This window comes from Carettochelys insculpta, chromosome 1 (genome assembly GCF_033958435.1).
Source record: "Carettochelys insculpta isolate YL-2023 chromosome 1, ASM3395843v1, whole genome shotgun sequence".
In the NCBI taxonomy this organism is placed as follows: domain Eukaryota; kingdom Metazoa; phylum Chordata; order Testudines; family Carettochelyidae; genus Carettochelys; species Carettochelys insculpta.
The window spans coordinates 80,585,154-80,657,242 of NC_134137.1; positions in this window are offsets into that span (position 1 = coordinate 80,585,154).

A 72,089-nucleotide genomic window follows, 5' to 3' on the forward strand; every position below is an offset into this window, starting at 1 on the left:
GTTTTGGTGTTATTGTAGAATGCTAAAAATTCACAGGATAACCAAAATTATGAACAATAAGGTGATGAGAAGGATGATTTTTAAATAAATACAGTTGTTTAAGACCTCAGGTAAAAGAATAATATTTTTCTGCAGATGTGGCTTGCTGATCATAGAGTGACTTGATTCTAGCACTTGTGGTACCAGAAAAGACTGCAGGAAAACCAGGAAGAGGAAGGAAGGGAGCTAGCTCCATCAGAAACAAAACAACATGGATAACAACAAGAAGACATGTAGCATCTTATAGACTAACAGATATTTGGAGAATAAGCTTTTGTGGGCAAAGACCTGCTTCATCAGAAGCATGAGTGGGGCGGGGATCAGAGGGGTATTTAAAGAGTGGAGGTCCATTAAAAAGGAGGGCCAGACCTGACAAGGTGTGTTCAGCAAGGTGGAAATGGCCCATTATCGGTAGCGTGTATCAAAAGAGGAAAAAACAAGTCAGATCAGACAGTAACTCTAAACCTGGAACCAATTCCTGCTACAAACCTCACTGCCAACTCTGCTCACATATCTACACCAGTGATATCATCACAGGGCTTAACATCAACCATACCATCAGGGGCTCTTTCTCCTGAACATCTACTAATACAATATATGCCATCATGTGCCAGCAATGTCCCACTGCAATTTACATTGACCAAACTTGACAGTCTCTATGAAAAAGTATAAATGGACATAAATCAGACATCAGGAACGGTAATTTACAAAAACCTGTGGGAGAGCACTTCAATCTCCCTGGACATTCAGTAACAGATTTAGAAGTAGCAGTCCTAAAACGAAGAAATTTCAAAAATCAAATGGAGAGAGAAATCTCTGAGCTGCAATTTATTTGCAATTTTGACTCCATCAACCAAGGATTAAACAGAGACCAGGAGTGGCTTGCCCCTTACAAAAGCAGCTTCTCTGCCCTGGGTGTTAACATCTCCACATTAGATTCTGAAAATGGGCCCACATCCCCCGTCTGATCTTATCCTCTTTTGATACATACTACTGATAATGGGCCATTTCCACCTTGAATGAATAGACCTTGTCAGCTCTGTCCCTCCCTTTTACTGGGACCACACTCACTCTTTAAATACCCCTCTGGAAAGCCTCCCCCCCCATGCATCTGATGAAGTGGGTCTTTGCCCACAACGCTTATGCTCCAAAATATCTTTTAGTCTATACGGCTCCACAGGACGTCTTGTTGTCCTCAAAGATACAGACTAACACGGCTACTTCTCTGATACTTATCACAACATGGATTGATAGCCATTTCTGTTGATGTTGTGAAAGATGGAGGATGGTTGACAGTCGCTTTATCAGAGACCTGACTAGAAAAAGAGGAAGAAGATTGTGGAGCTCACTAGATGCAAATATTCTTGGGATCTATGGTCAGGATTGTAGGCCCTATGGAACATTTCAGAACACAGACTTTTCACTTTAGCTGTGTCTACACGTTCACAAAAAATCAAAATAAGTGGCCCTTTTTTCGAAAGAGCGGGAGAAGCGTCTACTCGTGTAAACCCCTCTTTTGAAAGAGAATCAAAAAACCAGGGTGCAGCCTTTGAAATCCAAACCCTGAACCTGTATCAGAAAGATCATTCCTTTTCGAAATACTAAATTAAAAGAGTACCTGTGTAGATGCTCCACAGTCCACTTTTTTGAAATATGGGTCCACCATGGGGCTGCTCAACTGGAGCACGGGGCCGCTCCAGCTGGTAGCAGCAGGGCTCCATGGTCCCTTCGTTCGGCTGCCTTAAAGCTGCATGCGTGCAGGAAATCCATGGCAGGAAGATGAGAGCGTGCTAGAAGCAGCCTCTGCAAGTGCTTTAGCCACGTGCTCCAGTGCTGCAGCCAGCCCCCCTGTGAGCCAGGGCTCCCGGGGGAGAAAAAGAAAGGGCCCCCTCCTGGATGGAGTGGAAGCTGCGGGACCTCCCTGGCCTGTGGAAGGACAAGGAGGTCCTGCACCAGATGGGGGTCAAGCGGCATAATACTGCTGCCTTTGGCCACCTGGTGCAAGGGCCTCCAAACCAGGGGTCACCCGGAGGTATGACTCCTGGTAAAGGAGCTGCAGAAGGGCTATGCCTGGCCCAGGGACGAGGCTGGCCGCTCTGGGGCAGCTCCAGCCGCATGCCCCTACAACCGGGAGCTCCGGGGCATCCTGGGGTCCCAGGAGAGCTCTCCACCCCCAGCATTCCTGGACACATCCAGCAAGGAGCTGTAGCCAGAGGAGGAGGAGGAACAGCCTGGACTGGGGACCCAAGAGGGTGAGGGGACCACCGAGTGGTCTAGTGAGGAGGGGGACCTCATCGTTTTCATCCCCTCCCACTCCTCCAGCCTGGCAACCAGTAGCCGGACATCCCTGGATGTTGCCAAGGGACCCTCTGGTATGTACAGGGAGGGGCGCACACCTGCTCCACAGGGTCAGGGCGATGCAACGGCTAGTCACCTGCACACAGGACTGGTGGTCCCGGGCCACACACAGGCCACCTCCCACATAGGATGTGGCACCCCACGGTAGCCCACCAGCAATGCCCAGCACCTGCCCTCAGTGGACAGCACTGCAAGCTGTACAGGGGTGGCGGCTGGTCAGTGCCAGACAGCACCTGAGGCCTGCAAACCGCAGGCCAGGAAGGGCCAACTGCATGAGACACCCCTGGATGCACCCCCCAGACCAGGAGGTGGGGTGTAGGGAGGCTGTGGGGGGCAGGTCAGTGCCCCTTGTGGGTTCAGTGTCCTTTGTGGGGGGTGAGGGCCCCATTGGGTGGGTTTGGGTGGGTGGGCCACAGCCTGGTCCCCTCCATCCAGGGCATATTACTGACATGCTGTCCTCCTCTCCACACAGCTGCACCATCCATGGGCCGGGAAAGCCTTGAGCCATTCTTAGCCCCCGAGAGCTCCCCTGCAGCCCTCAGAGGTTCCCGGATGCCACCCCAGGCAGCGTGCCATCAGGGCAGTGGCGGGAGGGCCCCTGCCGGGCCAAGGAGGACCCAGCCAGCCAGCTCCAGGCCGAGGTGGCTGAGCAGCACCTGAGGCTTGCCCAGGCCGACATGGAGTGGAGGAGGGCAGCCTGGGAGAGGCTGCTGACAACCTTGGAGGACATTGGCCACACCCTCTGGGACTGTACGGCCACTTTTGTTCACCTCCTGTCCCCATGGGCAGCTGCCCCTGCTGAGCCTGCCTCCCCTCCCCACTGAGCCTGCCCCCTGCCCCCTCTACCCCCACTGAGCCTGCCCCCCACCCCCTCTGCCCCCTCTGAGCCCACCCCCTCTGCCCCCACTAGGCCCACTCACCGGCAATATCTGCCGGTGCTACCTGCACCCTCTCCTCCCTGCCAGGGACCCCACACCTGGGGAAGCAGGGCGTCCAGGGGCCGGTGGGGCTTGCGGCCCACCACCCCTGCCCAGGAATGAGTGCCTCACCCCCCTCCAAGTTAGGTTCCCCCCGGCCCCCTCCAAGTTAGGTTCCCACCCCCAGTACATAGTTAACAATGAAAATAGTATGGATAAATGTTTCTTTTATTGTTCACCACTCCGTGCTGTGTTCAACAGGGGGATGCTGGGTGGTGGATGTGCGGGTGCGGTCCTGGTGGGGGTAGCAAAGATGGTGGGTGGCCGATGTGTGTGGGATGTGGCTGTGCATGCGGGTCAGAGGGGGCCGTTGGCAAAGGCCTGCCTGAGGGCCTCCTGGATGTAGTGGCCATCCTGGTGGGCTGGGCAGATGGGGGTAGTGCCTGGCTGCTCATAGCTGGCCTGAGGGCCCTCCTGGGGACACAAGCATCCCCCTTTATCTCCACAACATTGTGGAGGATGCAACAGGTGCCCACCACCTGGGGCACATTGAGGACCCCGACCTCCAGCTGCATGTGGAGGCACCTCCACCACCCCTTCAAGCACCCGAAGGCTGACTCCACAACGTTGCGGGCATGGTTGAAGTGCTGATTGTATGACTTCCGGGGGTAGGGGGGGTGAGGTGTCCCGTGTAGGGTCTCATAAGCCACAGCTGCAGGCGTATGCCGCATCTGCCATCATGCAGAGTGGCATGGTGACATCCTCTGCCATCGGGATCTCCCACTGGGGGACAAAGGTGCTGGCCTCCATGTGCCAGCAGAGGCTGGAGTTCCAGAAGACCTGGGCATCATGGGTGTGGCCGGCCCAGCTCACATAGATGTTGGTGAATCAGCCCCTCATGTGCACCAGGGCCAGGAGCACCACCGAATGGCAGCCCTTCCTGTTCACGTGCTGGCCAGCTCTGTGTGGCGGGATGCGGATGGGGATGTGCGTGCCATCCAAAGTGCCAATGCAGTTCAGAAAGCCCAGGTCCTGGAAGCCAGCGATGGTGTTGTCCACATCCCCTGGGAGGATGACCCTATGGAGTAGCATCACGTTGATGGTTCTGACAACCTGCAGGGGGAGAAGGGGAACACGTGCTCTAGTGCGGGTGTGGTGGCCATCGCCCCCACTTTGGGCCCATTCTGCCCCTCTCCCATCCAGCCCCCACCCCATTCAGCCCCTTGCCCCCGCCCATCCAGTCACTGCTGCGTCTGGCCCCTTGCAGCATAGGGTTCCCCTTGCCCCAGCCCCCGCACCCACCTGGCCCCACCTTACCTCCATAAGTACAGCCCCATTGGTGGCCATGCCCACCCCAAACTGCTGTCCCATGGAGCGATAGGAGTCCAGGGTGGCCAGCTTCCAGATGGCAATTGCAACCTGTTTCTCCAGGGTGAGGGCTGGCCACATGCAGGTGTCCTGGTGCTGGAGTGCGGGGGTGAGCCAGTGGCAGATCTCATCAAAGGTCTGCCTCAACATAAGGAAGTTCCACAGCCACCTTTCCTTGCCTCACCCACCTAGGATCAAGTGCTCGTACCAGTCGGTGCTGCTGGGGTAGGTCCAGAGGCATCAGGGCACCCGGGGGCTGATTGTATGCCCCAGGGGGGCACCCAGTGGTGCCACGGGTGGGGGAGCCCCACTGCCCCAGGGGGACCACCCAGCCACCCGATGAGATCGGGTGCAGCTGCAGCAATGGTGCACAGCACTGCCAGCAGGGCATCCATAATGAGGGTGTCCTCCTGCAGCAGCTGTCTCAGGGCCTCCATGGTGGGCACAAGTGGGCTCTGCCAGGCTGGGACAGGCTGGGCAGCATTCAGCTCATGTAGAGGGGAGGGCGGAGGGAGGGGCCCTTTAAAGGAGGTGGCTGGCTGCAGCCCCAGAAGGGCTTGTTGGCCATGGGACCCCATCTGCGGCATTTCCTGCCTCCCTTCTTTCGAAAGAGGGCTTGGAGCTGTGTGGACACTGTCTTTTGAAAGACCTGCGGCGGCACTTCGAAAGAGTGGATCGAAATGCAGATTCAAAAATGGCAGCGGGTTCTCCCTTTCGACGGCTGCTATTTCAACTGCCAAACTTCGATTTTCACCCTTTCGAAAGGGCGCTCATGTGTAGACCCAGCTTTTGTGTGTATGTTGAGTCCAGGATTTTATAGTCAATGGATTGATTCTCACTGACTACAGTGATCAGGTGCTGACAGGCTGATGGAAGACAGGTTTAACTGAAACTACAGAATAACTCCTTCATTCAAAATGAATTAGTTATGAGTTACACCTGCTTCTTTCACAATGTTTGTCCTTGGTACATGATAACAACAGAAGTCTTTCTTCTTCACATTGTAACACATGATTGAGTAAATATCAGAATAACACACAAGTGCATACTTAGATTTATGATTTCAGAGCTACGTGAAAAATATGTATTTCCACTGAATTTTTTAAAGTAACCTGATCCAAAATTTATAATGAAATATTACAGTGCTGACTGTGGCAGGGCAGACAGTTTTCCTGAGGTCTTTTATAAGTGGTAGGGTGCATCACACATGCTTTCTGTGATGATCAGTGTAAACTCTACTGGAGGAACCTAATGAAAGATGAGTGCAATCCCTGATTTGTCTAAACTTGGCCCCTTCTCAACCACCACAACATACTTTTTCACCTGGGCTTGTCCTCTATGATTCCTCACACAGGAAAGGAGATTACAGCATGTATGGGCTCTTTCAAAGCCTCCCTGCCAGTGGTCTTTTCACTGTTATGGCTCTATGCCCCTCAATATATATTCCTGGAATAAACCTTGGTTGCAGACGATCTCTTTAAATTAAGCGTGTATAAAATCATTGCAATCCTCTGTCCAGAGAAGAAGGATGGTCCAGAAATTAGAACGCTAATCTTGACTTTCAGGACCTTTGTTCAATTCTCTGCCCTACCACAGAATTTCAGTATGATCTTGGGTATATCGCTTAGTCTCTTGCTTCCTCAGGTGCCTTTTTGCAAAATGGCTTGTCGCTCCTCCCAAGAAGAGTTGTGGGAATAAGAAAGTTAATGATGTGAAGGTACCTTCCTTCTCTGCTCAAAGGGGCTGTTAAAATGGCATAGAGATATGGGCGCAATATCTGCAAAGTATTCTATGCCTTTAACAGAGGGTCAGCCCTTCTCAGGAGCAAGCTGACAGTCTGAGTTGGTAATCTAGATGTACACATGCCAGCAACCACAGAAAAGAAATCTTTGACTCTGGGGCTCCTACACAAAAGTGAGTGGTTTTTATTTTTCACCTTATTCCAGCTTTAGCATATTGATATGCACATAAAGTGCTAAATGCACGTTCATTTTACCAAAAGTCACATTCCTTTCTAATTATGTGCAAATTAACCAGCATAAAAGACATCCAATATGATATTATCTAAATGGTTCATAGTCCAAGCAGGGAAGATAAAATTTCAAATGGAACTGGATCAAAGCCTTCTGAGTTACTCAGCTCAGAAGCACATACACATTAATAGGTGCACATAACTGTGTCTGCTCTCATAGCCCATAGATCCTAAGGGCCTGTAGTAATAAACGTAAAAGGCAATAAGTCAGCTATTCTTAGATTACTCTATATTTAAATGCTAGCAATAGAACAGCTCCACCCACTTCCTTCTTCTTGTACCCATGTCATTTTCGTTGCAAAACATTTTCAGGCTGAGCTGTAAAGCAGCTCATGCCTTTAGCTGCCACTTGTACTGTAGAATCCACCATTTGATGGATCCTAATTATGTATTAAATGTTTAATAAGCTCTGAGCCCCATTGTGGGGCTGTGTTTCACTGTCCTCAAGTGATTTTGATGCTGCTTGAGAAAGTAAGAATACAAGCAGCGCTGAGGGTAGAGAACACTAGTTAGCAGTTTGCATATGTGTCAGTGGTAATGACTTAAAGATGCATAATCAGTTTTTTTCCCTTTTAGCATACATAAAGATGCATTTAAAAGCATCATCCTGGGAAAAAAATGAAAATGCTGCAGCTAGACAGTGAAAAACACACACGTCATATCTAGGTAGAAAGACTTGGAATTGAAAAGGACTTTTTCCTGCCATCCGCACAATCTTCAATATATTAAGAAGCATCAGAAAAAGGTCACTAGGCTCAATAAGCAACCCCCTGTTGTTTTGCTCATCTTTGGTTCCTTGCTTTCTCCTTATATTCTTTTGTCTCATATGTATTGACTTTCTTATTCCAGAGGCTCTGTGATATTTTGCAGCAAGGGTGGTAACCCTGAAAATTTTCTTTGATGGCTGACGAAAGAGGCTATTTTCTGAAAGTGTTTCATATGTCCAGCTTCAGAAATATTGTTTGGAGTGGTTGAGGGGAAGATTGTTGACTATTTAGAAAACACAGGAGGTTTGTTTGCATGTTGATTGATTGATTTTATTCTTCCACATCCTAGGTGAAGTTCTATTTGACAGCACCTTAACTGCTTCTGTTTGTAATCCCTGGGCTAAATGTTCCTTTTATTACTCATGCAAATAGTTCCACCGGCTTAATCTAGTATAGGGGGAATATGACAATTTGGGGCTTAGTGTACAATTTATGAGTTTTGGTTGATATTATGAAGTGGTTATTATGAAATTGTTGTATCAAGGAATGCCTCTGGGTTCATGTAGGATCCATCACTTGCTTATAGGGCTATAGCATATTGCTTCAGACTAGCTAAAATGGAATCTTGCTAACTTTAATAAATGTTCTCTGACTGTACAATGGTATGCTAAGGAAATTAATCACTGCAATTTCTCGGCACAGAGGGGGAATTGAAAATCCTTAACAGAAGAACAAAGAAATCAGGTGTAGGTAGGGGGAATATATGAACTTGAGAGGCTTACAGAAATACACCGGAATCTTCTGGTACAAGAGGGAATGAGAAGGACAGGCTTTCATTGTAGGAGGGCTTAAGTTCAATGAGTGTCCTGGGCTGTCATGTTGTGTCCGGTATAGTGCCACATGAATCACGGGTGCAGCGGGTATGTGGCTCAGCTATGGTGCAGGGGGGCATTGTGATGTCCCCAAGTGGGAGCTCCCACAGGGAGCCATACGTGCCCTCCTGCATCCAGTGTCCCAGCCATGAATTCTGGAACACCTGGGCATCATGGGCCCTGCCCAGCCACCCCATGCACACTTCCAGGAAATGGCCCTTCAAGTCCACCAGGGGGTGGAGTACCACCAAGTGGTACCCCTTGCTGTTAATGTAGGTGTCTACCCTATGGTCTGGACCCTGGATCGCCACATGTGTCCCGTCCAGAGCTCCAAAACAACTGGGGGAGCCCAGGTCCACCAACCCAGCGAGGGCGGCTTCCAGGTTGCCCAGAGTCACGACGCATTCCAGGAGCACTGTGTTGATGGCTTGGACGACCTGCAGGTGGGAGGAGAAGACGTCCATGAATGCCTGACTGGATGCTCCCTGCCCCCTGTCCCCTCACCAGAGGCCCCCTGCCTCTGTCTCCCCTATCATGGGCCCCCTATCACCTGCCTCCCCCCACTGGGGGCCCCCTGCCCCTTTCTCAGTCACCCCCTCCCCAGGGTGGGTCCGTGAGGGGGCTGGCCATACCTTGATCAGCACTGCTCTGATGGTAGCCTTGCCGACTCTGAATTGGTGATGATGGATCTGTGAATGTTGGGGGTGGCCAGTTGCCATAGTGTGATGGCCACCCTCTTCCGCACCGGGAGTACTGGCCACATATGGGTGTCCTGGTGCTGGAGGACTGGGGTGAGCCAGTGGCTGAGGTCCTCAAATGTCTGATGGGTCATGCTAAAGTTCCTCAGCCAAAGCTTGTCATCCCAGTTCTCTAGCACCAGCTGGTCCCACCATTCATTGCTGGTGGCGTAGACCTACTGGTGCTGGCTCAGGGGGGAAATGGGGGAGGGGCAGCAGGCTCGTTGCCAGGGCCTCAAGGCTGGGCCCCATTCAGGTGACCCAGTCACGCTGTTGGCATAGCAGGGCAAGCAGCATGGCCAGCAGGCTGACCAGGGTGGAGAAGGCATTATCCTCGGGGAGGGAGTGAGCTGGCATGGTGTCCTATAAATACTGTATCCTATCCTGGTTGCTCACATTTCAAGAAGAAAATAGTGGAACTGGGAAAGTTTAAAAGAAGGGCTACAAAGATGATCAGTGATAAGGACTGGCTTCCACGTGTGGTGAGAGTAAAAAGAATATGACTGTTCATCTTAGAAAAGAGTGTGGCAGAGGGGGATATATCAAAGATCTATACACACACAAATGATGTGGAAAAAGTGAATTAAGGAATTTTATTTACACTTCTCCATAATACAAAACACATGACTTACTCCATAAAATCAGAAGGAAGTACTTTTGCACAATGCATAACTAACCTGCGGAACTCATTGCAATGGAATGTTGTGGTGGCCAAAAGTATAATTGGGTGAAAAATGGATGAAATTCATGGAGGATAAGTCCATCAATGGGTATTACCCAAGATGGTCAGAGACACAACCTGATTAATGGGATGACCCTAAATATCTGACTATCAGAAGTCTGGAGTGTATGACAGGGATGGGCTATGCTCTACAATTGTATTGTTCTGTATACTGCCCCTGAAATGGTAGTATGGGCAACTGGTGGAGACAGAATAGTAGATAATATAGACCTTGGTCTAACCCAATATGACAGCTCTTATATGCTTATATTTGTAAGTTTTTGTATTTTCTAATGTCGAAGCTGATTTCAGCTTCGCTTAGTAGAATACTGGATATACATGAACTGAATTATCGGAAGAATTTAACACATCCAGTTTACATAACTTCCCAACATTTACATACATAATGCAATGCTAATAGTAATTTTTAATGCAGCATATACTATGGCTAATACGCATCTATTGATTAACACCTCCTATGTTGCTTAGGGCTCTTAATTACCTTGGCCAGTCCCAGCCCTGAATGCCCTTTCTGGGATCCTTCTCCTCATCTCCATCTGTTGCATTCCATCTCTCAGCTGTTGCTGTCACCTCCTCCTGCCCTGCCCAGTGAAGCTTTCTCCAGAAGCTTCATGACTTTTACTAAAGCACCCAGCTAGTGGGGCCCTTCGAGAGAATAAGAGCCTGCCACCTGAGTGAGTGCCGTAGTAGCTGGTGGTCCCCTAACATGTCATTGGAGGATTGCTCTTGTGAATCCAGTGCACCAGCCCCATGGAAGATTGCCTCCTACCAGTCCTTGATTGTGCAGTCTGTATATGTGGTACAGAAGGATGCCCATGTACTAAAGACAGATCCACAAATCTTTTCAATGTTTCTGTACATTTGCTGTGTTCACAATTTGTATTTAATGCTACAGCCTCCAACTGGTGGGGCTGTGCCCCAGTGCCTTCTGGGTGTGAGCTGCCCCTGCTAAAGAGAAACCGGGAGCTGTAGGAAATGGATCCCAGACACTCCAGAGACTTTGTTCAACCTTAAAGTACTCTCTAGAGTGGTGAGCAATCGGAGACAAGGAAATGCATACAAGTATGTTTATTATTTTGTATAGAGTTATGGATTTCTCATACTAAGTAAAGAGTAGTGGTATTTTAGAATGCTGTGTAAGCTCTATTTGTCTGTTTTACTTTTGCTGTTGTGTACCTCAGCAGAGTTAAAATGTAAACCAGAAGCCTCGCTTTGCCTCATAAATTGTTTTTATGTGATTCTGGGGAATGTACAAGAGCAGAGACCAGAGGGGCGTCAGACATGAGGTTTGCACCTGGATTGGATGCCCAGAGGCCAAAATCCAGGGACAGTGCCTAAACTCTGTTCAACCCCAGCAAGCTAAAGGCAAATGACAGCCTGCATTTGGACCCTACACAGCAGACTGGCAAGTGTCCGGCAAGGAGAGCTCAGCTAAATCTGCGACTGGAAGCGTCATTTGAATTAACTAAGAATGATGTTTGCAACTTTATGGTTAAAGAGGATCAAGGCAGGTAAATTAGAGTAAAGATGGTATCACCCACACATTGATTGAACAATTGTATTTGATCAAATTACCCATACTGTTTTCCATTAATCTATTGCATTTTCGGTTACCTAGCTAAAATACAGGTTTGAAAATTATAATAAACTTAAGATGCCATAATAAAAATAACATTTAAAATAAATCAAAAGCAGGAAGAAAAATAGCATTAATGAGTGTTTAAAAGGAGAAATTAATGTATTTACCATAAAACGTTAATGCTTATCAAGAAATAGAAACTTAAATGGCAATACATCAAAGATCTGAGCGGAAAGTGTTAACATATGGCTCACAGTATGCAACAGTGGCTCCTTAATAAAGATCCTTTCCAATTTCAACTAATGGTTTAAATAAAAAACCCTCACAGTCAAATGTTGTTAGTCTGCTGGTGGCAGTTGAATAAAAAGTAATTCTAAACTTGGAAATGTAATAAACTGTTACTCTAATTACTGAAATGTCAATTCAATTCAAAATTTTTCTACTACAGTGACACTGGCACTATCAGTGCAGGTAGTAAATAGAACGCTATACAACATGGCTATGCCTATGCTACAGCAGTTTTTTGAAAGAAGCTCTTCCAGAAGATTTCTTTCAAAAAACCTTTTTTCGAAAGATCATGTCCACATACAAGAAAGCAGGTCATAAATCAATCTGCTCTTTCAATAGAGAGTGTCCCACACAGCCCCCGCTCCTTCGAAAGAACAGGCCCCTGGGGTGTCTATGCATGTTTTTTTTTCCGAAAGACTCTTTTGGAAAAAGGTGCTCTTCCTCTTCTGGGACCGGAAGAGGGTCACCAGAAAAAGTGCTGTATTCTTTCAATTTCAGATGAAAAGAGTCCATTTTATGTGTAGATGCTCCACGGTTTCTTTCGGAAAAGGCCCATTTTTTTGAAAGAACTTGCCAGTGTAGATGCAGCCCATGAATAAGGGCTACAAAATCTGAATCTGGGATTCCAAACAGCATGGAATCAATTCTTCCTCTGCTTTTTTGTACATTATCAAGCATTGCACTTCACAAACATTGCAGATATATTGTGTTTCATAACGTTAGGGCTGAATATGGGCTATCTGTATATCTTCCCTATCTAAGGGCTATTACAATTAGTTGTTCATGGTTGTTACTATTATTTAATAGTGAGGTAGGGAAAATAGGTTTGCTTGATTTCTGGACTTGGATTGTTCTTATAAAAGGCGTTATGACTGATGGCTTTCAACATAGCTTCATGACTGTCACTTCATTGTAACATGAAGAGACATTTTCCAAACGGATACCCGTGTCAGAACATGCACTTTGTATACTCAGAATTTGTTCCCACCTCACATATCTGCAGTTCAACTGAGGGTAATCATCTGAATAGCTGTGTCACACAGAGCTTGTTTCCCCATTCAGTCACACCTTCAGGCTGGAGCACAGAATGTGCTTGCAGGGTTTCCAAGGAATGCACATGGCGTTGTGGACAAATAAACCCTCTTGACAGGTATCCAGAATCCTGCCTTATCTGCATCGGCTTCAAGGAAGTCAGCATTTAACCCCAGTTTACCAAGTCCAGTAGAAGTGTTGGGCCGCCAGTTTGTACATACGACACAGGCATCTCATGTCAATTTTTCAACTCATTATGTAGTCATTGCATTTCTTGAAGTTAATGGAAAATATTTTTCTGTGCAATTATACACATTAAAACATAAGTTCTAGAAATGTGACAAAGAGACAATAATAAAGAAGAATCAAATGCCATTCAATTTTATACAGATTAATATTTGGTCAATAAATATAAAACCTCTGATTGTCACCTAATTATTTATTGAACAACCTCCCTGTTTTAATGACAACCATCTTGTTTGATGGCCTATTTCACAAATTCTATTACTGTTTCTATGTCTGAGATGAAAATATTTTCTGGAGCTGATAGGATCTATACTGTTTATATTTGTGTACACCTTAGTCAATTTTTTTCAAATCTTTTCATAAGATTTTGATTTTTCAACCTGGTTTTATAGCACAAACATTTTGGTCTCTGGGTCAATTTTCTTGCTTTTTTAATATTTCTCCCTTGCTAGTATAGTCCTTTAAAAATGCTGTGTCTGGAAATAAACTAATAATAATGGTGGAGGCTAAAAGAATATTTTATCAGGTAAATATTTTCTGAGATGAGTATGCTATATAATAATATATATGCATCCTATGAACCTTTGCATTTCTCAATTATATTCTCATTTTATAGACAAGCTACTATTGCTAAAGGTTATCTGTCAAAATGCAGTACTTTTCAACAGACTATGCCTCCATTTATTTTGCATCTGTAGCTCTGATGAACGGGGAACAAATTCAGCCCTCGTGTAACTGGTCAAAATCCCCCCAAATTCTGAGACCATTGTGTTATGTAGTATCAGGGCTGAACTCTGGCTACTGTGTACTTGATCTCTTTTCTTTATAATGAAGCACTGGAATGTGGTGCCTAGAGAGATGGCGGAATCTCCACCCCTAGATGTTTTTTAAGTCCCAGCTTGATGCAGTCATGGCTGGGATGACTTAGTTGGGGTTGATCCTACTTGAAGCAGGGGCTGGACTCGATGACCTCTTGAGGTCCCTTCCAGCCCTGTGATTCTATGATTCTAAGGTATTCTGGGAATGTTCTGATCACCTTTTCAATTCTGAAGCCTGAAAATTCCATGTGGTCTGCTGGAAACTTCCTGCTCTTCATGGTGAATGACACTGAAAAACACAGACTTACTGTTTAAAATAAATAAATAAATAAATAAACTCTCCCATCCTGCAAGTCACTTGGAATTCTGACACTGCTGTGGAGCTATAAGTGTCCACCTGTCCCACAGATCAGATATTTTCTTCAATTTTCTGGGGTTGAGCCACTGATCTGGACCCAGAAAAATCCCTCCTCCTATCATACCAGTAAAGCCTACATGGCTTTGAGGAGGAATTCAGAATATTAGCTCAGGAGTGTAGCAGAAAGTTGTGTAGAACTGACCTCTACTCTGTGCTTCTTGGGCTTGAAGCCCTTCTGCGGTGATGTTGCCAAACTCAAAGGGAAAAGACATGATTCTCAGAAAGTCTGAATCTCTATCTTTATTTCCAGGTACTTTATCCATTGGTAAAGATGGGTGTGGTAGGAAGGAAGGCAAGAAGGCTGTAGTATAGCATTGTGGAGGTGCTTAAGCTGGAACTAAGTTCCCCTACCCATCCCTAATGCGGGCCAATACCAGAAGCTAGGATCTAATATGGGAAGACAAGGAAGGAGCTCATAAGGACAATAGGTCAAGAACCTCAACCCAGGAAGAAAGACCTAGAGGTACCTCACATAACCCACTGTTTCTGGACTCTTTATGTACCCTGATAATGGTAGACATAAAACACATGATCTGACTGATGGTTTGAATCATGGAAAGGGCAGACCACCATGGGATCATCAGGGGGTTGACAGCAAAGCAGAGGTCCTGCCAACCCCTGCCTGACCATTGCATGGTAATTATGAGCAACTCACTTTCCATCAAGCTCTCACGTGGAACCTGCAAGGAAAATGCAGAAGAGGAAGACCTCGGACAATGTGGAGAAGGTCTACTGAGACTGAAGGACAACAACTGGGGTACTCCTGGGGCCTGTTAAAAGCTTTGTCCCAAGACAGAGTGAAGTGGAGGAGACTTGTAGATGACCTATGCTCCATGCAGAGTACAAGGGCTAAGTAATAGTAGTATTGACAGCATCACCGCTCGGGAACTTAGGCATCTGCCAGGGGAACAGTGATGAAAGGGAGAGAAATGAGCAAAAGGATATATACCAGAGCAACAGCTAGGAAAGTGAACAATCAGCCTGGAGGGAGAAATCCCCACTGGAGAGATGGTCCCGGCAAGCAGAAATATTTCTCTCAACAACGAAAATGATTAAAGGCCCAGAAAAGCTTCTGTGACTACAACTGTTCAGTATCAAGTGGAGGTGAATAGTAGAGGCATATATAGGTTTAGATTATAGTGGAAAAGTGAGACATGGGTATTCCTGTTAATCCTTTCTTGCAGCACGAGAACAAGGAGAAAACCAATGGAATGAAAAGGCAAAACATTGAAAACTGATGAAAAGAAATTTAATTTTACACAGTTCACAAAGGAAATACCTTCTTCCACAAGTCATAAGCGACCTGTGAAACTCACTGACACAAGACATAAGTGAGCATTAAAGGAAGGCTAATGAGAATGGCTACATCTTCACAGGCAGCTTCTGTCAACAAAACTGGGCTTTTGTTGACAAAACTCACCGAGCATCTACACGATCTGTTGAGAGTTTACAACAAAATTCAGCTGTTAAGATGGCAGCATTATACCTCTTCCCGATCAGGTATAATTCCTCTGTCACCAGTGTTTTGTTAACAGAGTGCCTACGTAGACACTTCTGTTGACAGAGAGGGCTTCCAGTTCCCTGAGCAGCCCTGTTTGCAGAGCTTCTAGTTAGCTGTTCTGTCAAGAGAGGGCAGGACAGTCTGGCTGCTGTCAACAGAGTGGCTTGTTCTTTCCAGCCACTTTTATATGTAGATGTGATATGTCGACAGAGGCTGCCCATGCAGACATAGCCAATATCTGGCTGCCCTCAATTACCACTGCAGGAATATGAGATTTGTCTGCCTGAGGGGAGCTGACAAAAGAGAGGGTAGAATGACTGAGAGTTTAAGCAGCAAGCCTCACTTCTATGCAAATCTACAGAGCCTGCAAATGTTTGGATCAATGGGTATTTTTTTCTAGAATTTATTGTTGGCTGAGCCAGATGATCCCATTTTTATGGCTTTATGGAGAGATTAGAATAATTTGGTCCATCTGAACAGAGTATTTCAGGCAAAACTAGAGAGTCTGAGGGCAATAAAGTGATTTAAGAGAAGAGCTACTTGCAAATCAGAATTTTTGTCCCAGGGAAAAATCATAATATTTTAAAATTTGCTTTTGTCTTGAGACAAAAAGCCAAAATATAATTTATTTTTTTCAGAATGAAAAGTTCAAAAAAAGTTCATTTCACAAAGTCAAAACTTTCTTCATGAACCAAACCATTCCAGTTCAGGTCAACATTAATTTGCAAGCCATAAGGTGCTGCTTATCCTCATGGGAACAGTAGTTTGTATGCTCTTTGTTCCCATTCTCTGCTATAGCCAATATTTTGCTGTGAAGCTACATTTCACATTCCCTATGGCCATTCAGTCAGAGGGAGGCCTGAAGAAAACTATGGGAGATGGAGTCCAGGCAGGGAGACCAGCTTGTAGTGGAAAATTGGGGCACGGGGCTTCTGAAATGCATCTCCAATAGCAGCTCAGGCAGACACAGGTTGATGATGAAATTATTCTAAATAAAACATTCCATTGTGATTTGAGAAACTAAAGGATTTTGATTAAGGTCTGCCTGACCCAAAATGAAATATTTTGTTTTGATTTTCTTGTTGGAAAATTGAAATACTGCAGTACAACTGATATTTTCCCATTGAAAAGCACTTCCAATAGGTGGATACTGCATTTTAGTTGAAAAACTAATTTTGGCTGAATATTTCTAAGCAGCTGTATTTAAAAGTCTGGTATAAAACCTGAGTGGTTGGAAAAAATTGGTGAGGCCGCTCTCAACAGATGAAGGGCAGTCATTGGATGGAATCACTGACATGTACCAGAAGCTGGAACTGTTTTGATCTAATGGGATTTATTTTGGTCACAGTAATGAGTACCAGTAGGATGTCATAAGAGATCCTATGTCACTTGGCCTTGAAGCTGTCTCTATCCAAGAGCAACTTAATGTAAGGAGGGAAAAGCAAAAGCAGTATTATGAAGCAAGCTGAGTGGCACCAAGAGAAAGTGCATCAGGCAGCATGACAATGAGAGGACAAGGCATTGCTCTCTGAGCCAGAGTAAACTTCAACAACATACAAAATAAGAGTGCTTGATAATTATTCAGGATTTGTCACAATGCATTGGTGTCGGTGTAGGGAGCACATGGAGAAGAGATATCTCTTGGGAACAGGATCTACAATACTAAATTACAGGCCTAAGGACTTGCTGCTGGAGGTAACAAAGACCATGTCACGGTGTACAACACTTGGGTGAGAACTGATCTATTTTGGAACACTTTCTACACATCCCTACAAGTGGCAGGAGAGAAGTGAGACTAGGGCTACGTCTACCCTAGGACACTACATCGAAGTAGCCTATTTCGAAGTAAGAACATTGAAATAGGCTACTTCAATGATTATCGTCTACACATCCTCCAGGGCTGGTGACGTCGATGTTCAACGTCAAAGTAGCACCAGGGAATATTGAAAAGAGCTGCCCTGGAAGGAAACATGGAACATTCACACTCACAAGCCCCCTCTTTCGAAATAAGGGGCCAGGAAAGCCTGTGGACTGGGTCACAGAGCACACTAGCCCTTCCGGGGCAGCTGCAAGCTGCTCCCTTAAAGGGCCCCTCCTAGACCCTCTCGGCCTGCACTGAACAAGCAGCCCTGCATTGGTGATACAAGCCTCGCAGACCTCGAGGCCGCAGACATGGACGTCCAGCAACAGCTGGAAGCCCTACAAGCCGCCTCCTGTAGAGCAGGAGCCCTTCTAGATGCTGCCTGGGCAGCCTCCCAGCAGCTTCTGGAATGGGAGCCCTCCCCAGGAGCACCAGGAGACGCCCCCAACCATTGGGCCCTCCTGCTTCCCCCCCACCGGGTGCCCTGCTGACTCTGGAGCTACCCCTCCAGCACTGAGAGCTGGGAGCACCTGGTTATGGGGGAATGGAATGATGACCAGTGGCTGCGGAACTTCTGCATGAGCCAGCAGACCTTCATGGAGCTCTGCCAGTGGCTCACCCTTGCACTCAGGCACCACAAAACCCGGATGCGGTGAGCCCTCCCCATTGAGAAGAGGGTCGCAATAGCTGTCTGGAAGCTGGCCACTCCAGACATCTACCGCTCTGTGGGCCAGCAGTTTGGAGTGGGAAAGGCCACAGTCGGGGTTGTCCTTATGGAGGTAAGGAGGCCTGGGCCTGAACCTCCTCGGGAGGGGGGCCGGGTGAGGGGTGCATGGGGAGGGGGGCCGGGGTGAGGGGGTCACACTCTGCAAACCCTCACAGGCACCCATGTTCCCTCCCCACAGGTGGTGCGTGCACGTAATGCCCTGCTGCTAAAGAAGGTCATACAAGTTGGGGACCTGGGCACGGCCGTCGACGGATTTGCCGCCATGATATTCCCCAACTGCTTTGGAGCCCTTGATGGGACCCACATCCCCATCCGCGCCCCAGACCACAGTGGTGGGCGCTACATCAACAGGGAGAGCTACCACTCTGTGGTCCTGCAGGCCATGGTCGACAGCTGTGGCCGCTTCCAGGACATCTACATGGGCTGGCCCAGCTCTACCCACGACGCCCGGATTTTCCAGAATTCGGGACTATGCCACCGACTGCAGGCAGGGACCTACATTCCCCAGAGGGAGATCCCTCTGGGGGATACCACCACCGTACCCCTCTGCCTTATTGGGGATGCGGCATACCCACTCCAGCCCTGGCTTATGAGGCCCTATACAGGCCACCTCGCTGATAGCCAGGAGTGCTACAACGCCTGACTCAACCATGCCTGACAAGTGGTCAAGCGAGCCTTTGGGCACCTGAAAGACCACTGGCATTGCCTCATGGCACACCTAGACCTAGGCCTCCCAAACATCCCCCAGGTTGTGGGGGTCTGCTTCACACTCAACAACCTGGTGGAAAGCAAGCGGGAGGCCTTCGTTCAGGGCTGGGCACAGGATGCTGCAACAGCCTACCCCCAGCCAGCCACCTCCCCGAGTCACCAGGCCCACCAGGAAGGGGTCAGGGTCTGGGAGGGCCTCAGGGAGTACTTTGACCGGGGGCCTAGTGAGTGACCCCCCAGCCATCCCTGCACCCCGCCCCAGCACCCATGCCCCACCCTCACCAAAAGCACACAGGACACAGGTTTTTGAAAAAATAAAACTATCATTATTATTTACAGGAACAAAAATGTCGCCTCTTTTCAGCATATAATAATATTAGCAAATAAAACAGATTCAAATAACAATAATAATAACTATATACAAGTGGGGACACCTCTAATAAACTATGTACAGGGGGGTGAACTATAAATAACTATATACATGGTGGGGACAATTATGCACGGGGGAAGACATGCAAAGGCCACACATCAGCCCATCATTCTGGGGCAGGGGTGGAAGGGTGAGAGCCCTGCCGCGTTCGGCTGGCCGGTCCCCCTCTCAGCCAGGGTCCCCAGTGAGGCCAGCTGGGGGCTGGGAGGACTGGGAGGTATGGCCAAGGCGGGTCCTCGGCCCCGGGTGGCTCCTGCCCTGAGGAGCTGGTGGGTGGGTGGCAGGCCGGACATCAGGCGGTGCAGCAGGTGGGACATCAGGCGGGGCATCAGGTGGGGCAGTGGGCAGGACATCAGCAGGCGGGGCAGCGGGGAAGGCAGCACAGAGGACATCACAGGGGGGCAGACGGGCCACCAGCTCCTCAAAAGTGTTGGCCACCCAGTTGAGGTGGCCATAAACTCCCACCAGACCTCCCAGCGCCAGGTGGCCTCCTCCTCCTCGAATTGGAGCCTCTGCTCCATGAGGTCCGCCTGGTGCCGGAGGGCCGCAGCCACCTCGGGGTCATGTGTGGTGCAGTGGTGGCCCTGCGGAGGTGGACCCATCCCGGTGCAGGTGGCGACCCCAGGCGTTGGTGGTCCAGTAGTCTTGGAGTTCTGTCTGGGACCACGGATGGTGCGGCTGAAGAAATAGGGGGAAAGGAGGAAGAGAGGCCGTGAGTACCCAGCCTTGACCGTGGCCCACCCCCATCCCCCCAAGGGCCTGTGTCACCCCACATCCCCCACTGGTGCGTGCAGTGATCCTGTGGATGGCCGCTTCCAGTGGTCTGCCCCTCTCCCTTCCCACCGGGGGTGAGGCGTGGCACTGTCCATGGGTGGAGGTGCTGCTGGGCACTGGTGACTGTGGCACCTTCCCTCTGGCGTGGTGTGCCCGGGCCATGGCAGGCTGGGTGTTGTGGGGATGTGTGGGGCCCCGGTCAAGTGGTGCCCCTGCCCCATGCTCAGGGGGTCTGTGCCCTGTGGGGTATGTACCTGACGGTGCACTGCCAGGATCAGGAGATGCCCATCTAGCAGACACCTGGCTTGAGCTGCAGGACAGGATGTCCAGCATGAGCTCCCACTCCTCACTGGACCACTCAGTGGCTGAGGTGGAGGGTCCCGGCTCTAGCCCGGGGGGGCAGGGCCGGCCTCTGGACCTGACCCTGGCTCCGAGGCTGGCTGGGGCTCGTTGGCTGTGGTGTCAAGGGTGGCTGGGTGAGAGAAGGTGCCCCGGGGGCCCAGGATAGCCCTGAGCTCCCAGTAATATGGGCAAGCGGCAGGGGCAGCCCCAGACCGGCTGGCTGAGTCCCGGGCCCGGCCGTAACCCTGCTGCAACTCCTTGACCTTACTCCTGACATGGTCAGAAGTATGGGCAGGGTGACCCCAGGCAGCCGGTGAATGCCTCCATGTTCCGCCACTTGCTCCCCATGATGTGCAGCACCTCCTCCTCACCCCAGAGCCCCAGCAGGTCATGGAGCTCAGGGTCAGTCCAGGAGGGGCCCCGCTTCCTACCCCACCTGCTGGAAGCCTGGGAGCCCTGAGATGGCCCAGAGGGGGAGCTCTGGGGGTACTCGGGAGGCTGACTGGCTGCCATGGTGTCCCTCTGGGCTGTGCAGGGACACCTCGTGGCACGGCTGCTGTGTGCACGCTGTCTGCTTCTTGCTACAGGGTTTCCGGGTCCGTGTGGCTTTAAGAACCACTGGGCACAGAGATCATAGAGCCCTGAAGGGGCTGGCCAGCACGTCTCAAGCCCTCAGCTGATTGCCACCATGGTGGACCCCACTATTTCGAAGTAGCTGGACGCGGATCATCTACACACAACCTATTTCGATGTTCAACGTCGAAGTAGGGTGCTATTCCCATCTTCTGATGGGAATAGCAATTTCAACGTCTTGCTGCTTAACGTTGATTTGAATGTCGAAATAGCACACGGTGTGTGTAGACACAATGGCTACGTCTACACGTGCAGCCAACATCGAAATAGTCTATTTCGATGAATAACGTCTACACGTCCTCCAGGGCCGGCAACGTCGATGTTCAACTTCGACGTTGCTCAGCCCAACGTCGAAATAGGCGCAGCGAGGGAACGTCTACACGTCAAAGTAGCACACATCGAAATAGGGATGCCAGGCACAGATGCAGACAGGGTCACAGGGCGGACTCAACAGCCAGCCGCTCCCTTAAAGGGCCCCTCCCAGACACAGTTGCACTAAACAACACAAGATACACAGAGCTGACAACTGGTTGCAGACCCTGTGCCTGCAGCATAGATCCCCAGCTGCTGCAGAAGCAGCCAGAAGCCCTGGGCTAAGGGCTGCTGCCCACGGTGACCATAGAGCCCCGCAGGGGCTGGACAGAGAGCATCTCTCAACCCCCCAGCTGATGGCCGCCATGGAGGACCCAGCAATTTCGACGTTGCGGGACGCGGATCGTCTACACGGTCCTTACTTCGACGTTGAACGTCGAAGTAGGGCGCTATTCCTATCTCCTCATGTGGTTAGCGACTTTGACGTCTCGCCGCCTAACGTCGAAGTTAACTTCGAAATAGCGCCCGACGCGTGTAGACGCGACGGGCACTATTTCGAAGTTGGTGCCGCTACTTCGAAGTAGCGTGCACGTGTAGACGCAGGTGATGTGTGCTATTTTGACATTTTGCCAGCTACTTCGAAGTAGCCAGCTAGTGTAGATGTAGCCTAGGTGAAGTTGCTGGGAAAAGCAGTCTACCAAGCCAAAAATTATAGGGATGCAGAGGCAACATTCAAATTTGCAGGATGCTACAGGGCAGGACCCAGCAGAAACTCTCCAGGGTTTGGTCCAGGAACAAGGTTTTCTCTTCCCTGAAGATAATGCTGAATACTGACAGATAGCTGCTTCTTTCCAAGGGACTTATTTTATATGAACAAAGTCCACTCCAGCCCCCAGATCCCAGTATTTGGGCTAACCACGTATGTGAAAGGATCTTTTGATTCCCTGCACCCCCATATCTATTTATCACACTCAGCATGAATTACCTGACATGGCAGGAAGCCTAGAGTGCTTTTGCGTCATGTGTGCATCCAGTTTCACAGAATGATAGGCCAAATCCTGTAGACCTTACTAAATTGGAACTCTCAATTGCTGGCAAGCGTTATGTATTTTCATCAAGCAACTAGTGGGCCTCAAGGAGAATTTGTAGTATTATACCAACCCAACAAGATTTCAGGCACAAAACCTGCTATTTTCATAGATGAGGAGAATGAATTCCAGAAAAAATTGTATCTTGGACTTCTTTAGCTCTTCCACAGTTGCAAATAAATAATCTGGAACTCAGTGGTAGACAATAGATATGGCTAAGCAACCACCATGTCCTGCAGAAACAACTCTGCTGCAGGTACTACAATTAACTACTGATAGCCTAACAAAGCCACTGTGGACACATTAATAAACCATAAAGAAAATTACTGGAGCAAATATTTTGAGCGCTTTGTGGTAAGAGAAGCAAAGATGACTCATTTGTGCAATATTACCTGGTGACCCCTAAGTGACCGGCCACGCTTGGGCATGTTAGGGTGAATTGCATGGGCACTTGAACAATGTGGTGAGGTATGTGGGATGGAGGCAGGGTACAGAGACACTTTTAAAATACTATAAAGAAATATGCCTCATCACAAAATGGCTAAACTTTTAACCTCAGGACAAGAACTGATGAACCGAGTAAATTGGGCAACTCTAAACTAATTAGCACTGGGATTTACTCTTTTGCGTACAGCCTGCATTAACAGCAGTATGTAACTTCAGCAGCATCCACATCCTCTCAACCTAAATTGAAAAACAGGAAAGAACATGGCCTCTATCAGCCCAGAGGAGCCAGCTGCGTACCTTAAAAAGGAAAAAATAAGTATGAGATACATAGTTGTGTAAAATGGGGACGGGGGCTGAGAGGGGCTGCAAGCGAAGAGAAGCAGAAGCAACCAGGCTGTGATGTGTCAGGCCTCGGGTGGAGCCAGCAAATGGCAGGATTGTAAAGGGGGGCTACAATGTAAGGAGGAGGAGGAACTCCCAAATGCTGGAGAGACCTGATGCTGTCTGCGACAAGGCCTGATCACCTTTGCCACTCCTCCCACCTGCTATTGAGTTAGATACAGTAGGGTGCAAATACCTAACGGTACCGTGAAAATCTGTATTAGTAGTATAGCTAGCTGAAGTAACATGATGCAACAGTGCATCTTATTGCTGTATCTGCTTAACTATGTAAGTATATGCTCTCAGTAAATGCTCTCATTAACTCTGTTTGTATTCTGCCTGTTTGTATCCTGTCCTGTGGCAAGTCTGTCTATATGTTGATGTTTTTATGTTTTAGTTTCATGAACCTGTAAGGGCCACGTGTAAGGCTGAGGCAAAGATGCCCCAGAACCCCTGAACGGGCTTTGACCCAGTGACCAGGAAGTTCTGAAAGCAAGCTGCCTCAGCTGGGAAGCGTGATCCGCTGAACCTCCGTGTTGTACAGAACAGAGTGTCGTTTGTGTCTATATGTCACATCCTCCTGTTAACCCTTAAGTAGTCCCATCCCCTGAAACTCGAAACTCACACTTCTTGGGGATAGATAACAGGTCTTAGATATTGGGATAGATAACAGCCAATGAATTCCACCAACCCGTGGGCTGTTTTAGATAACTACTGGGAGTTAGAAAAACCCTGTTGGGCATAATCCTATTCCTCCTGTTAGTAGTGTGGTGTAAGCCACGGCTATAACTACACCAGTTTCGTAACAGCACAATCAATTTCAGTGGTGCGGGTCATCACCGAGAAGCAGCCCTCCTTTTTTCCCAGTTCAACACTTCACTCACCTCCACCCTTAATTAGGACTTGGAGCACAGCTTATTTGCTCCTCATCCTTCAGCATTACATATGTAGCAATATACACATTAGCCCTGGGGCTAGAGTACGCAAGTATGAGTGCAGACTGTACTAATAGATCAACACTTTCACATTGAGGTGGCTCATGTCTAAATTCTAAATTTTCCTTTCTGTACCTGAACAATTGTGTCCCAATTATCGGAAGCACTAAGAATGCACAATCCAAAGAAAAGCAATGTAACATGTAGGTGCTTAGCACCATTGAATGACACGCCGCTTTAATTTACATGCATATGTATCTGCAAACATGCATTTCAAAACTCAGTCTGAATTGGAGCTATGTATATGTACATGTACATAAATCCAGTGTCGCTTATAACAACTTTGACATGTATTGACACCTAGGCTTGCAGTCATAGGCAAGTTTTATTTGTGAATCTATATTGGCATAAGCTGTCAGACTGGTTCAGTCTTCTGGCAATAGAAAGCTCATCGGGGAGAGAATGCAGCGGCACAAAGTAACTCCATGATCTATGATAAACATGTTTATCCATGATAAACATCACCTACAAAGTGGTTACTTCTGTTATGTCATGAGAGGGCATGGCCAGAAGATGTACCGATTAAGTACATCTCCATAGCAGCTACATTTCACAGTACTCATATGTTGTCCAGACATAAATTAAACTGTCCACACTATCTGACCAGAATTCTTCAGTCCAACATGGGGCCAATGTCACTTGATCTGTCTCAAAGACGGTCTCTCCTGAGGAGCAGGGCCCTCACTGCAGCTGGAGGTATAAGTCAATCTTCTGTGTGTCAATACTGGTGTATGTTTCCTCCAAATATCCAGCTTTGAGAGGCACTTGCTACCACCTGTGCTTTGTGTGAGGGAGACTTGTCTGTGCCTATCATGGGTAATGCCAGCATTTGCCTCAAGGCCCTGTGGTTGCTACACAGGGTTGTAACCCTCTGAACCTCTCCTTAGAGTTCCCAGTCCTTTTTCCATTGACCCATCACAGTATTCTCAGATTTGATGCTGTAAAGGAATAGTACACTTCAGCTTACCAGTTTTACCTTAAATCACCACTCCACTTAATGCATAGAATTTTGGTATGTTTATAGTTACATCAAGTACAAGTGTATTTAGCAAAGTACAGAAATTCAAATAACAGCAAATAGAAGGATTGGATAAATGGTTACGTACAAAATAAAATCATAACATATTGTGGAACCTAGATTTATTTAACTTGATCTGTCTTGTCCTGCACTGTAGTGCTCACCCAAAATCCTTGAAGGATTTTATAGTCATGTTTAGCTGTGATCCTCTTTTCATGAGGCAGACATGCTATAAGCTTTGTCTCTCCTGTGTGTTTCCTTGATCCCCCAGGTATACCCTAACAAACGTTTGTTTTCAATCATGAACAGGACACACGCCGCTGTTTGTTCTCTCCTGTGATTTTTTTTGTTGTTTTACAGATTTTGCACTTTCTTTTTGCTTCTGGTTCAGTAAGCAAATAGAACTATATCATGTCACATATATTGTATGTGTCATGACACAAATGGCCAGAAAAGCATCTGTTATTTTCTGCCTAAAAGGAACCTGTCCTTAGCAAGTGATCTGTCTTAAGTCCAAGACCTTAAGAACATATTTTTTAGTATAGATACATAACTTTGTTAATATTATCTGTACTTACAATTCACAATGACTGTTATAGACCTGTGGGCTATTGGTTTATGGTGGATAACTCACTTGCCTTAATTTGGTGCACTGTTATGGATATATCTGTTCCAGGTTATTCCTGTGAAAATGCGTGCCCTGTGCCAGTTGACAGCCAAAGATTCTTTGGTTGCTCAAGGTCCTCTATCTTTATTTTGTGCCCCCTTTGGATTTAATTGATAGGTAGTTAGGTGTTCATGCCTTGGTCAGATGATGCATAGATGCTAACACCATTAAGCATGAACAAGTGTCCTGTGTAAAACCTCAGAAAGTTACTTTTCCAGCAAGTAAACTCTGGTCTATTTTTACTGGTTCTTTATCCTTTTCTGTGTCTTAATCTGTATCTCTACAGTTTGTAGTTTTATGCAGAGGCCTGTCACGTAAAAGGTGATCAAAGACTTGCTGGAAATCCACATAAAATATATTATATGAACAGCCATTAACAGCCTTGCCTGTAAAATGAAGATATAGGTACAAAAATTTCAGGCTGCATAAGGGTATTTGCAAACATTATAATATGATCTGCTACAAAGGACTAGTCTTTTTGATGTTTCATTTGTTGGCTGTATTGTTATATGAATAAGATAATCCCTAATATCTCTTTGTACTGTACAAGGTGTAAAAAGAATGTCAATGAGCTAAGAGATTAATGTATTATGGGGCAATTTCTCTATCAAAAATAGTGTATTGATTTTTTGGTTTAAAGTGTGTATTTGAGACATAGCAGGATCCTCAAAACTGATCTTTTTAAAAAAATTGTAATGATTGTTGAACCTTGCAATTAATTTGCAGTGATTTCATACAGAAAACTCTATGTAATAAACTTGCATATATCACCAAAGCTACGTCTACACGTTCACGCTACATTGAAATAGCTTATTTCGATGTAGCGACATCGAAATAGGCTATTTTGATGAATAACGTCTACACGTCCTGCAGGGCTGGCAATATCGACGTTCAACTTCGACGTTGGGCAGCACCACATCAAAATAGGTGCTGTGAGGGAACGTCTACACGCCAAAGTAGCACACATCGAAACAAGGGTACCAGGAACAGCTGCAGACAGGGTCACAGGGCGGACTCAACAGCCAGCCGCTCCCTTAAAGGGCCCCTCCCAGACACAGTTGCACTAAACAACACAAGATCCACAGAGCCGACAACTGGTTGCAGACCCTGTGCATGCAGCATGGATCCCCAGCTGCCGCAGCAGCAGCCAGAAGCCCTGGGCTAAGGGCTGCTGCCCACGGTGACCATAGAGCCCCGCAGGGGCTGGAGAGAGAGCGTCTCTCAACCCCTCAGCTGATGGCCGCCATGGCGGACCCCACTATTTCGATGTTGCGGGACGTGGATTGTCTACACGTGCCCTACTTCGACGTTCAACTTCAAAGTAGGGTGCTATTCCCATCCCCTCATGGGGTTAGCGACTTCGACGTCTCACTGCCTAACGTCAATTTCAACTTCAAAATAGTGCCCAACACGTGTAGCCGTGACGGGCGCTATTTCGAAGTTGGCGCCGCTACTTCGAAGTAGCGTGCACGTGTAGACGTGGCCCAAAAGTGTTGATTTAAATCATGCATTGGTAATAAACAGCCTGCTGGCTGGACACGATTCACCAGGATTAGCCCCTGGAAGGCCGCTGGTGCTCTGTTTATGTGAATGTTCACAAGTATGGCTGCTTGCAGCTCCGATTGGCTCTAGATGGTTGTTCACAACCAATGGGAGATGCAGGAAGTGATGTCCGCTCCACTTCCCACTCCTTCTTTGGCCAGGGATGGTGATCTGGGCTAACAGGAGCTGCAATCGGCCATATCAGCAGAGATGACCTGTCAAGGTCCCTTCCAGTTCTAGGAGATATGTATCTCCAAAATATAGCACTGACAGCCCACTGGGAGGTGATCCTGATGAACAACATATGGCCCATTATTGCCCATCCCTGCTTTAAATTGTCTCATCAACATGGATAAGTCTAAAAGACTGAGAATCATGGTTGATGCCAAACAAAACTATTGTACAGTGAATCAGAAGACTTTATTCTGCAGAGAGAATGTTTTTAATTTTTGAGATGTTCCATGAATACAAGTAGTGAAGTTCTGTATAGCTCTAAGCACCTAAGTCAGCAGTTCTTTCTTTACACATATTTTAATCTGGAAGTGCATTTTAAAAACATAAGTATATCCTGTAAAATATAGAAGAAAAGGGTCACAGGATACCATGAGTGTAACTGCAGTTCTTTACTGTTTTCTTTAAAGCTTCTTACCGCTGTTGACCTCTTGATTCCTTGCTCTGAAGTTCGCTCAATACAGGACTTTCATCAGTAACTGAAAATAAGGGACTGATTCTGCTAGTAACCATTCAGTGCAGAAATGTCAAGCATACTATCAAAGATGATTATGGTAGTAATGCCAGGAATATGGAACAGAATTTCCGTGAGAATATCACAGTTAAAGATTGAGCTGTGCTGTGGAACCCTAATAGTGCCTCTCCATGAATAGGTTTTGCTACCTTCTGTATGGTATCATTGGAGCCAGGTGGGCTTCGTGATCTACTCTCAGGCCTGGTCTACTCTAGGAGATAAAGTCAAATTTAAGGCTGTATGGTTGATTTTAAAAACTCTCTGTCTGCACCCCAGTGCTCAATAAGCCATTTTAAGCAGCTGTAATGCCAGCTTCTGTACTGTGAACTTCTCAATGAAGTTACTCAAAAAATCAAGTTTGCAATGTCGAGCTAAAACAGTATTGATTAACCAAGGTTAAAATTGATTTTATTAGCTGTGGAAACTGTTCCACTATGCCACTCAAGGTGTCCTTTCAGGTCATTGGTCTCAGTGAGCAGGAAGTAGGAAACAGGAAGCCCGGCACTTTGAATTCATTTCTTTATGATCAGCATGGTGATTGCATCTAGCTCCTTTCAGAGCTCCAGCATGGTGCCATCAGGAGAGACTGGGACTCATTGTAGGCTAGTCCCCATCCCAACACTGCACATGGTGGCTTGGCTGTGAGGACCAGACAGCGGCACATGCGACAGTGGGGTGTCATGTCCTGTGTGGGGTGAAGGCTTCTTTCCTGCACAGGATATAGCAGGAGAGGCTGAGGGTTTTTTTTCATCACTTCACATTTTTATGTAATCTAGCTCACACCTCACCATATGGCTACTACTCACTCCTGGCACCATGTGGTGGGCCAGCCCCAACCCCACCTCGCCACGTGGCAGCTAGGCTGTGGGGGTTATGCTTGTATGAAAGGCCAAGTAATTTTTTTTCTGCAGCTCACATTTGTACAGGGGCAGCTTTCCCTCCCCCACAGGTGCCATGCAATGTCTATCTACCACCCAACCACACCATGGGGCTAGTCCCCGACCCAAGGAAAACACAAGCTTGCAGTGCAGTGTGGACCATGCTTCCAGGCAGCACATATCCTAGCTTGCACACTGTGAAGGCTCCAAAGACAGGAAGGATTTGCAGGAGGGCTGTCGCCAGGGGGAAGTCTCCTCCCGTAGCATAGATTTTTGAGGGCTGACTGGCTGTCACCAGGGGAAAGTCTGGTACCTGCTCCATGCTAACAAAAGCCTCTGCGGAGCCCCTGGCTCCAGAGTATTGGGGGTGGGGGGAGCTGGCCCTGGCCAAATCTGCATTGTGGGCTGCCCCCTGCAAAGTGTGTGGCTTGGGGGAGCTGCACAGTCTCTGCGATATCGTGTTTGCTGCATTTCAGGGCATGGGTGCGGGGGGAGAAACCTGGAGAGCACACATTGTAAGTTGTGATATTGACAGCTCCCTGACTTGCTGACCAGCCCCACAAAATGCAAGAAAATTTATAGGTTTCCTGAAATGCTCATAGATAAAAGTAGCCTGACAACTTTTACCAATCCTTTTGGCTCCTGTATAGATTTTTCAAAGTGCTCTTTCTCCAGGGGACACTGAGGTTCCTGTTTACATGGCACAGAAACGTGGAGAACAAACACCCTAATAAGTGAGTGGCAGCCCTCTGACTTGCTGCCTTGCACAGTGGTCTGTGTTCTTTCCCCAGGGTACCACTAATTTTCAATGGGGGAGGAAAGACTAGCCACTACAAAGTGAGGCACTCTGTCTTTCCCTTCCTTCTTCAGAGTGATGCTAACCACTGGACACCACTGCTCTCTGGGATTCCCCCATTTTCCTGATTTTCTTCTGAAAATTGGCCGTTTGGCTTCAAAGGGAGGAGAATGAGGGCAATGCAGTCTGGGATGATGAAAGTGGGTGCTATCAGGGCACATTTGGTTAAAAGGTCCATGATTCAAAAAACTCATACAACATCCCATTGGGGAAAGAGACTTCTGAAAAATGGACATTTGTTTTGAGGACAATGTACCGTGGGATGATGACAACGCACTCCCACAACCACTTGCAGGGAATTTTTTCCCATAATGCAGCTGCAAAAAAAAACAACAACAACTCAGAATGCAATGGGATTCAGGGAATTGTGGAATAGGTCCCCACAATCCACAGCTGCATCAGTCAAACTTTGATGATTAGTGAGAAAGCACTAAGTTGACTTTGTGGGCAGGTGCGGACACTCAACTTTGACTTTATAAAATCCAGTGCTACAAATTCGACTTTCAGAAATTCAGCTTTATATTGTAGTGTAGACATAACCTTAGATTTCACTTTTGGGATACTGTCAGCCATATCAACAAGAAAAATTCAACTGGCTTTGGCAGCTGCAAGCCCATTTCCTCTGGGGCCTCTGACAGTCATTGCTTAAAGTGACTCAAAACCAACCAATCAACCAACCAATCAGCCGACAAACCCAGCTTCTTCAAATCAAATAATTATTTATTTCTTGATGCAAAGGAATATATAATGGAAAAATCAAAAATGGTCTACACCTTCTTCTTTCCTTGCCAGTTATTGTACTCTCCTCTCCATCCAGTTAACTTCAGACTGGAAGGAAAGGTCAGACTACCTTCTCTAGCATGCTTTCTGAGACTTGGTCTTACCATGCTGACAACCCATTCAATATCCCTTTCTTCTCTCAGACATCATCTTTAATATTTTAGCATCCTCTTTGGTCCAGGTTTAGGTGTAGGAAGATACCTCTTGCCAGACTAGACAGGTGTAGGATGGAGTTATTTCCTATTTAACTCCTTCCCCATTGTATCTCTCAATAAACCTTGGTAGTGTCTCTAATGGCATCTTATTGTCATAATTGTTCTTCGATTTAATTTTATGAAGTCAGTCTGGATAATATCACACAGGTGTACTTAGATGTATATGATATTTAAAGAAACCCTTATAATATACAAATCCCTTGTTCACCACAGTGCATGAATCGGAGATTCCAGAGAGAAGAAATATTGCAATTTATTGGCTATAACATGTAAGATAGGCATATGTAGAGAGACCAAAGTTATATGGCAGTCTAATCTAACTGATTAAAAAGGGTAAAGGGAGTGAAGGAAAACAACAGGAAGCTTCTTTCATTATATAAGAAACTTAGAAATGCAAGACTGCTGTGCAACCAGGATGTGTGGCTATTGAAAGGTGAGGTTCAAACAACCTAAGGCTTTCTTTTCTGAATATTGAGGTGAAAAAGAACATCAAATTGCTGAGACTAGAATCACATTCCTTATCAAAAATAAAATATGAAAAGGTTTTCTTATTGCAGAAATTAAGAAATTACAGTTATTACATATTGATAAAATATTACAAGTCTGAAGCATAACTGCCTGCTAGCTTTCAAATTTTAAAGCTAGGGCTAGCCTTTTGAAGCATTACCCCTTCTTTTCATCACTCCATATTGATTGTCTTGTTGCTGATGAGCGATGATATCTGTTACTGAGGAGTACAGGCAATTTTTACAGGATGGAGAAAGGAGGTTTGTAGTGTAATTTAGTGACACACATGGGGTCAGAGGACAGAGCAGAAATAACGCCAAGAAACTTATGAAGATTTATGAATTAAAATGCACTGCCATGTGTTTTTGATTTCCCCAAGGACATGACAATCTCAAAGGAACTTGTAGAATAATAAGGGAAATCATAGGCAGAGAATGTGGGCAAAGTAATATGTTTTACTGGAGCAAAGTTGGTTGGTTAAAGAGATGAAGTTTTGAGTTTTCGGGTAAAGCCCTCCCCACCTTTTGAAAGGGTCATATGAGAATTTGGATCAAGAATACATCAAGCTCACTACTGCAGTGTTAAATCAACTTCATTCATGAGAAAACAACTATAAGCATCCAATCCTGCCCCTATTGGTATCTGGTTTTACCACAGTCAAGGCTGTTCCCCACTCTAACACTCCGAGTGCAGAAGGTGGGAGCCACAAGAGACCTCAAAATTACCTTGCCTCCATAGTCTTTTGTTTAAAAGCTTGCCCAGAATACAGATTCCCTGACCTTGGGAGGGAGCTGCCTCCACCCAAGTGAGAACCCCCTCTTTAGAACCTAGAAAGAGAGACTTGGGATGTCTCCCTGTGGGGTAACCACAAGCTCTTAGGCCTCCCTTAGGAGAGAGCTTGACAACAAAGAAAGAAAACAAAAAGAAAACCCTAAAATGCAACCTCTGATAGCTGACCATTCAGTCTTTGGTGTGTATACACAATTCGTACTCTAGGACACAGGAATCAAATCATTGCCTTAAAAAGGTGATTTATTACCAAAACCAAAAAGGAACATGTGATAAAGCATACTCGATTGCTAGGTGTTACAGAGCAACTTAAAAAGATAGATTAAAACACAGAGAATTACTTCCCCGAGATTCAGTTTAAAAGTAACAGTGTACCGGGTGAGGGGGAGGGAGGTGTACATCAGCCAGCCTGGAAAGTCCTGCATCAGCGCTCCCCAAAAAATAACCTGATTTTGTCTGACTAGACATTTCCTTTCTACTTACACATTTGTATTCCCAGATTTCCTTGAGGCCTGAATATTTACTGAATCCTACAAGTGTGGTTCAGGCTTAAACATCTGTGTGTCTTTCTCCTTTGGCCACACAAAAAATAAAGACCCTTTCATCAGGTAAATACTTCAGTGCAAAAGATCGTCTCTCTCTTCCCATTAGCTCACCTGACTGCTTGCTAGCAGAGAACCCACTTTCTCTGGGTTTAACCCTTTACAGGCATTCATTCATGACAATAGACTTCATAATATTGATATGTTTTCTGAGTTGGTCAACTCCACTCCAAGAAGATCATATTCATATTAAAACCAGATTGCTATGCCCATCAGGTTTAATTAATTTGGGAGTCTGGAAAGATTGCTATCCTACCAAGGACTTATTTCAACATAGATATTACTGTGTGTATGTTAATATTTTGTGGTTATTAAATTAGTTTGGCATTTTTTTTTCTGGTTTGTTTCTCTCTCCTGCTATTTACTATGAGGAGCCTATATCTAGCAATTTAGGCCACTAATAATACTTAGCTCTTACAGGAATTTCATCCATATGTCTCAGAATGTTTTACAAACAAAGATAATTATAAGATTCCCAGTTTTATAAATAGGGATCATGAGATGTAGAGGGGGAAGTGATTCATCTCACATCATGCCACAGGTTGGTGGCAAAGTGGGTACCAAGGTTGACTCCCAGTTGAGTTCTGTACAACCTGGAAAATGCTGCCTACCCCATTAAAATATATTGTTCAGCAGTGACAATACTTTACTTTTAAGCACACTAAATAAGGAGCTTGAGAACCTGATAACAACACAATGAACATGCAAAGGTCAAAACTGGCACTGAGCTCTGAGCTCAGGTCTGGGTAGGTAAATACAGAGTTATTTCAAATTATACTGTTTTAAATTTCTCAGAGGAGTAGAAATGTTAATTTGCAACTTTAAAAAAAGCAGTCCTGTGACACTTGGAGATTAACAAATTTACTAGGTCTTCAGCTTTCATGTGCAAACCCCCTTCATCAAATGAGGGGTTCTATAAAGTTCACCCCAAGTCATTTAATGAAGTGGGCTTTTCCCACAAAAGCTCATGATCTAATAAATATGTTAGTCTCTAAGACACCACAGGACTGCTTGACTGCTTGTTGTTTTAAACATATTTACTTATACTTTTTAAGGGCTGAATACTTATTCAGGAAAATGTTTTGGCCTCACCGGGGCTGACAGCCACCGTGGGAAACAGAGCAAGGTGGGAGGGGGGCCTCGTTCCATGCCCTGGAAGGTTGAAGGGGAGGAGGCTGGAAGGGTGTGGCTAAGGGCAGTGTTGCCTTCACCCCTGGCACAGAGTGATGGAGCAGTGCTGCCAGCAACTGAAAGGTTTGGAGGTCTAGATGTTAATTAAGTAGCAGCAGGGGATGGAGATCTGGGGTCTTTTGAAATGTCAAGCCCCAGGGCAACTGTCTCCTTAGCCCTCCCCCTATTGTCAGGCTCGCTTAAACTTCATCTGACTTGGAGTGAGGGGGCTAATAGTCTGAACTAGATAAACTCTTCGGCCCAATATTTGTCTTTTCAAAGAGAACATTGTTTATTTTGGGAATGGCAGCCTTTGCTTGATACATTTCTTCAGAACAGAGACCTGAGTACCCAGCTAAAGGCCAGCATCCTATTGCAGCCGGTATCACATACTGAACACTCTAGTCCAGGGTGTCAGATTAATTTCATATGTTGGACCTGATTTGATACCTTGCCACATGATGCAGGCCAATTTCACAGGATTACTGCAAAAGTGGTCCTGTTTTTTTTTTTGTTTTTTTTTTCTCACTACAAACTAATACTACTGATTGGGATTTGAACCCACCTTCCTGCTGACATCAGCAGGGGGCCACTCTGCATTATAATAATAACCATAATTGATCACCATAAACAGTAATAAAATCTTGATTACAGAGCTCTGGAATTTGAATTTGGAGTATTATTTGTAAAGTGTGTTGTGATTTAACTCCTTCATGTGGTTTCTCATGTTACAGACCCTCTCATCAATCTGCTCAAGAACAGCAGACTAAGGAAGGTCCATTGGACAGAAGCCTGTGAAGAGGACTTTCAGATCCTAATGCTCACTTCAGTAGGGAACCCAATTTTTATAGTCCAGGCTTCACCAAGAAAATCCTATTATGAACTTATTCTTCTGAAATTGGTTGGGGGAATGCCTTGTCCCAGGAGTTTGATGACAGGGAACATCCTATCTTCTATGTAAGACAAAACCAGTTCCTGAGAGAGAAGGCCTATTCTGAATATAGAAAAAGTAGGCTTAAGTTGGGGGCGGGGAGCATGGAGGGACTATAATATTAGTTTACTGGCAAAGAATTCACCCTGCCCAATTATTATGCCCAGTGATTTTTTGGTGCCAGTACTTGCTGGTACTCAGTACAGCTACTTGTCAGTATTCATTACCAGCACCTCAACAACCCAAGCCATGGGGAGGGGGAAGGGAGCAAGCTGAGTACTGGGATCTCTCTCTCTCTGTCTCTTTTTTTTTTATGAAAAGGACATTGATATTCCCCTTATCAACAGTTAAAACTGGGCTAATAAGCAGGTCTGTATTCCTCCAGGTCTTCTTGTACCATTTCCAATGTAGGGCTCAGAGTGTTCACTGAAATGAAAAATGCGTCTTCCAGGTGGAGAGGAGTTGGTAGCCTGAAGGTCCTGAAGAGGAGGATGAATAGTGGGTCAATGCTGCTGCTGTTAGTGTTGGGCCAATGAGAGACAATGGACCCAACAAGCCATGCTTTGTCACAACAGCTGTGCACATTAGGTATGGAGAGTGGAGTTTAAAGGAGGAGACCTAGGCCCGTTTGGGGCTATCTGGGAAGGAAAGCACAATTCCATTTCTCCTGAAGTGAGAAAAAACCTGACTGAGCTATTTTGTGAGCTGCTTGAACTGCCCGCTAAAGGAGATAACAAGACCCAGGGGGACTGGCTGAAGTACAAAAAATTTGAAGATAAGCTCAGAACAGAAAAATGGGGTCTCACTGAAAATTCACTGGAGCAGCTGTGATTTCCTTTGAAACATAGTGTCACCAAATACAGCTACCTCAGACTTGCAAAGTGATCTACAAACAGGGTCCTGCATCTGGGTTAGTCATGTCTTGACAAGCCAGAAGGGTGTCCCATACAAACAAACGTGGCCACTCCCTCAAATATTTTAGGTGGACTCTTGTTTGAACATATCCATGATCATGCCGATTACAGATGGTCAGGAAATAGTTTGAGAAGAGAGATCCCAAAACAGCCAAACGGTTGGTGATCAGGGCACTCAAATGGGAGGTGGAGAAAACCAGGAGCAAGTCCCTAGTCTGAATAAAGCAGAGAAGGCACTTCAATTTGTGTGTGGTACATCCCAGGTGAGTGTTTGGATCACCACACTATTAGATATTTGGGTATTTTGACCAGAAATTCAATTCCTACAGTACGTTTAGTCAAAACGGGTACATACCCTCCAAACTTTGTAGTTTCATTGAACTGGCATTTTCAGACTAAAAATCATTTTGTCAAAAAATTCATGACCAGCTCTCTAATTCCCATTCTTGACTTCAATCTTTCATATATAGTTCTCTTTTTTTGATTTATTTTAAGCAAGTTTATAAAGGGTAAGGCATTAAATATCTCCAAATGGACTTCTGATGTTAACTTTTAAGTAGCTTCAGAATTCTTCAGTGAATACAAAATTGTTCAGCAGGTGTATGTAAAGATTTTTTCCTGGAAAATTTTTGCTAATTTACATATAATCTTTAAAAATCAATTAATTTGTTCTACTGTTATTAAGAATAACTTTGCTTTTCTGGAGGACAAATTGAATTCACAAATAGTTAATGTTGGATGATTGGAAGTGGAATATACTGAGTGATTGTAAATCATTGATATAAATTATTTGGAAAAGTATGGAGAGTTTCAACATTATTGTTGATAATGTCCTCAACTGTTTTATATAACTGTTTTATGACTGTGTTTCATGTAAGAGAGTGGTATGCTGATACTATTGTATACTTGATTCATAGATATGGGAGTGAAAACAGAAGCAATGTTCTATAGTTAGATGTTGTGCTGGTGCTCAACATTGCTTACTATAAAGTTTATCACAATCATGATGCTGGAGTTAAGTAGAGTTTATAATTGTTGCATAAGATGTTATGTTTTTCAAATGGAAAATTAGTGTGTGCAAAGTCTTTTGTGATATTTGCGATGCAGAATTTTTTTCTGGTTACTAACATTCTGATAATATTTGTATTTAGAATTAATTTAAGTTATAATTTCAAAAATTAGGTCAGGTGTCTTGACCTAATTAATTCTAATAAGCCAAGTAGGTCATAATTAAAACTCTTCTTTTCACAGATAAATGACCTGTCTTTTCAATTTTTCGTAATAATTTAAGTCTGGAGGGCTGAACTTCTTTTTTCTGCATATATTTCCACTGTTTCTGAGCTAATCCTGATCACTAGATTTGTTCTAAGGAACTCTGTGCAAAAACCAAACAACAGCCCTGACCACCTCACTCACCAAATAAGTTAAAGTTAGCCAAATAGTCTGAAGGCAAGGAAAAAGGAGATGGCGGATGAAATTAATGAGGACTTTGAAATGGCTGACATGGCTCAACTAAATGTTTTTAAAAATCTATCTGAAACAAGAAAAATACAAACAAGAGGTGTGGTAAATCAAAAATAATATTGACAAAGTTGGTTTCAGAGAGAAATTGAATCCACTTTTACTCTGAACACAGATTAAATAGGCATTTCCGGACATCTGGACATTCTGCAGCTTTGTGGACTCCTAGAGACGATGAACATCAAGATTTATGTTAAAAAGGCAAATGTCCTTGCTCAGCACAGGGACAGTCCCTCAGTCATGGGGACAGAAACCAGTCTTGACAAACCCTCAGAAGGCTTCTTCCAGATAGCTAGCATAATATCTGCCTTAGATAGAGTAAGTTTCAACTATTTCACTCTAATGCATGTTTCAAACTCATCCAGGCACTGTGAAAGCAAATATACTATGGTTTCTAGGCTTAATTCAAAAGAAACACATAGCTGGGTGCCATCCCTGACACTGATTGACCATATCACAAACTATCTACTAACCCTTTTCCCAGAATTAATCTACAATGACCAACAGGAGTGACAGGATAGAAGCCTCAGAGAATCTGCTGAAGACAGTGTGCTTCTGGTAGCCGAACAATTTCCCTAACACTACTACTCTGGAATGAATCTAAATTGTGGAAAGAAGTCATTCAAGTGTGATTGCATTGACCCTAGTCAAAGTGAGTCAAACAAAACCCTGCAGACAGCAGTCTCAAGGGCTGCCACTAAACCTAAAACAATCAGTATGGATTGTTGACTATTGTCCTTTGATCAAAGAAGTTGATCAACCAATAGACCAATAAAATCTCCAAATCATTGTTAAGCCAAAAGTTTGGCTGCATGGAGTCAAGTAAATGTGTGGCCTCCAGATGATGCCAACATTGCTCTCCTACTTTCTTGATAAATTTGGCCAAGAAACAAACATGCTGGGAAATAGGTGACTGCCAGCCAGAATGTCAATGGTTTCCTCAGCAGAGTCTTAACAGCTAATTGGGAAATAAAAATACCAAACTAACGGAAGACCCAGCTCACCCATACTGGTTTCTTTTAAAAGCATGAAGCAGCCAGAAGCTCTACCAACACACAATTATATGAACCCAGGAATAGAGCCCATTTAAATCTATTGTGATGAAAACAGCATCTTGTCCAACTGGTTGACTGCATTCCCAAGCAGCTACCACTTGAGAGTGTTCCTTTGGGGTTTACCATATGAAAATTCCCTCTCCCATAGAAATCCATTCAGAGAGTTGTGGGGTAGACACTCTATGCTGTCCTCCAAAGCTTAATGAATTTTGTCCTCTGACAATGATGATTTCAGCAGATTTTAAAAAATTGTTCCAATTGTTTTTGAAATATTCTTTTTTCAAAGAATGGAAGGTACCATTATGATAATCTAATCTGACATCCTGAATCTCAAAGACCGTAGAATTTCCCACCCTCCCCTTAGTGGTTAATACTTGAATAAATGCAATAAGAAAAAAAAATCTGAACTTTCTTTTTGGAAACCTGATAAGACAACAGTTGCCAATTTTGCTTTGCATTCTGATGACTTTACAGTGCTCTACAGCATGTCCCAGGCAGACGTCACCCCCAGACCCCTTATCTTTTTGTTACCCAATAAAGTATAGGACATTTTTACTATCTTTCAAACACAAACTTCTCCTGCCAAATTAAACAGCATCCCATGACTAATTTTGTTATCTGAATTGGTCCCTGCGTCATAAACATCCACTGTAACATCATGAGAATTCAGATGAAGCAATTCTGCAAGGATTGTTATAAATCAGATTGTGTGCATAATTAAATGTGTGACAGGGCACTTCAGCTAGAGTTTATGTAAAGTCTAAGCTGTCTGCTGAGCATATCTTGATATTTAAATTACATAAGGCATTTCATTGTCTATGAAATGGCTTAGTTTTCAAGCCAATAGCTGGGATATGTTTGTAACCCCCCCAAAAAAAAACTACCAGTAAAACAATTTGTAAGTTGAAAACTCTGCTAGTGAAAAACTGACCCAGAATATTTTCACAGCATAAGATTTTCTAAAGGGCAGAAAAATCAAGCTAAAACATCTTAATGATTTTATGCTATGTTCAAAGGACACAGTTATGTCAATATGTGTTATTTTTGTTGCCATGGAGATTAAACAACCCCTTATTTTAAAATATCAGCCAGCAACCTGCAACCTCAACCCTGTAAATATAAGGACTTGTTATTTCTAAGTATTTCTAACTTGATATTTTTTTCCATGTTGCATATAAAACCCATTTTTTGTTTGTTTTTAGGTAGAGCTACATGGTACAGCAAAGAACAAACATATGCTTCTGGACTTGCACAATTTGTAGTCAGCTGCAAACTTCTATTTTCCCCATTCCTTGTCATGAAGGGTATTTTCATGTGAGGACATGCATGGCTTAATCTGATATATTAGAAAGTGAATTTGTGTTTTGACTGCAATGCAGTGTTAGTAATGCTTGTAAAACTACCCTATTCTGACAAAGTACACCTATTAAAAGGCTTTGGAATCTCCAGTAGCTCCTCTCCCTGTTTTTAAACCACCCAACCTCTACAACAGAAATACCAAATGTGTTTTTTTGGAGGGAAGAGACAGTGGAATTACATGGAAGGAAACAGTTTCCCAGTTACAAATGACTTGACACAGAGCTGTTAGACCGGGTGAGGACCCTCTGACCCTTTGGCCACACTTGATTTGTCAAGATTAGCCACAGGCAGGCAACTGAATGGTTTGTTTCCATGAGCATCTGCAGGCACAGAGCCCTGCAGCTCCCAGTGGGTGCAGTTGGCTGTTCCCAGCCAATGGAAACTAGAAGCTGTGGGAAGCTGTGTGGAACAATCCACCACTTCCCCCAGCTTCTATTGTCCAAGAACGATGAATTGCAGCCTCTGAGAGATGTGGACGGCTGTGCCTGCAGACACTCGGGTAAAGAAACCATTTATTGTCCTACCAGCAGTTAACCCTGATGAACCCTATGCAGCTGGTGCTCTGGAGGTTTCCTGCCCCGTGTTAGACTCGCATAATCCTATCAGCTCTTAAGGATGCTCTATTGGTAGGAATACTAACCTACATAAAACAAATTGTTTCCCTGCTCTGACGCAGTCTTCTTGTATGATATTGGGCAACACATTGAGTTATTCTGTGCCTCAGTTTCCCATCTTATAGTTAGTAGCATTAATACCTCCTCACCTCAATGGGCTGTTGTAAAGATCAATATATGAAAAGTTGTGAGGCTCTTGAATACTTCTATAGATAATATACCTTAAATATATCTGTTTAGATATTCCAAAGAGAAATTTTAAAGATTTGCTGGGGAAATTCCATCTACCAAATTGTAAATAGTTTGTGGCAGTTGTTAAACCTCTACTTATGAACAGGTTAGAACAGTTGAGGAAGGGTCTGCAGAGGCTGGAGCAGAGTCTGCAGGGAGTTGGGGGTGGGCAGGGGGTTGGAGCCTGAGCCTTGTGTGTGGGTCTGGGAGCCCTGTCTGAGGGTTGCGGCTGAACTGGGGCTGCAGGGGGGTACTGATCCTGGGGGGACAAGGGGTTTTTAGCCCCCCTAGCTGCCTACCCGTCTCCCTACCATCCCAATGTGGGGTCACTGTCAGCTTGACAGCAGCACTGCTCTGGGAAGGGGCCTTTTAGCCCACCTGGCTTCCTGCTTTCCCAGAGCAGTGGCTAGCCCTGTTCTAGGAAGGTAGGGGGATGTAGCTTTTAGCCTGCCTAGTTGCCTGCAGCTGCGGGAAGCTAGGCAGGCTGAGAGCCCAGCAGCTTCACAGTGTGAGAAACACGCATTAAAGTGAGCTTGGTGCAACCTCAAGACGCATAAAGTGAGTGTTTACTGTACTTCCTACAGACTTGGGAAGGTGGGCAGAGGCAATTGTAATGATGGATTTCTTTAAGTAATGTCTATTACAGCTAGGCTTTTCTCTGTCCAATAAAATTCACTTTGGGGCTGAGCTGACTGTCTGTTACGTTGCTTTCCATGCCACGAGAGGGACTGAGGGCATTTACACTACTGGAATGTCCGTCAATTATTGAAAGATTTTCTGCCTTTGAAAACTCTGTTCCTTGGGCTATAATTTCATAGCCTAATTTATCCCAGCTGAATCTAGCCCCGTGTGTTCTTCTGCTACTTTGTACTTGATTTTGATCTTCCAACTGTGGCACATGAAATCTAAGCTGTGTTTGCAAGGATCTACTTTTTTGTTAGGAGTTTCTGGGTTCTCTCTGTTTTAAAATGAGTAATTGATTGAGGTGAATTCTGTTACGCAGCTGGGCAAATTCAAACTTTATGGTGCAATAGGATTCCCCCACCCTCTTTGCCTGTGGTCAGAGGTTCACTGAGTATCATCTTTACGGTACTGAATAAGCTATTAGTAAAATGACAAGTGTCATTATTCCCTTTGGAGGAACAAAATATTCAATTTTTAACTTAGATTTATTTGCTTCTGCTTCTGTTTCTTGTGTTCTGCAGGGTCTTGTGGGATTTGGTTTTGTCAGTGCTACATGATAACTTGGACTTATCTGGCTGACAACTATATTTAGGGGACTCCGTGAAACGTATTTCTCTGCTTTAAATGAAAGGAATGAAATCTAATGTGGCAGAAGATTAACATTTCTACTGATGTTTCTTTAGTAATAAGCTCAACTCTTATAGCCAACTACTGAAATCTGACTTTATTTCCTGTTTTCATAGACTGCTTACTCTATGAACTGCCCTACTGACAGCTTAAAGATTCACAATGAATACTGTAACCCCTTTCTGAAAAGGGAAGGGTGGTGAAACCCTTATCCAAATTCCACGTTAAACAACAACACATGACAGAAATAAATTAACACACCAGAATGAACAGAACGTTGATTGTATGAATCTTCAGCCACGTGTCAGTGATTTATTCCAGATTTATTATAATACATTCAGCTACTAGTACTGACTTCCTTAAATTCTCTTTTGTAATGCTATAAGAATACCTGTGGTCATCTTTTCTTTCTGTAAATCAGCTTGCAGAGATTATATGAAGATGACCCATGAGTGGTTCTTCATGGGCATGTGGAATGTGGTTCAGAGATGAAACTTCTCTGACAATGAGGTAGGAATTTCTTCAGATGTTTTAGAAAGCCCATGAATTATTGTACTTCACTGACACTGAGAGGATCCTTCATCTATGTAATCATTGGATTTGCACTTTCTCTGGCTTAGGTCTGAGCCACGCTGCATCAATGGTCTGGCCTAAGAAACTTGACTCTGTGTTTTGAAAGCACCCTGTAATGATCAGTAATGCCTACCTGGTGACACAAAAAGATGTTAATGGTTCTAGCACTGATATAGGAATAATCATTTTGTACGCCTTTAGCAACAGACCTTGGTTTATGGTATTTCAGTACAAGTTTAACCTAGTGTTCTAATTTACCAGTCCTTGGAATAACACACTCAGGTTCTAAATCCATGGTGGCCAGCTGTGTCCTTATAAGTATACCTAGGGCTCTGATAGCTGGGTGGCCACATGCAGTATTGCACAGACACAAAGCATTGCTCATTGCACAGCGTGGCCCTTTTGGGATGCAGTCTTCTTCCATGTTTTAGAAAGGCCCTCAAATTTCCTTTCACGTTTAATGAAGACTGTAATGGGCCTTTCAACATCATTTTTGGGTGTTGAAGTCCTCACATAACAGCATTCTGTAATTACTGCTGCATCTGTGCCTGAGTCCATTTTGAATTGTATTTTATACTTTGTCAAGGTGACCATGGTAATACGTGATGGCTTTTTGGTTCTTCCTGAAAGATAGCTGATACCAGACAAGCAGTCTGATGCCTACTGTCCACTTTTTAGACTTTTCTGTAATCTAGTGTCCTTAGGCAAGTGAAAGAGCCCCTGATGGGGTGGTTGATGTGGTTAGGTCCCGTGATGTTTGCTATAAAGTGGTTCACAGCTCCATGGGGATTCTTTCATGCTTTGCTGTATTACTTTTCTTTACTCTGTATAAACATAACCCTCTTGGGATCCCTTTATTTCTTCACTCTTCTGAGTAGTTATTGTTTCTGGGCATTCTGAAGCATTTCTCTCACTATATGTACGATTGATACAGTGAGTTCCTTCAAACAGCTAGTCCTGAACAGAGTCTCTGGGTCCCTTATGTAATGGCTTTGGGGACAATGTTCCTGGCTGTTTCTAGCACTTAGAGTAATTTTGGAGTCTTTCTGATAGTTGGCTGCCCCTCAGCCTCACAACAAGCAACCCTCTTATAAATTCTTCGCTCATCCCACAGCAAAAGCATTGCTTGAGACTGTTCAGGGCTTCCATTAAATCCTTTGCTGACTGCAGCTCATGTAAGTGAAAAGGTGCTTGCTCAAAAACCAAATTGTAGCATAGCATTATATGCTTATCCAGTTCTCCTTTAATTCTCCTTTAATTGTATCAATCTGTTTCTTCTGAGCAGCTTTCAGACTTGGAAAGGAAATGTACATTGCTGATAGTTCCATTATATATGGAAGGATGTTAACTTATTTCTCTTCTGATTCCTAATTGCAACCAGAAGACTGATAGGACCTCTGGAATCTATTTTTCCAGAGTGGCCATCTCTTAGGCTGCTGGAAATCAAATTCTGCTGGGGTTAATTTTATTTTTTTGTCTCTCCATGGAATAGAGTGGTGTAACTGCTGTAGACCTAGACATAGTTTCAATTTCCTTTGTGTTCTTAGTCTCTATGGAAATACCTCAGTGGTTCTCTCTGGATTTCTGTTTTCAGGCCTCTATTCTGCCTCTTGCACTGATAACTCTGAGTGGCTTTTTAGCTCTTCTGGCTGGGCAGCTGGGCTCACTTGTCTATTTTCAGTTCTGCCTTTTCTGGCTGCTGGCTGTTCTGCGATCTGATGGCTCTTTATTCAATCCCACTTTGACACCGTATAGAGGTTACTGAGACTCAGGACACCATGGCTGGGGAGAATGGAAGCCTGACTTTATTTCCTCTTTCTACAGACTTTTACCAGCCTGGTGTATGCTCCCTTGTGGGCCTCTGAACATTCACAGGTAACACCACAACAAATAAGCAGCTGATCCAATCCTAAAAGTGATACGCGGGAGTGAGGATCTGTTGGGGAAAATAATATATCTTACTGGTTTTGTAGTATCTAGACATAATGCTATAACAGAGGTGGCCAAACCACGGTCTTTAATGAGGCTCCTGAGAGCTGTGCACTGGGAGTGCCACACCTGCTCCGCACATATTCCCCACCGCTTGGTGAGTGAAGTGCATGGCGGTGGCTCCTCCGCAAAGCTGCACACTGGAGCCATGTCTACACGTGCACGCTACTTGGAAGTAGCGGCACTAACTTCGAAATAGCGCCCATCACGGCTACACGTGTCGGGTGCTATTTCAAAGTTAACATCGACGTTAGGCGGCAAGACGTCGAAGCCGCTAACCCCATGAGGGGATGGGAATAGCGCCCTACTTCGATGTTCAACATCAAAGTAGGGACCTTGTAGTCGTTGCGCGTCCCGCAACATCGAAATTGCGGGGTCCGCCATGGCGGCCATCAGCTGAGGGGTTGAGAGATGCTCTCTGTCCAGCCCCTGTGGGGCTCTATGGTCATCGTGTGCAGCAGCCCTTAGCCCAGGGCTTCTGGCTGCTGCTGCGGCAGCTGGGGATCCATGCTGCATGCACAAGGTCTGCAACCAGTTGTCGGCTCTGTGGATCTTGTGTTGTTTAGTGCAACTGTGTCTGGGAGGTGCCCTTTAAGGGAGCGGCTTGCTGTTGAGTCTGCCCTGTGACCCTGTCTGCAGCTGTGCCTGGCACCCTTATTTTGATGTGTGCTACTTTGGCGTGTAGACGTTCCCTCGCTGCGCCTATTTCGATGTGGTGCTGCGCAACGTCGAAGTTGAACATCGACGTTGCCAGCCCTGGAGGACGTGTAGACGTTATTCATCGAAATAGGCTATTTCGATGTCGCTACATCGAAATAAGCTACTTCGAAGTAGGCTTCACGTGTAGACGTAGCCTGGGAGTGCTGCCCACCTGCTTTACACACATGCCTCCCCATTTGGTGGGAGAAGTGCGTGGCAGCGGCAGCCACTGTGGGAGCTCCAGCGGTGGCTCCGTTGAGTTGCCAGCATTTATTTAGAGGGGGAAAGGGCTGGGGATGCCCAGCTCTGTGGGAACCTGGCTCTCGAGGAGGGGAATGGCATTTATTTAGAGTGGGGCAGCAGGGCTGGGAGTGCTTGGCGTTTGGGGAGGGCATTGCGCCACATATTATATATTTATATTTATGTATCTATATATGATCTATATTTATTTTTATAATCTGTATATAGATATATGAAATATAAATATAAATAAATATATTATACATGGCTCTCTGCACTCTATTCACAGCTATTTTTGTTCTCTGTTTCTAACTGGTTGGCCACCCTTGCGCTATAAAGTAGGTTAAGTTAACATTTGGAGGCTAGGTCATAAAGATGTCACATTTTCAGCACTCTGCATGGCAAAGGTAACTCATACCATTCCTTATATCACGTTAAAGGGTTTGACAGTCTTGTGGCCAATCTGAATTCGTACTGGGGAGTGGTTGAGAAGTATTGCTAATAAACTACTGACCATAAGTGAATGTGCACTTATTGGCAGGGCACAAGGTTATTTCTTGTATTCCATATAATCAATACTCAGTCTTCCGTACTTAGATGCCACTGTGCATTTCTTAGTTAAATCTGTTTCAGCATAGGATAGTTAGCATTTTAGTGTTTTGCCAGAGAAATTGACCTGGTCCCCAAAGATCTACGTATCTGAAATACAGGCTAAATAAGAAAAGTTCACAGAAAAATATTAACAGTGCAAAGTGTGTTTCCAGGTTTTCGGAAGAAGAAATCACTGGCATATCAGAAAGGCTACATTACACTGCATACTAAACTTGAAATAAGATAAACAATTTGCACGATGCAAATTGAGTATCCTATTGCAAATTAATGTCAAAATAGTCTATTTTGGGGTTTGGCACTAAGTAGTGCCAAATTTTGAAATACTGTGCCGTTTCAAGGCATCCCTGACTCCTGCAATGAGGTATGGAGGAATGTTGAAATAGCATGTCCATTATTTCGAAGAATATTTTGAAATAATGGATGTATTTCACTGGAGTAGGTATTTCAGGATACCTCACTATCTCAAAATAGCTCTGCAGTGTAGACATAACCAAACTATGATATTCTAGTTATAATTGCAGTTTTATGTTTTCTTTCAAGTGTTTATTTTTTTTGTCTCTCCATGGAATAAAGTGAATAAAATAATATACACTATTGAGAACATCAGAATACATGTTCATTGACATAAAACAACACTAGGACACACCACTTTTGCCACAATGTTTATGGGACAAAACCTCTTAAAGCATCAAGAATTTCTTGGTTAGGCAAATTAAAATGTTATACATGGTACAACAGAGAAAATGAAGTCAATATCATAACTTTTCTATAAAGAGGGAGCTAAAAACCATATTGATAGTAATACATGTAAAAGTGAGCTAAACGTAAATAATTATTTACAGGTTCACACAATGAACTTCATGAGGACTGAAGGAGAACAACTGTAATATTGCTGGCACTTTTTTGGACAAAAAAGGAGAAATGTCTTTAAACAACATTGTCAGAAAAGGCATATAATTTAGTTGCTTCTGATACACAATGAATGACATGAAGGAGCAAGCATATTGGGCTGGTATGTTGTAACTTCAGCTGAAGAATTGGCAAAAAAATTAGCTATAGTAATAGCTTTTAATAAATTACTGGCATCATGAACGTGAATATAGAGGATTTGTGATTTTGTCCCTGTTTATCCATCTTTACACTACAAAATCTGTAATGTTTTCCCTCTTCTGTTTGGGGTAGGTTTTTTTTCTTTTTTTCTCAGTGAGGAACTCTAAATCTTCACTGTCCTATAAATATGTGAACATAAATCTGTGATTTATGGGAATTTAGCTTCTGTTTCAGTAGAGGAGGTTTACAATGCTGAGAAAACTCATTAATCTCATTCACAGCTCATTGTATAAACATAACCTTTACAATATAGAATAGAAGAAATTATGTGTGAGTATGATTTTCTGTTTATATTTTGGGAGGAGAACTAACTGAAAACTTGTTTTTCCACTTCCAGTTTTAATGCTCATTGAGAATGAAAATGAAGCCACATTAAATAACAATCTATGCATATTTTAGTTTTTATACAAATTTTGATTTTTAGCAAAAACCTATATTTAAATGCAGATGCTGTGTGAGCAATGTACCATAAATACCTTTATCTTTTATTAGAGCTGGTATTATCCGGATTACCTATAATGAGGGTGAAACTATTCCATGGGCAGATTTTTGAGGATGTACCTATTTTTCAATTTTTGAACGATGCAGAAAAGGAGCAATATTAAGTGACTGCATCTTTAGATTAGAAGAGGATGAAGAATTGTTCTTTAAGTTTAGTTGTAAATATTTTATTTCAGGTTCTATTCTAATATCCTGACTTGTGTTGAAGTATATTTTACCCCCAAATCAGTGTCACAGAAGTCAAGGGACTTGTCTACACTTGCCCCCAGCTTCAAAGGGAGCATGTTAATCAGTGCGATGAGAGATTACTAATAAAGGACTATTGTGAATAAGCAACACTTCATTAGGCTAATTCTTCCTCACACCAACTTCGAAGTGTCAAACTTCTAAGTGCTGGCATGCATGTAGCTGCGGGCACTTTGAAGTGCCCGCATCACTTCAAAGTGCCTTTACTCCCCAAAATTTTGGGGAGTAAAGGCACTTCAAAGTAGCACGGGCACTTCAAAGTGCCTGAAGCTACACTCATGCCAGCACTTCGAAGGTTGACCCTTCGAAGTTGCTGCAGGGGAGAATTAGCTAATGAAGTGCTTCATTAGTAATCTCCCGTTGCCCTGATTAACATGCCCCCTTCGAAGCTGGGGGCGAATGTAGACCCAGCCAAGGAGGAACACTTGTGAATTAATGTACTAGACACTGTGAATAAGGGTTCCACAATCTGGCTGTAAATGCCCATAGATTTTCCAGAGACCTGCTTGTTGTTTGAAAAAGAGTAACCACAGCAAGGTAACCTAGATCACAATTTTCACAGTGAACTAGGCATAAAAATCTGATTATGTTTAATAAGAATCAAGTGGCCAACTCCCTTTGGTATCTTTGAAAATCCCAACCTTATGGTAGCAGCAGTAAATGATTATAAAACTTTGCCTTGTTTATACAATTGCCATTTTCTGAAAATATTTGCTCTCATTCTCTTAAATTTCCTGATAATAAAATCATCAGAAAATCTTCTAAAATGCTTTCTATACTCAGTTGCATAAATATTCCTGCATCATTTTAATGAATTGACAAATTTTACTTCTATCAAATGAGGGGAGAAGAGTACATTTTCAATTATGCTCAGAAAAATATGCTGAACTCAGTGGGAGTAAAGTAGTAGAGAGTAATAAAAGCTGTTGACCATGTTGACAAAGTGTGTAAAAAGTAGCAGGAAAGTGTATTATTGAATGCTAAGTCCATCTTATGAGTAATGCATAGATAACACATAAACACCACCTCTAGCTCAGCTTTCATTTACTGAACTGGTTCAATTGAAAAGAAAGGGGCTTTATATAAAGAAAACCTGCTTAAATCTAAAAGGCTTAGGTATGTATTTAAGTATTGCAAAAGCTGTCAATTCATAAATAAGAACCTGGGGTGTTACAGAAGTCTTCAAATACATTTCCTTAACATCTGAAAAGCACAAGAAGACAGTTGGCTTACAGCTCTTGGGACTGTGGCTTTACTCGTTCAAAACTGAAGCTAAATGATTCAAGAAAATTCAGATGGCTCCAAGAGGAGATTTGATGTGACATGATTATTTCATGTCTAGATTTATGCCAGATGAACTATCAAGGCAATTCTATGCAAGTCTCCTATTCCCATTATTATCATGAAATCATTCTTAATATGACCAGTGACACAGAGGGACCCATGTAGGTCTGTATTCTACCAAAACAAAAGAGCAGTCGTGTAACACTTTGAAGTCTAAGAAAACAATGTATTATGTGATGAGCTTTCGTGGGACAGACCCACTTCTTCAGATCAATAGCATTTCCCGTACAGACTGACAGTTATATAGTCCATTATATATATATGATCACATATATATATATATATATATGATCTGAAGAAGTGGGTCTGTCCCATGAAAGCTTATCACTTAATACATTATTTTCTTAGTCTTTAAAGTGGTATGTGACTGCTTTTCTTTAATACTACCAAATGGAGAAAATAAGGGGGATAAAAAGGCTAAGTTGACACAAGTGGGTCTGTCCCACAAAAGATCATCACCTAATAAATCATTTTGTTAGTCTTTAAAGTGATACGTGACTGCTGTTTTGTTTTGTTGGAATACAGACTAACACAGCTACCTCTCTGTTACTATTCTCTTTCAATAGCTCATTAACCTTGAGTGTGATGTCTGCATCATCCTACTGGCTATCAAAACATTTGTCTGGTAGGAAAAATGTCACTTAATTGTTTATTAATGTAGAAATTGTAAACGATAGTACTTTTGAGGAGGTCATCTGCTTTTTATATTATCCAGTTTTGGCTGCTTCTGGCTCAGTCCAGATATCCTTATCTAACTTTAGTAGCAATTTATTCCATGGGTTGCTCTTCTGAAGGCAGCTGGGATGTCTCATAGTGAAAGGTGCCATTCAAAGTGATTAAAGGCATTGGAATTACTCCTGCCATGTATATTTTTGTTGTGGAGTGCTCTGTGAGTCTTGCAGGGGAGAAAAGGCTCCATAATGACATTACTTTTGTTTGCAGTGGTGCAAACTTGGTCCCAGGATATTTGGGAGACAATATGGATGAGACAAACATATTTTACTGGATCTAATTCTATTGGGGAAGGAGACAAGTTTGTGATCTACACAGAGCTAAAGAAGAGCATACAGATGAGGCAGAAAGTGTAACCTTCTCCTGGATAGACTCATTTCCTTCCCTCTTCCTGCCCCCCTAAGCTGGAATTTAGTCTATTGAAATACTGTCGGTGCCCCATGGTGCACACTCTCACAGGCTGGGGTCAGTAACTCACGGCCCCCTTTTTATGTGCCTACATCCCTGTACAATGGCTGGCTGAAACTCTCTGATTCTGTATCTTTGTAAATATCAGGTTGCAGTGGATGTTGTAAGGCCATGTATGCAACTCATAAAAAGGCAGCAACTCCACAGGAAGGTGTTCATGTACTTTAATATCTTGGGGGCCCTTCTCTTTCACCCTGCTTCAGATACAGCTGAGTTACCAGAATTTTAAGTGGGTGGCTGTTGAACCCCTGCAATATTGGGAGCTTACTGAGGAATACCTTAGCATGGTTCACTGCATTGACCTCAGCAAGAATCATCCACATCTTTCTAGCCTTGGACCCTTTCTGCATCCAGCTTGCCTTGCGGTCAGTCAGCCCCTCATCACCACCTCAGCTTGCTGCATCAGTGATGCAGCTTTCTAACTATCCTCCAGCTGGGACTGACAGCTTGTTAACTTGCATAATGAATTGTCAATATCCTTGCACATTGTACCTCGGTGGTTTAGATAATCTACACGCCTCCTGTGTGTGGTGCTCCAACTAGTGGCACAAAGACCACTTAGGGAGAGATTCTTGAGTCTCCTACAGTCCTAGTTCAGGACCATGAGGCTTTTAGCTCATGTTGTAGAGACTCATCCACTTAACATCTGAAGTCCCAGGTTCAATCTCACTTGCTGAGGAGTGGGGAGTGTTGGTTTTAGATTCACACACTCCAGCACCTCAGCTCCTTGGCCTGTCAGCTTGTGGTCACTGTTCCCCACAGCCTGGGCTTATCCACTTCCAATTTCTGGGAAGCTCATGCATGTTCCTGATCTGGGGTCCCTTGCACAGGCCATTCCTCTTTGGGCTTCCAACTCTCTGCTTCCCTTCCATTCTCTTGTTATTTGTGTACTCTTGAGCAACATCACTTTGAAGGAGAGAAGTTATTTTAAACTGCATCTATTCCATTATCAGAGAGTTAAAAATTCAGACAGTCTTCCAGGTGTACAGGATTTAATTTACAAGCCCCATGACAGACTAAGAGAGAGAGGAATCAACATCTCTTTCCTCCTTAAACTGAAGCATGATTAGCGTCTGTGTTTCCCACATAACTGATGTTCCAAGTTCTACCCCACTTACTAGATTACTTCAGCATTATCTCCTCAATAGTTTCAAGTCCAATTCATGCTCTCTTGTTGTAAGTCATGCAGATGGTTGTATCCTCTTTCACCAGAACACCTGCCCTCCAATCCAACTGCATCTCCACCATAAGAACCTTCCTTTCCACCAGCTTTTTCCACCTCAGGTCCTGCCACTCTGAAGCCCCACCATGTATGAGGTTTAACCATTCCTCCTGTGTGGACACCTCATGTCCCACAATCACTCCTTGGAACTGTTTGTGGAATGGTCTCTGTAATGGGCCTACAAGTCTCTGTGTAAGGCAGATGAGGATAATGGGCTACTGAAGACCCAAAATCAGCACCATAGGAGTAGGAAGCAGGCTTCTAGGGAGGGTCTTAAAAAGAGGAGCCCTGCTCAGATAGGAGGAGCAGGCAGAGAGTGTAGATGCAGAACACTCTTTGTGGAAAGAAGTATGGCTACAGACAAGGGCTACGCCTACATGTGAAGCCTACATCGAAGTAGCCTATTTCGATGTGGCGACATCAAAATAGGCTATTTCGATGAATAACGTCTACACGTCCTCCAGGGCTGCCAACGTCGATGTTCAGCATCGACGTTGTGCAGCACCACATCGAAATAGGCGCAGCGAGGGAACGTCTACAAGCCACAGTAGCACACATCGAAATAAGGGTGCCAGGAACAGCTGCAGACAGGGTCACAGGGCGGACTCAACAGCCAGCTGCTCCCTTAAAGGGCCCCTCCCAGACACACTTGCACTAAACAGCACAAGATACACAGAGCTGACAACTGGTTGCAGACCCTGTGCATGCAGCATTAATCCCCCGCTGCAGCAGCAGCAGCCAGAAGCCCAGGGCTAAGGGCTGCTGCACACGGTGACCATAGAGCCCCATACGGGCTGGAGAGACAGCGTCTCTCAACCCCCCAGCTGATGGCTGCCATGGAGGACCCCACAATTTCGACGTTGCGGGATGCGGATCGTCTACACGGCCCCTACTTCGACGTTGAACGTCGAAGTAGGGCGCTATTACGATCCCCTCATGAGGTTAGCGACTTCGACGTCTCGCCGCCTAACATCGAAGTTAACTTCGAAATAGCGCCTGATGCGTGTAGCCGCGACGGGCGCTATTTCGAAGTTAGTGCCACTACTTCGAAGTAGCATGCACGTGTAGACACAGCTAAGGAGTGGCAAAGACTGGTGTGTGGAAGATTTCCTGGGTGAAAGGAAAAAAATATGTTGCTTCATGCTTGTTTTGGCCTTTGAGTGCCATGGAGAGGGCAGGTCTCTAAGATTCTGCAACCCATGAAATACTGCAGATGAGTGCACTGGTAGAAGAGCAGCTGAAAAACAGAATCTAAATGGTTCCTGCACTATACAGAGCTGCCTTGGGGTGCTCTGGCAAGGACACACTATAACAGTCTCCTTAGTCATCCAACTATAGGAGGGTTGTGGGATCTCCTCTAGCATCTAGTTTGGAGCTGGTGCCCTAGTTTGATTCTAGTCACATTCATAAAGCTAAGAGACCAGTTCTGTGGCAAAAGTTTGCATGCCACTCTTTTCTAAGGGCTTCATAATTCATGTTTACTGGCTTTTGATTTAAGAGCTGCTGTTTGCTTCATTGCAAAAGCTCACTTTAAAAGCTTCACCCTCTGCCATAATGATCCCACTCTGTTGCCAACATGCTACAGATTGGCCCAGAACACCATGGTGTGGTTACTAGTTTGTTGAAAGTGGACCCAATTCCCAATCCATGTGCTTCTGGGATCAAATCAAGTACATCTGGGTAAGCTCTTGGCAGAGTTTCTAGCTGTGGGACTCTTGGGCATGGTCCTGGGCTCAGATCTCTTGTCTGATACAATGTCTTAGGACATAGGAAACTGTTTGGAATGAAGAAAATAGGCTGTCTGGGCACATCCAGACTTGAACACTGTGACAATATTTCTGCATGTAGGTCACCATGGAGCTCATAATATGATACAATTATGTTCCTCTCTATCACAAACATGTTTCTGGCACTTGAGAAAAGAACAGTTGGCTAAAAACAATTACACAACAATAGAAATCTTGAACTGAGTTTACACCAGTTTTATGAGCCTGGATAAGAAAGGGGAGGACTTGGATGTGCACATTTAAGAATAGATTTACTGAAATCTGCTGAGATGTTTTGCAATATTTGAATTGCTAAAACAAGTGGTTATAACTTATTTAGGAAGGATCAAGTGGGCAAAAAGAGAGGACAACTGGTAGTTGTCAAAGCTAGCATTACCTGATTTCCAGTAATTGATTAACTTGGAAGAAAATGATCTTGAATACATATCTGTGGCCTAGCAGATAAAGCACACAATGAGGTTTTAGTTGGTTCTTGCTATCCATCAGCAAATCACAATAGGGAACAGGATGATTAATACCTTACACAGTTATTTATAATGTGTAGACAAAAAAAGCTGAATGATCATGGGAAACTTCAGGTTGAATGACATGCTCTGGACGTCTCATGCTGGCAATTCTAAAACATTCTTAACATTTCTGAACTATATAGATGACAATATTCTAACTCAAAAATGTTGAAACCAATGCAATTGAATTCTATACTAGATATTTAACAGATGAAGAGGAACTGATCACAGAAAAAGAATTAAAGGTCACCTAGGCACAAGGGAGGCGACTGTATCACATTTATAATGTAGAAACAGAATGAATTTCAGATCAGTAATCAGGGCTGCAGACATGGGTGGGGCAGGAGAAAAGGCATTTGCCCCAGGGCTCAGTAATTTAAAAGGCCCTGGGGCTCTGGGCTGCCATCACTGCTGCACAGTGGTAGCATCAGCCAGAACACTGGACACCTTCAATTACCAGGGGATCCACACAAAGCATGGTATGGATGGTGCTGTGGGCTGGCTGGAGCAGGCTAGGTTCCAACACTGCCCCTTCCAGTGACCTGAAGCCAACCTCCTTACCTCTCCTTCCCTACTTTGCCCAGGACCAGTGAAATACTTTGCCAATCCTCTATATGGTACTTTAAAAGGCTAGTTATATAAAGCTGAAAACACTTATAAGCCAAACCAACTGTGAGGAAGAATTAATCATAAAAATTTGAATGACTGTAGATATATGACTCCTAGTTGTTCACATTTTTCTGATCCTTTCTCCCAGCTGGTTTGGCTCATTAGTGTTTTCAGCTTTATGTAACTGGCCTTTTAAAGTACCACACACACGCACACACACACACACACATATATTACTGGCAGGGCTGGCAACACACTTCACCAGACCCTGGGAGGTGTTAGGACCTAGCCTCCTACACACACACACACACACACACACACACACACACAAATATGTCTATAGATAGATAGATAGATAGATTTAAGATTCAGAATCTTTATTATCCAACTACTTCTTCCTTTATGTATATATGTGTATGTGTGTGTGTGTATATATATATATATATATATATATATATAGTCCTTAACTCTTCTGGCCTTGGGTTTTGCCTTATGTCTTTTGGCTTCACTTATCAATTGCCTCCAATTTCTACTTGCTGATTCAGAATCTTTATTATCTAACTACTTTTTTCTTTATATATATATATATATATATATATATATATATAGTGTGTGTGTGTATGTGTGTGTGTGTGTAGAAGGCTAGGTCCTAGCACCGCCCCTTCCAGGGGCCAGAAGCCACACCCCTCTTGTCTTCCTTGCCCAGGGTCTGGTGAAGTGTGTTGCCAGACTTGCCAGTAATATATATATGTGTGTAGTACTTTAAAAGGCCAGTTACATAAAGCTGAAAACACTAATATATAAAGAAAGAAGTAGTTGGATAATAAAGATTCTGAATCAGCAAGTAGAAATTGGAGGCAATTGATAAGGCTAAAAGCTAAAGGACATAAGGCAAAACCTAAGGCCAGAAGAGTTAAGGACAATAAAAAGAAGTTTCTAAAATTTTGAAGAAGAAAAGAGATCCTTAAAATACTATTGGTCTACCGCTGGAAGGAAATGGTAGAATTAGCAGTAACATTTATAAAAGAGGTAGAAGTGTTAACTAAATATTTCTGTTCAACTTTGGGGGAAAAGCAGATCATGTAATCTTATTATATGGTGATGTTAACACTCTTTCCACTCCAATAGTATTTCAGGGGACTGTTACAAAACAAAACAAATCAAAACAAACATTAAAACTAGACTCTTCTGAATTCACCAGTCCTAATATCTTTTATGCAGGAGTCTTAAAAGACCAGGAGGTCAGACTAGATGATCAAAATGGTCCCTTCTGATATTAAAATATATAAATCTATGAATCTGTGAGCTGGTTGAGAAGCTTACTGAACTATTAATTCTGATTTTCAATAACTCTCGGGGCACTGGAGAATTTCTAGAAGTTTGGAAGACATCTAACATTGTGCCGATTTTTGAAAAGTGTAATCAGGATGACCCAGGCATCTATAGGTCTGTTTGACATCAATCCCCGTAAGATAATGGAGTAGCTGAAATGGGACTCAATTAATAAAGAATTAAAGGAAGGAATGTAATTAATGCAAATCACCATTGGTTTATGGAAATTAGGTCATCAAAACTGACTTAATATCTTTTTCTGATGAGATTAGAAATTATCTTGATAATTGATATCTTGGTGGCAATAGTGTAGATTTAATATATAGTCTTCTGTAAGGTGATTGACTTAGTGCCATACAACATTTTGATTAAAATATTGGAATGATTTAACACTCACATGTAACACATTAAGTAGATTAAATTTTGGCTATCAGATTGGTCTCAAAATGCAGTTATGAACAGACAACTGTCATAGAGCAAGTATGTTTCTCAAGAGGGTGCTTTTGTAATAGGTTCTTAAAAGTATGATGACCAGCATTCTGATCATGGGTAGAAGAACACCAATTTTTCCTGTTCCTTCAAGAGAAGAAATAGGCCAAAAGTCCCAGTGAGCCCTGCCTCTGCTGTTGTAAAAAATGGGTTGCTGGCCTTGACACAGATCCTTTTCTAGAATGTAAGCAGGCGATTAGCAGCCTGGATCCTGCTGCTTCCTCCAGATTGGAAAAAACAGTGCGGTGGGGAGCGGGGACCAGTGTCTTCTGCTTGCAGAGCCTGGGGCTTTAACAGGTGGTGCTACTACCTTTGGATAGGAAGTGGGGGTCTGAAAGACAATTCCCCTCGGTTTCTCCCTATACCATTTTTTGTGCAGGAGGAGAACAATGTGTAGTTTAAAGACTAGCAAAGTTATTTGGGCATAAGCTTTCATGGGCTGAAGCCCACTGATGAATCTTATGCCTAAAACACTGTTAGTGTTTTAGGCTTTGTGTACACAGCAGCATTATTTTGAAATAATCCATTCCAGAATAGCTATTCTTATATAGTTTGTTTCAAAATAACACAGCTACGCACAGAAATGCATTTCTAAATAGCACCCAGCTATTTCAAAATAGCATGCCTGGACACATAGTGCCTTTTTCAAAATAGTGCCATTGGATACCATTATGGCTTATTTCAAAAGAGTGCTATTCCATGTCTTGGCAGCACCCATTTCAAGCTATCTGTTTTGAAATAGGAGTTATTCCTCCTGCAATGATGTTTACAAAATCTGAAATTACTCTTATTTTCAATATGGCTCAGTTTGAAAGTGTGTGCATACTGTAGATGCTGGCAAAGTTATTTTGAAATAATGGTGGTTATGTTAAAATATCTTTGCTCTGTAGACATAGACTTAGATGCCACAGGACTCATTATTTTTGCTGAAACAGACTAATATGGCTACCTATCTGAAATGTGTAGTTTATTTACTCTTGACACTGTAGTGCCTCACATCGTTCATGGCAGCAGGCTGTATGCTGCAATTCAGGAGATTTCTTCACCTGCCACCTTGTTCCCTCTGCCATACATTATCTTCAGTATCCGCTTTTCTGACTTTGGAGAGCTGATCTCCATGAAGAAAGATGTTCACACGTATTTTTATTTTATATCTTCCCTTCACACAGATGGCAACTCCACCTGCAGATCTGCCTTTCTCATGCTATTTACCAGCTATGTGCTGTGTTTAAACTGTGTGATGTTTCAAAGCATGAGGGATGGCTACTTTGTGAAAGACTCAATCATCTATCAAAAAAATAAGATACAGACACAAAGGCCGAATTATTAAGTGTTAGTATAATTGTAATTATAAATATAATGTTTCATTATGTCACAGCTTTTGAGACTTTAATGCAATCCTGTAATATGCCTTATTAATAATCTGTGTAGAACTGCTGACTTCACAGTTTTCTGCCTCACATTTATGATAACAAAAGAAGGCACGAAAAGAAGACCCCTTCCCACTGTGTTAGTTGCTACAAGTCACAAGTTTATTATGGTAATAAAGCAACCTGAAGTGATAATATGGAGAACTGAAATACACTAATGATGCCTCATATTGTTCAAAAATGTTATGTAGAGTGGTAAAAAGTGTTAAGACTCTCAAACATCAAACATTGCAGATATGCTACTGAGTACAAGCATACCTCTGCTTCTTGTTTCTACCCAAAGTTTTCTCAAGTGAGGTAAACGTGTACATTGGTTCTCTCACTGTTACAAGGAAGTGGATAGGATTCTGCAGGAGCTGCTGCTTGGCTTCTTGATCTATAGACCACAACAACATAAAAGAGTTGTGCATGGTGAGTGATATAATTTTTTTTCTGTTCCCATCAATTTTTGTATGGATTTTTTGATTGGGACAGTGAGATCTTGTCCTCACTAGACTTCTTTATCCTGTATTAATTGACAATCAGTTAATAGGCTGACTTATAGACTAAAGAACAATGTTTAGGGAGTGTCCACTTGTGAACATGTTAAGAAGCTTGAGTTCATTGACAGAATGAAAACCTACCTTGAGTCTGTAAGGGGAAGACCCATTAGAGCTATATCATGGAACACAAAACTCCCCAAGCTTCCAAACAGTGAAAAAGTCCACAAGCCCATAGAACCATTTCCACATATATCATACTGGCAGATTTACCAGGCATTGCTAGTCTTTCTTTCTTCAAAAAAAAAAAAAAAGAAGAGAAAAAGAAAAAAGGAAAACGTATATGCTTTATTGTATTTTTCAAAAACACAATGTTATTTTTAAGAAGTTAATTTTTACTTTGGATTTCTTAAAATAGAAATAGCTACAATGTTTTCATTTATTTTTCAAAAATATTTTAAAATGGGAATTCCAGCAGTGTATTTTTTCCTCATCCTTATAAACCCTTACCATTTGCTATGTTTTAACAAAAAAGAGCGATAGTCATTTTGGTTTCTAACAACATTTTCTTCCAGTTTGCAAACCTTAATCACTGATTTAGTGGTGTCAAAACAGAGCACTACTCAAAATCCATTTAGTCATCCACATAACTAATGAAAAAACTGAATAGTACTGGAACTGGAAAGAGCACTGTGGGAGTCCATTAGATAAATTCTTCCAACTGGACACAAAACCATTGATAACAACTCTTTGAGTATGATTCTTCACCAGAATTGCACTCACCTATAAGTAATTTCATCTAAGCCACAAGTTCTTAAACTGGGGAGTGTGCTCCTTCTGAGAGATGTGGCATATATTTCGGATGGGGTAGGCATTGGGAGAAGGCATTGGAACCTTTCAGGAAAAAAAACAAACAAACCACCTTACTGTGTACAATCAGTTGTGCAGTTGGATAGCAGCAGCTGCTGGTAGATCCCTGAGAAGGTGGGTGTATAAATTATTAGACAACTAAAGTTAAGGGGGCACAATCAAATAAGTTTGAGACCCACTGATGGATCACATATCTCCAATTTGCTTATGAGAATATCATGTTGTACTGTGTCAACACACTTGCTAAATTCTTCTACCTATTTGTTAAGACAGTAACCCCATGAAGGGATAGTAGTTTGACATCATTGTTCTAGAGAAATCTATGTTGACTATTACTTAAAAGGCCATTCACATCTAGATGCTTACAAATTGATTCGTTAATAATTTGTTTCAGTATCTTGTGCACTGACATTTTTTATGTATTGACACCTCTGTCTGATATACTGAATCCACTGCACAAAGATGTTGGAATTATTTTACATTCCAGCTCTTGCAGCAAAGGTACTACTTTACTGCAGGGGAAAGCTTTATTCATCTTTGATACATGCAGGCAAATGATGACTCATGATGGAAACTTGAGATGACAGTGTGAAGTATTTCCAAGCATGCTACAACATTATGAAAATGATTGAGGGCCTGGAAAAAACCTTATAAAAAGAGATAAAAATTATAATATAAGGAATGAAAAATAAGAGATCCTGTTCTCCCTGTTTCAAAACACTGAAATAAGAGAAAATGTAGTGATATTAAAAGGTGGAAAATGGTTTAAGTTATATTATTTGGGGGCTGGACTAGATGACCTACTAAGGTCCCTTCCAGCCCTAGGATTCTGTGATTCTATGATTTCATTGGACTATGTAATTCATTGCTACAGGAAATTAGTTAATGCCAAGAATTTATCAAAGTACAGAAAGGAACTGTACATTTACACAGGTTGAACCTCTCTAGTCTGGAATGCTCTCATCTGGCAACATCCATAATCCTCCATGATTTTAGATATTTGGATGACCACTTGTCAGATGTGTGGCCAAGTTTCCCATGGTCCCATAAAGTTTGTTTACACCCATCCTGGCTCTCAGTGTTCTGTGCTGTTACCAAGCTGTAATTCACCCTTAAATGTCTTCTAAGAGCTCAGTAATCAGCAGAAGTGTTGGTAATGTTGTTAGACTATGTTGACCTCCCATGTTGTGGCAAATTGTCTCTCTTGGCACTGGTCAGGTCCTTATGATACTGGACTAGAGAGGTGCAACCTGTATGGATAACAAGAATAAACAGGGTTGCTAGAATGAACAAAAACAATTTTTGGAGTGATTTTAAATCTGATAGTTCAATTTTAGAGAGCTGCATGAGCACTGATAAGGAGGATAGATTATCCAGTGTTTGTGGGGTTCTGAAGCATCTGGTGGGAAGGCCACTGCTTGAGACAGGAAAGTGGTGTAGGCAGACCCTGGGTCTAGCAAGTTTTATGTTTCTATGATGGGCATGTAGTCCCATCTTTGAGTGCAGATGTATTTTTCGGTGGTGATGTCAACTATAGTCTTCAGATTAGGCCCTGTCATGAAAACTGGGAAGCTTTGTGGGTGGCATAAGACATATTTAATAGGTACCTGAAGCCTTCTGTAAATTCCCTTAGCTGAGCCGAATGGCAGTTCCTTCAAGAGGACAGCATTTTCAAGGGATAAATGTGGTACAAAAGAACACATTGTGGAAAAGATGGCCTTTCTATCTGGGGCATGATCTGAAAATAAGAACTTCCCCAGTTTTCATGGGCACATGGTCAACCTTTGTTTAACCCAGAGAGGGATGAATCTGAAGATTAGAAATTATTCTGGACTGAAATAGCCGTAAATTTTTTGGTGTTTCATATTTCAATGTGTCAGTTCATTTTGTGAGATGAACCCCATCACTAATTCATATAATGTGATGTGCCCAAAGAGAACCTTGAGAAGTCTCCACAGGTAGATACTTTAACAACTATGTGGAAACATCTACCCTAGTGCTAAAAAATAGTAGAAAATGTTTTATTCCCTGATTAGCAAAAAGGAAGAAAAACTGAGGTTTAATTTTAGTTTTTAAGTATAGCCAATGTCATTTTACAAAGGAAAATCTGCCTATTATTTTAGTAGCGCCTAGAAAAATTTGATGGGGCCAGGATTTCAAAGAAAATGGAAAGAAAACAGCTTTTCTTGACTGGAGGGCTCCTTGCATAGTGTTGCTCCTCCAGTGACTATTAATTTGATTCACATCTTACAGAATTATTAAGACCCTTGTCTTCTGAGTCACTAGTGTTTTGGGATCTTGTATCATCCTACCATATGTTGACTTGCCTTTGTTGGGGATATTAATGACATAATTGATTGGTCTCAAAACCGCTTGAGAAGGAGAGAGAGAAAATGTTATAAGTGACATCATTTTGTCTACTTTGTTTTCATGGCAAAACAAAACAGCCTTCAAAACCAAATATTTGTGATACCAAATTAATTATATAGCAAATTAGTAAGTTTGACTCAAGCTAACGTGCTGTTTTTTAGACTTAAAAAAGGGAAATCAGAAAGAAGCAGAAGGAAGAAGCTAAAATTGTTAGAAGTTTCAAATCATATTGCTAGTATCACTGTAGTCTATTCTAATCTATCTATGTAAGTATCTTCTATGTAGTTATCTAGTCCAAACCAGACTCCATACAGAACATTCCATTCTGTTCTCCACACACAAAGAGCAGAGCATGTATTTTCATTGTAGAAAACTTGTTTTTGATTAAGGTAAACAACAAAGAAGGGAAAAGATAAAATCTCCATGAGAGTGTGGGTAAGTGAGCAAGCATCTCTCTTTTTCTCTGTAAGAGCCTTCATCTTGAAACCACACACCGCTATGACCCCGGCATATAGGTAGCAAAGGCATTTAAAGATGGAGTAAACAATAAACAGAACTGCCACTGTGAACACTACAAGCTTGGATTAAATTTCGCCTTCCTTCAGAAGAAGTCAATATGTCCATATTGTAAAGTACCTGAATGTAGTCAAGTCTTTTTTAGCGTTCAATGTAAAGTTACTCAAGTATTCTAAAAAATATTATTGTTAGGTTGCCTTTTTAAAAAAATTATCCAGAAAAAAACGTTTACCATTTGCAGGCAAATTTATTGTCGGTAGCAGCTGATTCTGGAGTCAGTGCATATAATTTGTATTTCAGATGTTTGAACATCAGCAGTTGCTGGGTGAAACGTGTAAGCACATTATTTACATGTGCTTAATCATTCAGAAAAGGGTTCTAGAGTGAATTATTGTTGACGCTGACATTCAGTTTAAACTCGTGGTCCGGTACAGTGGATAAAGTACAATGGTGCCCCACAGGACCAGGTGTGCTAGACGTTTTACAGATTTAAGCATCGGGGGAATATGGTGGCATAAAGCAGAACCTGAAAATATATTTTTGTAGCATTCACTAACACAAGGACAACCATTTTGCTCCTTGATGCTTAGCACTTAACTTTTAATAGAGCACAACACTTTGACTACTCTGATTTGGTCTTCAAAATCAGCTGTACAGGTTTGCAGCTCTACTAATTATTATTATACTACTGATTATTTGTGCATCAAAAAGCCTTTAAAAGACTCAGTAGATTGATCAAGGTGTGCAATCATTTTTTGCCCCTTCCCACGCCAGATAAAATGCCAAGCCTGTAGTTTATGCAAACAGAATGCTAAATCAGTGTCATGGAAAGGCCTGGTGATAACAACTGATTTTAAGCCTCAGAGAGACTTTGATCCACTCATGTGTCTGAGACCTCATATTTAGTGGCTTCGTTCTGTTGAAGAGTCTGCAATTAGAGCACCAGGCAGCTCTCAGAAGTAGCTTTTAAAAAGCATTTTACACATGCAAGTTCATATATTATCTTAGTCAATAATATTGAAATTTCATAATGCGATGAGCCAGTTCAATAATTACTGCAAACTGTTCATGAGTCTGTTAATTGTGCCAATCAAAATGTAAACAGACAGGTTAAATGTTTTCTTAATGGCTCACATCAACAGGGGGTTTAAAAAGGGTGCAAACATAGCAGTTGGAAATGTTCATCCTGCAGCAACAGCCACTTCAAGCCCATATTTCAACAAATTGTAAAATGCATTACGTTTGACTGCACACTGGGTTTAATTTAAGCTTCTCTTTTATTTGGTCTGTGTGCATCTGTGCACTGGGGTGAAGGATGGTGTGAACAGAACTGCTGAAAGTGAGGGAGGAGAAAAGGGGCAGTGGCCAGGGTTCAGGGCCATTTAAATAACTGCTAAAGATCTCCAGTGGCAAATGCTCTGAACCCCGGGAGGAGCATGGAGGAGCTAGCTAGGGAGGCTTAATCCCCAGCCCCACTTCTTTTGGGGTCTCAGAGCCAACTCCACCCAGGGCCCAGCCAAGTTTCTTATCAGCCCTGGGCATAAGGAAGCATCTAACTCTATGCTCCCCCTGTGAGGGAAAGGCCATAGTCACTGTGATCACAAATATCTCAGCAAAAGGATTTCATAGCTGGCACCCTCTAGATGGCTCAAAGAGTTCAGGGTGGGACAAGGACTGTGTTGGCACTTGTCTAAGGGGCAGAGATCTGCAGAGAAGCTAACAAGAAGCACATGTAACTGTGTAGCAGTGAGTCTACTGTACAACTAGAAGTCCTGTGGCACCTTATAGACAAATAGATATTTTGGAGCATAAAATTCCATGGGCAAAGACCCCCTTCATCAAAAAGATTATGTTCCAAAATATCTGTTAATCTATAAGGTGCCACAGGACTTCTTATTGTTTCTGAAGATACAGACTAAATTGGCTACCTCTCTGATACTATACAACTGGTTCCTGTTGTAACTTGCATGTTTGAACACCTTAAAACCTTTGTTATATTAAGTCTAATGCAGAATTTAAGAGATCTAGGGCTTTTAGTCATCCGTAAACTGCAGTACGGAAACCCATTCTTTTGTCCAAGTACTGAGGAGACTTAAATCATTAATCAAAACTAAAATAAAGACAGAAATAATGATTTCACACTAGCCATTGAACGTTCAGCAAAGAATGACAGAGTTTGCTCCTGTTACCAAGCTAAATTGAATTCAGATGGGTGACCTTGGTTTACATGACTATATAATCACTTATAGCATCTAGCCCCACAAGACTACTTGAAACACAGCTTCATTTTAATATTGTGGCAAATGAAGTTCAAAATTCTAGGAGGAAACAGATCTGAAGACATACCTCATAATCTGTCATTTATTTTAAAAGTACAGAACACTGGGGTAGAACTATTACTGTAAAACAATGCATGATTGCTGTAATTCAGAGGGAACTTTTTCCTATTTTGTTTCAATATCATGGCATATCAATAGAACTACACAATTTTGTTTGCTTGGTGACTATTGTCTGTGGCCAACCATAACATTTCCATGAATTCAAGTCAAGTTTGCTGGGTAAGTTTTGTTCAAACTTTGAAAAAAATCAAAGCATGTCTGAATGAAACATCTTGTTTTCACCTGACTAAATATATATATTTTTAAACTTGATTCAGTGCAGATTTTTCTCATTTTGCTTAAAATAAATAATTTTTTAATTTTTTTCAGAATTACCAGCAAAATGAAAAATCATTATTCAACCATCTTTTTAAATCAGTAGACCTGGGTTCAATTCCTAGGAATGCCACAGATTCCCCTGTTATTTCCTACCAATTCCTTAATCTTTTTGTGCCTCATTTCCATCTTGAAAAGAGAGATAAGAATACTTAGTTTCTCTCACCTGTTATCTGTTTTATCTATTTAGGTTGCACTCTCTTTTGGATATGGGTTATTTTCTGAGATGTTGGTGCAATGCCTACAACAGAGGGGGTTTATCAGTTAAAAGGAGACCAGAAAATAGTGCAGTCCACCTCTCCACCAGTGCTACTTGCCTAGAGGTGGCCTGAAATATTTCCGTCAGAAGAATCTTTTCTGCAATTTTTTATGCTTATGAAGCAGAGATAACACTCCTCCAATAGCTAGAGGAAGAATAAAAAATCAGAGTATTGTGAATTATTGAGTGCCCCCTTTGTGGCCCTAGAAATCTCTTAATAATGCTTATGAGATCAAGCATCATATAAAGAAAGCAGAATGTATTCCTTCTGTCTTGCTCATTCTTCATCCATGTCTGAGACTTAGTGTTCACTTTGGAAGAGAATGCTTGCCTGTTGGAAATATCCTACTGATGAATCAGAAGCTATTCAAGACCTAGAATGCTGAATGCTCTGAGATCATCTCAGGATGTCTTGATTGGTCTCCAGAGTGCGGTTAGTGTTAAAGTTATCATTGCCATTAGTATTATAATGCCAAACTTGATCCAGGGATGCACCACAAGGTCAGAACACTGGGTAGTGTTATGAGTCATTACTGAAATGCTACCTCTGTGGTTAGTGCAGCCTTGCTGTCCTGCTTTGCACTTACATGCGGCATTCACTGGCAGGAAAAAAAAAGTCCTACCAATATATAAAAAGTATTTCTAAACATATTAGTAAAAAGCATGTGTGTTATTTTTTAAATAAAGTCACATTTAACATAGGTGAGTTAGATTATAAGGGCATTCTTGTAACATATTTTAGAGGATTACAAAAAAATTCAACTACAATGAAAGGAAATTGTGGGCTCTGTGGAGCATTAAGTTCCAGGTGTTTAAGCAAAAGAAAGGAGTCAGGAGAAATGGGGCCTGAACTTAATCTGTTTCATGTATTTTCTCTACTGAGCTTATTACTATACTCTCTAGAGAACCTTCCAGTGCAGCATAGAGTGATGTTTAGTTTGCAGAAGAGAAAACTGATTTAACAGCAGCCTTCAACTTCCTGAAGGGGAGCTATAAAGAGGATGAAAGAGAAAGTTCTCAGTGGTGATAGATGGCGAAACAAGGAGCAAGGTCTGTAGTTACAGAAGGAGAGGAGTAGGTTGTATATTAGTAAAAACTATTTCACCGAGAGGGTGGTGAAGCACTGAAATGCGTTGCCTAAAGAGAAGGTGGAATCTCCATCCTTAGAGGCTTTTACGTCCCGGCGGGACAGAGTCCTGGCTGTGATAACTTAGTTAGGGTTGATCCTGCTTGCTGCAGGCAGCTGGACTTGAGGACCTTGTGAGGTCCCTTCCAGCCCTATGATTCTATGAAGTACCATCTGGCATGTGTGCTCTCATCCTCCCTCCAGGGAGAGAAGGGTGTGCTGTGGAGTCTTCTAGATATTTAAAAATATGTTTGTGGACCTATACACTTGTGTCAGAGAGGCAGCCATGTTAGTCTTTGTCTATATACTAGTTATATATTTATGTTAGAGGAGGACAGATCAAAAGAATATGCTTCACATTCTGAACACAAGGTGGTTCTGACAATCCTGAGTTTCTGTAGGAGTTCATTTCCCATTCCTGAGCTAGCCTTGTGGGAAGTGAAATGCTCTCATCATTGGCTACAGTAGCAACAGAGGTGGCTTGGCACCTATTCTCTGTGTAATATTTAGCAAGTGACTTAACTTGTCAGACACCATGATGGCAGGAATGGTATGAAGGCACCAATACACAGATCCTCTTTCTGAATCAGAATGCTACTAAAAACTACAAGCTAGGTTAACTGCAATAAGCCCCACCTCCGTAAACTAATCGGAGACCCACTGATAAAATTACTAAACTAATGTTATCATTGTGAAGAACACCTTTTAGCAGTCCATCTTGTGAAAGGAGTGGAGAGAGGTAGTTTGCATGTCAGAGAGGCCACAGAGAAGAAAGTTGCAGCAATCAAGATGAGAGATAATAAGAGCATGAACAAGCATTTTGGTAGTTTGGACAGCTGTCCAAATATATTCTTTGCTTGAGAAAGCTGTTAATGGTGCAATGAAACACTTGCATTATTCTTTTATAACCCTGGAATGGAGACATCAAATCCAGAGATAATTAAAGAAAAGAAAAAAAAAGCAAGCATTTTTGATCGCTTGATGGGAATCCAACATACTTCACTGAGCACAAATATTACTCAGTGTGGGTCTTGCATTGAAATTTTCTCAATAAATATGTCTGGGGAAAGAAAACTACCTGTAGAGAAAGACTTAATATTAAAGAATATTTTCAAGAACTTAATAAAAAAAATGAAAATGTATTCCCATGATGTTGTCATGGTCAGTGAGACCTGGGATGCTGTGTTGAGTAAATGCTATTTGCGCAAGTTAAAAACAACTGGAAGAACATTAATTGTAGCAGGCGTTTTAGTACTTGGAATGATAATGATCACTTGAATGAAAGTCAGACTACTATTTTTCCCATTCACATTGAAATACAGGTCTAGTTTTTTTTAGGCCAGGCTAACAGTTCAAACTCTAATATATGATGCTTCTAAAGACAGTGAACCTTCCTTCACACATAGCCTACAGGCAATATACCAGTCAATTATGAATAATACACAAAGGAGAAAAATTGTGCCCTGACCCCTGTAAACGCTTATCTTGTGTTCTAGCCTGAGTCATATTTGAATACCCATATCTCAGTTTTGAAGTATATGCTATTAATATCCATAAAATTATGTAGTGGTTTTAAAAACTCATATCATGGCATTAGACTTGAAATAACATGGATGTCAAATATAAGCTGGATATTGAAATAAAGAAGTAAATAATTACCGGGAAATAAAAGAAATATGTAATTTAGAAGGCATTATTCTCAAGTCATGAAAGACAAACAATGAGCTGGCTAGTGGTATAGAGCTGATATGATGATAACCAGTGACTATTTGTGGGCACAGCTGCTTCTAAACTATACACTACAGTATTATTTATTTGATACTTTTTACCCACAGGCATGATTATGTTACAAGTGTTGCATGTGAGACGGCAATGGAGAACTATTGACAAATTCTATTATTTATTTTAAGGTATTTGGGTTTTTTGAACAGATGAATTTATTATGAGGAGCAGGGGACTCAAAGTGCTGGCCAAATACAAGCATTTTGTGGGTATTGAAATGTAAACTACTTTATACACTGCTAGCTCAGCTACATGACCTCACTTCAGAAATGTCAATTACTTTCCACTGCAAGCATCGTCTTGACTGGAAACGCCAGTCATGTCAGATGTTGCTTTGAGAAGCATGGAAAAATGGGAAGCAGTTTTTAAATAGACCACCAAAACCATGTTCACTCCTATCTCTAACATACTCTAATTAAGCTGCTAAAGAGACAAGTAATCCTTAAACGGCATAAAGCCAGAGTAATCAGCTCACCACAGGTAGAAATTTCTCATTCAGCTGTCCATGTCAGGGTCAGGGGAGGAAAAAGTTGCCAAGAGCTGCCCCCTCAGCTGTGCTGAGACTATGAGGAATGGAGGCAAATATTATCTCAACTGTATTTACTCTTCCTCAGTATGTTCATCAACTGATTATAATTTCAAGGAAAATTAATTTAATTTGTAAGTTTCTCATATCAAAAGTATAACTAAAATCAAAATTTTCAAAACCATATGAGAAAATGGCATTACAAAATCACCTGACTTGTCATCCCAGAAGGATCAATAATACCCTAACCTAACCTAAGTCCAAACAAAGTAAAAGTAAATAGGATATCAGCCTTGAATGCAAGGATGCTGCAGATAAACTCTTACCTCAACTCATGAGGTGCAAGGGCAGTAGGGCAGTAGATATGGAGTAGTGTTTAATGCAGCAAAAAGTTGGATGGTATGCCCACATTTAGTATGGGCAAACGTGTAGTTAACCTAAGTTTTTGTATAGGTGCCATACATTTATTGAGGGAGCATTTCAGAAGCCCTGTAAAATTTTTGCCTATATCAATTAAATTATGTTGTTTTATCTACAACTACATCATTCCTGTCTCTCCTCCTACAGTTCAATGACCAGCAATATTACAAATTCAGTTTTGTTCTCTTCTTCATTCAGTCTGCATTCAATGACAATCTCTTGCTCACCTTTCTAACTCTCAGACTGGGTTTGCAAGTCAGCCAACCATTCTGTAAAGAAGAAGATACCTGATTAATTCCATGAGACAGCAGCAAGTAAATGGTGTATGCTCTTTTTAGAGGAGATAGATTCTGGGCAGCTCAACTCTTTTTAAAGTTTTATATGACCTTACAAGGGGAACTGGGGAGCTCAATAAGAGAAACACTTTTTCATCAACATGGACCAGGTGAATTTAATCTTTTTCATTTTTTTGGAATAAAGTTCTGCACCACACACCTATAGTCACAAACAACAGGTATAATACATAGTTATGGGATGCAAACTTTACCTCGGGCCAGTTACTTTATTACCATATACATAAGAACCCCTTCATAATGCTGTACATACCTCATTGACATTACTGGAACTGAAACGTATGGGGGCTTTTTTTTTTTGGCAGAATGACAATTCACTTTTGAAGAAGAGCAGTGTTTGATACAAAGAGTTCTCTTGTGATGTCTAAACCCATCAAAGTAGACTAATGAAGAGGCTTCTTTGACTGCAAAGACTCTATTCTTCCATAAAGGATGTAGAATTTAGACAAGATTTATTGAAATGTTGCTTAGAATGACAGAACAACAATTCTCTACCAAATACGTTCAATTTAATTAGTATTCCATCACCCGGTATTAGTTCCCTGGTGCACAGTGACACAAAAGGCTGATATCTACTAGATGTTTTGAAGTCTATAACTGGAAAATAGGTAGATATAAAAGTGAGTAACAAGAGGAAGAGAGTAAGTTACCTTAATAATGGAGATGATGAGGAAAGAAATCCAAGGACATTATTGACTAAAACTAGACCCAACCCCAACCCCAACTACCAGAATTTTCTTCTATCATTTTCAATGTGTAATTGACAAATTCCAAATGGCTTGAAATAAATTTCAACAATTAGGGTTGTTATTATTATTATTATTATTATTATTATTATTATTATGAAATTATTTGTGGGGACTGGTTTTCTGATTTGAGGAGCATAACTTGGATACTGCCCTCATTATCTTATTTGCCATCTGATTCCATAAGTTTGGTCTTCTACAGGTTCACTTTTAGCCAAATCAGCCCATAGATTTTTGTCACCAACTACCTATGTGTCTCCTTTAGTTATTGGCTATATAGTTTCAGATAATTTGTATGCAACAAATAGTTAACTCATAGCTCCTCTTTGCTGATAAACACAATTTACTTCACATAAGTGGTGTCAGTGGCAGCACTACTACCAGGAAAGCTTTGGTAAACAGAAATTGACTTGAAAGATTCTTCTCCTAATCTGGACCTCAGCAGTGACAGTCCCTTCCAGTTTGAGTTGAGTGTTTCAGTTAATTATAGATTTCTGCATTAAAGATCTGATCTATAGGCTGTGTATAGATTCATTCTGGCTGCTGGCAGCATGATGCAAATGAGGGTTCACGAAATTGCAAATGGCTGCTTATTTGCATATTCACAGCAGAAAATAAGCAGTGTAGGTGTGGTTCTGCCAGCAAAACCCCCCTCTGTTGCTGGCTCCTTAAGGGACCATGTCTACTGCGCCTGTTTTCTGCCATGAATATGCAAATATGTGGTGTGAATATGCAAAATGAGCAGCCATTTGCAATTTTGAGAACCCTTCTTTGCATCATACTGCCAGCGGCTGGACTGAATCTAGAAGCAGCCTGAATGAACTTGGGGATTTTCAGTGTCTAGTGGTCCATGAAAGTAGGACTATATACATTTTGGTACCCTCTCCACAACATCTCTTCTTCTGTCTTTTATTGTTTTGCATCTTCTGTGAACCTCTTGTTCAGCCTGTGGAAGTCTTTTGTAGCTTTCATGTTTATTGTGCATCCCTTTTGCTCAAGAGGCATATGCCATTATGAGCGAACAGTATTTGATCTCATTTTCCAGATTTGCAGTTAAACATTTCCACACGGTTGATAAACAGAAAATTAGTCTATAATTGACAAGGTCACTTTGGCATTCTTTTATGATGATGATGATGTTTCATGATGATGATTGATGATGATGAAGAAGAATAAGAAATAATAATTTTGGGTGTATTGCACAAATTTGGAAGATCATCATCATCATCAACTACCATGGGCTCAGTGCCCATTGGTGTCTGATGCCTCCCTCACTATTTCCTTCCATCTTTCCCTGTCCAGTGTGGAGTGACTGAGTTTTTATAGACTACCTCTGCACCAATTACAAAATAATCTACCCATTCTCTTTGGGATCTGCCTCTCCTGTTCAAGCCATCCATTATGCCAAATATCAGGGACTTGACTTTTTACTTGTTCATTCTGTAGATATGCATGGCTAGCTATAGTTTCCATTGTATAACCTGCAGTAGGTTCTCTTTCGACTGTATCTTCCCATATAATTTCTCACTGGTGACCTGCATCCATCCTATTCTCAGGATCTTTCTATAACAACTCCTCTTGAATGCCAATATCATTCCCTTTGAATCTTTTATCACCCGTGTCTCACACTCATACAACATGCTGCTAAATGCACATGTTTTCAAGATGGTCAGCTTAATTCATAAGCTAATGGCTTTGCTTTTCCACCTCTTATCCATCGCCTTCAAACTCGCTTTTGCTTTCACTATACTAGTTGCTATTTCCTTCTTACGATCAAGGTTATACATCATGTTGCTCCCCGGATACATGAACTTCTCTGCATTCTCTAGTTCGATCCCACCTACAATGATCTTCCTTACTATTTCCTTATCTTCAAATGCCATTGTCTTAGTTTTATCGATGCTCATAATCAGTCCATATACTTTCCCTTCCTCATTTAGCACCTGCACTGTTCTCACTAGCTTCTCTTCATCTTCTTCTAT